Source organism: Phragmites australis, chromosome 9 (assembly GCF_958298935.1).
Source record: "Phragmites australis chromosome 9, lpPhrAust1.1, whole genome shotgun sequence".
Classification (NCBI taxonomy): Eukaryota; Viridiplantae; Streptophyta; class Magnoliopsida; order Poales; family Poaceae; genus Phragmites; species Phragmites australis.
Window position 1 is genome coordinate 4,790,638 of NC_084929.1, and position 71,234 is coordinate 4,861,871.

Consider the following 71,234-nt stretch of genomic DNA (forward strand, 5'->3'; position numbering starts at 1 on the left):
AATGATTGTTCCTTGATATCATATTAGTTAGGTGGGGGTATTTATAACCATACCTTAACCATCACAACCATCATTATATTTGTACCCCTTATCCCTAGGAATATTCCCTTTGACCCTAGGAATAACCTTGAAATATTCTTGTGTATTACAGTCCATGTACATTTGCAAAACCCTAACATAGCCATGCCCAACACGTGTCTCAAAGGACATGTGCTGAGCCTCCCTTCAGGCCTAGCGCCGACTTCTTTCTGCTCATCCTCCCACCAAAACCTCTTTGACTCGTATGCTCCTCCTAGGGCTATCATTCGTTCTCTTCCTGAAGGTCCCTTCGTCACATCCCTTCACCGTCTAGGCTTTGTTCTCCACTTTGCGCCCAGGCTTCGGCCTTCGCTTTGCACCCTGTCTTTGGCCTTCGCTTTGCACCCGGGCACCTTCTAGGCTTCGCTAGTGCTTCTGCCCTTTGGTGCTCCTCGCTTCATGTGTTCCCTTCGAGACCGTCGCTTGCACCTCCGAGCTTCATGTCCTTCGTCCTATGCCATTCGGCCTTATGCCTGCATAGCACAATGAAAATATCTCTATCACAACATTAGTATTGCTTCCTTGCATTAGTGGTTGGCTGATGTGGCCGAAGTCAACAAAGGGGGTTGGCATGGTACCATTCCCCCAACAGTGGCTCCTTCGTAGTTTTGGTCTGACTTCGTGGGGAGGGGGCGGTGAAGCCGAGAATATTTAGACAGTGGGGTGGTACCCCCTCTCTCAGTCCCCCCCCCCCTTTAGCTAGCCGAAATCAACCCCAAACTTAACAGAACTAACCTGCATGACGGAGGACTAGAGATATATTAAACAAAATGTTAATTTTAATTTACTACAATGGCTATTATCGCCCCTAGCTGGAGTGTGCTACTTGAAGCCTGGTACAAACCAAGTTCCAGGCGCGCATTACGAAACCGTAAGGATATGCTTGATGATGCTCGAGATTCGCGTTGTGATGTCGGACCACCACATGTAGTACTCTGCCCCACCGTGGTGGTCTTTCTAGCCGAGGAAGCGGATGCAGTTCTTAGGAAAGTCAGCAAAGTCCTTGTCTTCCGATAGCACATACCATGTGTTGTCCCATCTCTGCAAGATAATCTTGCCATGTAGCTCCAAAGCTTGGTTCCAGTCCATGCACGCCGAGATGTTATCAAGGACATAATGATCTACGAAGCTCGACGATGCTCGTGGGGGCAAGACCCATCAACTATTCTTGAGGGCTTGATTGTCCAAAAAGCTTGTCATCGCTTGTGCGAGCAAGACCCATCGGATATTGTGGCGGAGAAGGAGCACCTGGCCCCCAAGTTGGATGACACGCATGTCTTCTCCACCTTGGAGGCATATCATCACCTAGAGGTATTCGGGCGGTACTAAGACCTAGCCACCTTCGGTCCCGCTACACCACCACTATGCATCGACGATGTGCTCTCCATACTTGATGTAGTGATCGTGATACACATAAGTGACAACGAAGGTGTCTACTCCTGCCTCCATCTACGGATGTATGATGAAACCACGTGGGAGGCTATCACAAACCCACTCCAGAAGCCACGGTAGTGCGATGGTCTCCCCTGTTAGTGGGTTCACAACCACGGCTGAGAAACCATCGCACCAGTCGAACCCTATGAGGTGGCTTGACCCGAAGGTCTCCAACCCCCCCCTCTCCTCCCTTCGAATGTTGGGGCATGTATGCTGAAGAGAATCTCAGCAGCCAATGAGTAAAAGAGAACGTAGCCTAACTCATGGATTTCATTGCTCTTGAGAATCCACGGAGCGAATTGCGAGTGGGCTTTGCGGCAAATGTCTTCATGCCATTGCAGACAGACTGCTCTAAAAGATGTGAAGTCCCTAGGCTCGGTGAAGCGAGTGGCGATATTTCAGAGAATGCGCCACAGAAGCACAGCCCAAGTCCATGGTGTCCTTCGGTGGAACTTTGATGTTACTTAGGTAGGCATTGTTAACCGACGGTGAGAAAGACGAGTGAAACTGTGCTCCTGTGAGGTTATGAGTAATTTACGTGATGGCTTTGGTATTTATAGGTGGCAAGCTAAGTCACTTGTTGGAGGTGAAAGGTCACATGCTACCACAGTTGCAATTGTTACGTGTACGCGTACTCAGAATTAATGGCAGCATTTGCGATTCCCAAAGGGATGTCAGGAGCCATAGTAAATTTCGCACACGTGTTTATGGCTACATACAGCTATGTAGACAATTTGGAAGCGTTACGCGCCTTCCTATTTTTTATATCTGTCAGGCATGTATCCCGTGGTGTTCCCACCCATACGCCTCCTGGACATTCTAAGAATTGTACCCTGGGGCGCGTGTCACTATACTAATCACCGTATGTGCGCTAGTGCGTCCTATCTTTCTCACTCGTGCTACCGGGAGGGGGGAGCCAGACCTGGACAACTTGGCCTGATGGGTCGACCCAACATAGACCCGGTAAGTCACAGTCCGTGAGGCTTGACTAACTAACTGAGTCATGTCATGTCAGCCCGTGTGTCAGAAGCTCAGCCCATGGCACGGCCCATGAAGCACAGTGTCGTGCCGAGTGCGGGGGTGTGAAGGTGGCGTGGCAAAGGTGAGGCGAGGTGGGCGACGGCATGGTGGTAGCAAGTCGGGGGCGAGGCGATGGGGACTCGTCGGCAGCGTGGCAAGGTGGGGGCGGTGGCGCAGCGGCATCGCATCGAGGGTGGGGCGGTTTGGTCACATCGGCGGGTCTACACGGTGGTGCAGCTTAGTCAGGTCGTGCTGCGCTAGCACAGCCTACCGCGGTGTCGACCCAAGCACGGCCCGATGAGGCATGTCGTGATGGTCCAGCTCGGCTATCTCTCAGGCTGTGTCATGCCTACAGTAGCAGGACTCAGGCCAGCCCAATAATCACGACCATGTTGGCCAGCTTTAGGGGCCCCAACGGTAGCTCAACTCTTACTCTTTTCTCGTTTTCTTCTATGTCCGCACCCATGCATTCACGAAGATCTCAGTGACCCTTCAGCATTCGCACAGCCAGCACTCCTTCCTCTTCGCTTTTTTTTCTCCACTCCCTTCGACACAATGACGAAGTCCACGATTCATCGTGCGAGCGATAAGTATCTTCGACATTGCACTTTGGGACTAGCTGCTTCACCAAAGATCATCTTGTACTCATGGTGGAGAACAGCTGGCATCTAGGTGCTCTCTCCGGAGGAGACGAGGCCGAATCCTCAAGAAGGCGAAGTTGTAGTCTTCGTCGAATTCTTTGCAGTTAGCCTCTGCTACTTGCGGTCACAGTTTTTGTCTGGCATATTGGAGCGGTATGATCTAGATATGCAACAACTGACGCCAAACACCATCGTCCGCTTGTCTACCTTCACGTGGGTCTGGCGGTCCCATGGTCATGCCCCCAGCTCCAGAGCCTTCGCCCATCTCCACTACGCCAATTGCCAGCTGAAGTGGCTGTACGTGAATGAAAAAGAGTGTGTTGCCTCATATGGTAGCATGTCCTTCATTCCTAATGGGCGGGGGAGGTGCTTGCGAAGGCATATCGAAATCAGTGGAGTAGCAACTAGACTGAGTTCTAGTCCTACTACAACGTTCCCAAAGAATGCAAGATATCTTCAAATGCCACGAATGTCACCTTCCGAAGGAGGCTAGTGGTGCAGATGATACCCACTATCCAGGCAAAGGTCGAGGCCATCATGACGATTTCAAAGTGTGTCGGTGTCCGCGACCTCATCGAGGAATACTACATGGCCGGGGTTTCGCCGCTCACCGTGGGGTGGAAGTTCGATGACCCACCCACCGACTCCTCAGATGAGCTTCAAGTTTTTAAGATTCACTACGAAGGGGCACTGGGTAAGTATAGAAATCCCCTTTGATACATCCTTCGACATCTTGTTTGGACTTCATTAATTTTCTTTGTTTTCAGAGAGCGTCGAAGAGGTTGAGGCTACCACAGAGGACCTGCTCAGGCCATACATAGAGCCTAAGCATGATGAGTTAATTGAGAAGGTGAAGGACCCACAACTTAACCGTGTCTTGGATGCGCGCGACCTTTGCTACGAGCCACACCTAGTGCCTATGAAAACCACGTGGCGGAGGAAGGTAATAGAGGTCGCCACCAACGATGCCTCTACCTCTGTTTCATAGCAGAGCCCCCAATCACCGTGGTGCCACTCAACACCATCCCTCCGGGCGAGGAGGACCCCGAGATGCAGGATGCCCTCCATCTGTTTGACCCTGACTCGGACGATGGGTTCACTGCAGCCGAAGACTCACCCCATGTCGCGGCCCCCAGAGGCTCTCCCGAGAACATTCCTGTGGAGCACTCGGCTGGTTCAAGCGTAGGGAAAATTTTTGGTGTGCATATACCCCCTCTTCGCTTTTTCTTTGCATGATCTTATACTTTGTTTTGTAGCAGAGATTATGTATCTATGAGAAATCCCTTCACGCCAACCTAGGAAGGGAAAGGGGTTCATGGGCACCTTTCAGGTCCCCCATCTGAGCGGGAGCACCTTAGAATCCGCCAACGGAGGCTGAAGAGGTGGTTTCGGAGTTCCTCCCCTCTGTTTTGATGGATCACATCATCTCCACGCACACGAGGGTAAGGCTTCGAGTATGTTTCTTTAGCTTATTACTTATCAGCACCTAAAAATGTATTCAACTTTTATAGGACCTGCTTCTGGTGCAGGGAGCCCCTATTCCATTGTCGAAGTCAGGTTTCGGTTGGAAAAGGCTCTGTCCAAGTGCTAGCGCACCAAGGTGGAGGTCAAGGGCCTTCGGGCCACCCTTGAGGAAGAGCGTAGATAGTGGCTCACCTAGGAGGCTGCCCTCAAGGAGGAGAAGAAATAGTGGATCGCCCTAGACACCGCCCTTGAGGAAGAGAAGGCAGCCGAGGGAAGGAGTTAGCCGCTCTCACTGGGGAGACCGACACAGTCTCTGCAAAGGTGTTCGAGCTCCTTAACGAGCTGGGAGTGAGTGACACTCCACCCTCTTTGGCCGCCACCAACCTCTGGGGGGCTCTTGGCTGGATCTAATGTGTTCTACATGGCCTCAAGTTCGACACGCGTTCCTTCAACAACTTCTATCTTGGAGCCTCTATCAAGGCCACGCTCGCCGCGCTTAAGGTTGCTAGGTCCACGCATTTCAAGGCCCTTGGCGCACCAAACTATGAGTTCCCAACGGAAGCTAATGCGAAGGCTTTAGACCGTGGGGTGAAGACTACCAGCAAGGCTTTCTTTCAGAAGTATTGGTTTGCCTATGGACGAGCGGAGGCCCGTGTTACCCGCCGAATCGTTCATGCCAACACTTCGGCTTCTGGAATGGGTGTCCCCGAGGGATCACGTGGGGGGAGCGTGGCGGAGGGAGGGTAGAGCGGAGAAGGCAACATTGGTGGAGCCCAGGTGTAGGCCAAGGCCTGGCTTCGATTTTGTAAATATCTTAACTCTTATCAAGTTTTTGTAAACATGTTTTATTAATGAAAAATGCTTTGTTGGCTATACATCTTACTTCATATATTACACCTTCACCCTTTCAGTGTTTCAAACGCATGGCTAGACGAGGCTCCCAGCCCATTCATAAGTGGGAGAAAACCCAATCTTCGGGCTTCGACCCAAAGAGGTCACCGTTGGATGTACTTCCATTGGCTATGAAGTATAAAGGTATTTACATACTTCACACAACCTGGCGGAGTTTTTTGCTTTGACATCCTGATAGATGCATATAACATTGAGGCTCAAGAGTTCTAGGAAAATTTTGATGATTCTATGCTAGAAGCTCAGAGGAAGCGTAGGGGTGCGCATCCTTTTTCAGAGGCAGAGCTCCTAATCCCTAAGGATGAGCCTATTGAAGAGCCCGGGGCGACACACTTGTAGCATTTGTTGAGATATTGTCGTCTGAGTCCCTATGCTCCGAAGACTAGCCGGACGATGAAGCAGACCCCGAGGCCTCTTTTGATGCTAGGCATGGCTTCGCATTTCAATTGGCGCGAAGCTGTAGGTACAAGGAGATGTTTACGAGTGATCCTTCGAGATCTTTGAACAAACCTCCGCCGTCCCTATAATTTCTACTGTGTAACATTATTTGGTTCAATAAAGTATTGGCAGCTTTCTGCATTGATTTGTCTCGCTTGATTATTCTGTTCAAAACAAGACATCTAGGTGCAAAAACCCTTCGTCGTGGTTAGTTATATGCTAAGCGTTGGCGTGGCACTAGCCTTCAAGGCCTTTAGTTTTGCTTAGTTCAATTTTTTATTCGTAGTGGTTCTTCAGACCCCAGCCACCTGGGAATCCTTAGACATTCGCCCTTTGGGGCCTTAGGCTCGCTCGATATTCTAAGTGGTGAGTCCTTAGACATCAACCATAGTAGAGTCCTTAGACTGTGACTCTTCATTGTTACAGGAGAGTCCTTAGACGGCAGCCCTCCTAGGCCCTTAGTCTCGCCTGGTCTTCGAAGTAGCGAGTCCTTAGACATCAGTCACAGGGGAATCCTTAGACTATGACTAGGGCTGGAAACGAGACGAACCGAGCCGGGCTCGGCTCGGCTCGTAGAAGCTTGGTGAACTGTAGGCTCAGCTCGTTTTGTGAACTGAGCTAAAATACCAACTCGGCTCGGCTCGATTACTGGCTCGAGTTGGTTCGAGCTGGCTCACGAGCCTATCAAAATTGGGTGCTAGAAGTATGCAAGTCGGGCTGGTTTTGCATGCATTCATGCGGTTTTGCATGGCTGGTGGTGATTGTCACATGCATGTGGCTGCCGAATAAACAAACGAAAAATGTGCATGCATGCATGGATCATGCGGTGAGTGCTCTCAGTGGTATTAAAAAAAGGCAAGGCTCAAGCCTCAAGGTGATTGCTGGTTCGTGTACTCATGCATGGATCATGCGGATGACGGACCCTGTGGGCTATGGCCGGGCTGATCATGCATTAGTGCAGGTCGTCCATGGCTTGGTTTGGCTCGCGAGAGGCTTGCGAGCTGGCTCGACTTGGCTCGATTGCTGGAACAAGCCAACAGAGTTGCTCGGGCTTGGCTCATTTGAGCAACGAGTCGAGTCGAGCCGAGCCGAGCCTTCACGAGCCCGAGCTAGCTCATGAGCCGCGAGATTTTTGTCTAGCCCTAACTATGACCCTTTGTTGTTACAGGCGAATCCTTAGATATTAGCCCTTCGGGGCCCTTAGGCTCGCTTGGTCTTCAAAGTGATGAGGTCCTTAGATATCAGCCACAGAGTAGTCCTTAGACTATGACCCTTCGTTGTTATGGGCGAGTTCTTAGACATCATCCCTTTGGGGCCCTTAGGCTCACTCGATCTTTGAAGTGGCAAGTCCTTAGATGTCAGCCACAGAGGAGTCCTTAGACTATGACCCTTCATTGTTACGGGTGAGTCCTTAGACATCAGCCCTTCGGGGCCCTTAGGCTTGCCCAGTCTTCGAAGTGGCGAGTCCTTAGACGTTAGCCATAGGGGAGTCCTTAGACTACAACCCTTCATTCACGAAGCAAAGTCAAATATTCTTTTCAGGAATATACTTTCATTCACTTAGGGATTACATAAGGAGGTTGTCTTATTAAAAAACTTGCACCCCGGAATAGGGCTTCCCCTACAAGGAAAAGAGTACAGCTCTGAAGACATCTACTTTTACATTTTGCAGAAAAGTAAAGACAACTTAACTAACCCTATCTATTAAAACAAATAAATAAAGGGTAGTCCTTAAACCCAAAACCTGCGGAGCAAATCCTTGTTCCATGTGTGATAGAGTGCTTTGCCTTCTAGTGTGGCCAAACAATACGACCCTAGTCTCCGGGACTCCGTCAAAATGAAAGGGTCATCCCTCTTGGATTGAAGCTTCCCAACAACTTCATGATTTAGCTTTCATCGGAGTACGAGATCTCCGGACTGGTATGTAATGCCCCAATCTTCTTATCTACCTATCACCTTGTCTCTTCTTGGTACTTCATGAGGTTTGCCACCACTGCCAGGCGAGTCTCTTGTGTGAGATCCTTCGATAGTGCTTCATCTTCGGGGACTGCAGAGGGTCACGATATCATCTCCAAATAACAAGCGGAAGGGTGTGAAGCTCGTAGGCCGAGTGACTGCTGTGCGGAGGGACCACAAAACCTTCAGAAATTCCTCCACCCATTTACCCTTCAGCAATCCTACCAACCGCTTGGCTACTGCGGTGGAGATGCCTCTGTTGGCTCTTTCCACTGTCCCATTGGATTGCAGATTGCCAACTGATGCAAAGCATAACTTCACTCCTAACCTTTCGCAAAAATTTCGAAACAAGGTGGAATCGAATCCCCATGATTGGCGTCAAATTATGGGATCTTGATCGCAACATAGTGAACAGTACTCACATAATAGAGTAGCAATATAGAGTGTAATGATCTTCCTTGATATCATATCAGTTGAGTGAGGGTATTTATAACTATACATCAATCACCTCAATCATCATTACATTTGTACCCCTTATCCTCATAAATATTCCTTTTGACCCTAGGAATAACCTCAGAATATTCCTATGTATTACAGTCCATGTACATTTGCAAAACCCTAACCTAGCCGTGCCCGACATGTGTCTCAAAGGACATGTGCCAAGGCTCCATTCGGACCTAGCTTCGATTTCCTTCTGGTTGTCCTCCCGTCAGACCCTCTTTTACTCCTATGCTCCTCCCGAGGCCGCCATTCGTTATCTTCTTGAAGGTCCCTTCATCGTATCCCTTCGCCCTCTGGGCTTCGTTCTCCACTTTGAGCCTGGGCTTCGGCCTCCGCTTTGCGCCCAGGCTTCGGCCTTCGCTTTTGCGTCTTGGTGCCTTTCGGGTTTCGCTACTGCTTCCGCCCTTCGATGCTCCTCGTTTCATATATTCCCTTTGGAACCGTCGCTTGCACCTCCGCACCTTATCTCTTCCTGTATGCCATTCGGCTTTATACCTATAGAGCATAGTGACCGAAGTCAATAAAACTACGAGGCCTCGGGCAGTAGGTTGCGGTGGCTTTGACTGGAGAACTACGCCTGGGCCTGGACGCAACAACTACACCGAGACCTCCACTGCCCAGGTCCAAATAAAAATAGTAATAATAATTGCTGTTGTTGTTGTAGTAGAGCAAGTAATTGGAACGAGCCAAATGATAAAGCATTTGATTCGAGCTGTGTTTGTCGTTCGTATCCATCTGAGTATCTCGTCATTCTTTTCATTTCCATGAGGAAGTAGTCACTTGTGTGCGGTGACAGCAAGCAGATGATGATGGAAGCCGCACCTGTTCCGCAGGATGCAAGTCAGGTAACGAAATCATCTGCCGCGACCAAGTTTTGGTCTGGGAGCCACTACGTACGTGGTTAGATAAATCAAATACTCACACACGTACGTCATCACATGCATTAGTTTCTTTCTCATCAACGGATGGAGCTTCGATGATTCGATCCGATCCGAGAAAATATCAAATAAAGCACAGCACACTACACACGTGAGAAAAAGAAATCTGTGCTCTGTCACGTTCCCGCTCGACCCAACACACCGATCAACAAACAGGAACACCAAATCGATCCAACCGAAGCTATATTGATCACTCAGAGTTCAACAAGTTAGGGATACACATTGAGGAAGAAATAGAGCATAGGAGAAGGAGCACTAGACCGGGGAAAGAAGGGGGACTGGGAATAGAGGAAGCAGCAGGGGAAGGGATCAGTGGAGAGGAGCTCAGGCGAGGAGACGAGAGCCGGAGGAGGAAGAAGGCAAGTCTGATCTTCTGTTCATCCATAGATTCTGTCTCTGGGCCAGCCCAGAAAGCCCAGGTACAGGCCCAATCTATGACATGCTCATATGATCTAGACCAACGATTTCAATTTTGTTTTACAATTTTTTTATTCACCGACAAAAGACCGAAATTTGCAAAATTTGGTCAAAATTTCAATCATTTTTCATTATCTGTCCCATGAGTTCCATATGTTAGTAAAAGAAAATTTCAAAATTAGATACTTCGTACCCCTTTGAAATTCGCATAATTTGGCCAGAATTTTAATCACTGGTCTAGATTATCATGCAGATGCTCCTGGGATCTCACAAGGTGCAGTCTCTAATCCAAAACCTTACCTCGGACAAACGCACCATCAAACATTCAAACCACAGGTTGTAGTTCAAGGTCTCACCAAACGACTCCACGATGGATCAGGAGATGTATGCTGGAATTTCAACTCGAAGAGAAACAGGAGTTTTCGCTTCAGGATCGAGTTCAGTCGTTTTAACAAGAAAAAATAAAATAAAACAAAACCAATGAGATGATAACAGCATATCATTCCAGCAAACCATGTACGATCAAGTAACAAAGATCAAGTGACTCCGGATTCAGGTATCCATTTTACGAAAATGTTCAGCGCATCCCTGCATCTTGTGCTTTCCTTCTCAGAGAATAGGGTAACCGAAGCTTCAAACAAAGAAGTGGGAATATTGTGAAATCTGGACCTTCCCGGTCGAAGCTATAATGCTAAGATCGGTGAATCTCTATTTGCCAGATGAAGCTGTCAATCGTTTACTCAACGGTCATCAAGAACCCTACTAAGAAGCCAAAAAAAGAGCAACCCTCCTACTTACGAGCGATACCTTGGTTCCAGCTGATGACAGAAATGCTTTTGGATCTACATCGCAATCGGGATCAGCATCGAGCCAATGGCAACAACACCAGCCAGGGATTTTGAGCAGGCTTCACTTATCTCGAAGTTGTATGCAAGAGAACAGGGTTTCCCAATGATCTTTTGTTCTTCACAGGTCATCTCTGAAACTCCTGGTGCACTCTGCACCAAAGCATTTTTATCTTCAATCGGATACTCAAGCACTTTTGACGAGACGCAAGAAGCAGTTTCTGTGTGTATTTTTCCACTTGGAGAGATCTCAACATTCTTCCAGTATTGTTGTCCTCCGTCCAAAGCTGCCTTCACGTTTGCAGTTACGGGCTTGTATGCTTGGTATGTTATATCCTTCACAATACTCTCATGAGCCTGCTTTCCATAGCAATGGCTTTCTCTCTGTGCGTTTGCAGTGGAAGCTTTGCTAGTCAGGTTCCCAAATTCTTGACATGAACCCTGATGTCTCTCCAAATTGAGATCTTGTAGCTCGTCTGTCAGAAGGTTTGTCTCCCTGATCATTCTGTCCATCAGTTCACTGTCAGATTTGAGCAGCAGAGTGTTGTAGGTACGACGGGCATGCACAGATGCAGGCATAAACTGTGGGGCGCCCCGCCTCAGCTTAGAACTCTTGTGTTGTTTACTCATTGCTTCCTCCTCCTCATGCATCATGAATTCATCAAGCAAACATTCCTCTGCTCTGGTATATTTGAAGATTTTGAGCATAGTTGTTCCAGGAGTGTAATGTATCTGCAAATGCACAGCAGTAGATTGCACGATGAGACCAAGATAAATGGAAGATCAAGGTACAGATTTATCCAAGTTGCACAGCAAAACACTAACTGGACAAAATCATTGTGCTAATTTCATCCGAAGAAACAAAACCTGCTAGTACAATGGATTTAGTGTGACACTTTCTGTGTGAAAAATATTGTGCAGGGTTTGTACTAAAATAGCAACAAGCAGTGAAGCTTATCCTACATTATCCATAAACATCGACAGTGAAACAATAATATTTGCAAATGTGTTCCAACTAAAGAAAAGCTAGCGAAATACCGCAGAGAACTTGCCTCTTGTGTATCTCTGCTGCTGGTGACAGGCTTGTATCCATTGTTCCGCAGCACGAACTATGAACTGCATGTGTTATGATTTTGTCATGTGCTGAAAACCTGAACTGATCTAGTGAACTGTATGAACTGATCTTATAGTGAATAAGATGAAGTAATTGGTTGGGAATTGACTGTGAATTGCACTGTTGTATCACTGCATTGCTGGCACTACGTAGTTGTTCTTTGACAACAGGAAATTGAGGACTTGTGTGGCGTGCAGTATCACTTTGCTTAAATGATGTTGCAGATGTTTTTTTTATGCTATTGGTTTTAATTTCCAAAACTACTGATGTATGTTCGAAATGATTTGAAGGGGCGCTATGGATCTATTTTACGAGAGTATGCTTCAGGATGGTTCTGATCAGATGACTTGGCCGGGGCAGGAGATGGGGGGGCAGGGTCCCTCAGTTGTGGCATCGCCCTCAGACATGTCCCAGTTTGATGTTTTGGACAGTCCTGTTCCATATGAGGAGATGGGGCAATTCAACTTAGGCAGCGAGGAGAAGGGTAGGAAGAAGGTAACCATATCCAAGAAGAAGAGAAGGCGGAGCCAAAGACAGACCGAACAAAATGGACAGATGAGGAGGATGAGCTGCTCGTGTCGACATGGTTAAACGTCAGCCAGGATCCTGTGGTTGGTACAAATCAGTCGAAGGAGACGTATTGAGGAATGATTGCCAAGTACTTCAATACTTATAGGAAGCCAACCATGATGACTAGATTCGATAAGGCTTTGATCAATCACATGAAGCTCATCACGAATGCAGTTAGCAAGTTCGCGGTGCATGTGAGGAAGGTTGAGCAGCTCAATCCTAGCGGGACCAATGAGCGTGATAAGGTATGCTCATATAACCTGGTGACCTTTGTATTGTATATAGTTGGAACACCTGGTAACCTGCGGCTCAATCCTTTTTGGCAGATGGCTCGAGCTTGCACGGCATATAAGGGCATTGAGGGGAAGCCTTTTGCATACACGCATTATTGGGTCATGCTTGCCAACCACCCGAAGTGGCACGCGCGTGAGTCCGCGAAGGCACAAAAGATGCAAGATGTAGTGGACGCACAATCTAGCCAAGCTGCATGCAATGAAGTGGCGAATGACGCGGCTTCGAATGCATCGACTGAGCTTCCTAGGCCTATTGGAAGGGACGCAGCTAAAGCGGCCCGTGCGCGCAAATCACCTTCCACTACATCTTTGGCTACCGTGTTTGGTGGGATGTATGAAAGGCACCAAGCTGATCTTAGCGAAACAAAGAAGGTTATGGTGGAGTTGAAGAAGGAGCAGATTTCGGTAATGCGTCTGCAGGCATCCGTCCGAGTAAATGATCAAGACGAGCGTATAATGAAGGTCGACTTGGACACTGTTAGTGGTCCCCTTCAAGAGTATTACAGGAAGAGGCAGGAAGATATCCTGGCAAAGTGGAAGCTCGTAGAGCAGACCCCGTAGGCGTCCGTGTTTTAGTTCTTTGCTATTGGGTGTTGTTGAGTTGGCGATGACTTGATGTCCTGGCACTTTGATGTCCTGGCAGACTCTGTTTGTTTAAATTCGAAACATTTTGTATCCATAATGTTTGTGCAATGTGAACAATATTAAGGCTCTATATCCTATCCTACTTTAAGAAGCTCGGCATTATGTTCTGCAGCGTGCTTTGATCCCAAACTCTTGCTGGTCCGCGAATTATGGCGAACCTCGACTGCAGAACACCAAATGCGTGTTCCACATCTTTCCGGACTGCTGCTTGCATGGCGGAGAAATGCACGCTCTTGTTTCCTCTTGGTGCTGAAATTTGCTTCACTATGGTCGCCCATTCGGGATAAATTCCATCCCCTAGGTAGTACCCCATGTCATACCTGTTACCGTTAACGGTATATGACACATGTGGCGCAATCCCGTCAATGAGCCTACTGAAAATGTTAGAGCGGTGCAAAACATTTATATCATTCAGACTACCAGGCATTCCAAAGAAAGCATGCCATATCCATAGATCATACGACGCAACCGCCTCCAAAACTATGGGCAACTTGCGAGTATGATCGGTATATGCGCCATGCCATGCTTTCAGACAGTTCTTCCATACCCAATGCATGCAGTCAATGCTCCCAAGCATCCCAGGGAACCCTCTCCACTCGCCATCGGCCAAAAGTCGACGGTATGTTCTACGATGGGAGCACGAATGTATTCATTAGAGAAAAGTAAGACAACAGCTTGGACAAACTTCCTCAAGGCCAGCATCGCTGTGCTACCCCCTATCCGAACATACTCATCCACAGCGTCTGCACTGACTCCGTATGCTAGTTGTCGGATGGCCACGATCATTTTTTGTAGGGGGTTTAGACCGAGTTTCCCAGTTGTATCCCTCTTCTGCCGAAACCATGAGTCATGGTGCTCCACAGCAGCGGCAATTCTCAAGAACAATGGACGACTCATCCGAAACCTGATAGGGTGAACAATCGTTAGTACGGATCGCAACCTACATACGTGCTGCATAGCGAAGATGGTCTTACCTACGATGGAACAATGTATCACCATACACTAGGTTATCAGCTAAGTAGTCCCTGAAATGCCTAGCAGCACCTTCCTAGTGCCCACGGTCTATGACCGCATGGCCAGGGACGGAGCCACGCTGCCGGCTCCGACCTGGGATGCAGCCTATTCCTCCTCGATGGCGACCAGCAATAGCAATTCATCCTCTTCGTCGCTCGAGTCTGACGAGAACATTAGCATACCTTCAGACTCTGATGAGCTCATTGTGTAGATGCCAAATATGGAGGCAATTATGCCTCTCAAGTATGGAGTCTGCCCCTTTTTATAGGGACTCCAATCTTCGTATGAAGCAACCAGTGGCTAGCTTCCCCTGCAAGGAGTCAGGCATGTGTACAATTCCTTACATGGGAAGACTCGTGACCATGAAGCCAGCTCCCATGTGCTTCCTACCTTCCACGACAAGATTCTTGTCCACGACACTCGCGATGAAACGGTACTGGCATTGACCGTTTGTTTACAGTTTCATCGCGGAAATAGATTCAGTTCCATGCGTAGCAATCATTCTAGTCCCCATAAAAATAACATGTACGACGTACAAGTACCATGGATACGCACCGTATCGTGCAAGGTGGTAGTAGTTACGAAGAATGATAGAATATTGGAAGTCTGTTGGGGAAGGAAATGTTGTTGGAGTGCAGGAACCTGAAGGGAATGAATCTGGGAAGGGAATCCCTCCGTGAAGGGATTTTGGAGTGGGAAGGGAAGGAAACCATTGGAAAATGGTCTAACTTGAATCGGAGGTGAATTCACTCCGTCGGATCCCAAAGAGATGACTATCTTATGAATAGTATTTGACTGTAGTTTATAGAAGAACTGCTACAGTATTTGGCGGTAGTTTACTGTAATATTCTGGTGTTTTAGAGTGCGACCCTAACTTCACATGAGATTCGGATCCATGTGGGGTGGGGTTCAACATTAAGGTTTTGTTTGGTAGGTGCATGGCATTTTCACTATGTTGGATTCAGGAGAAATAATCTAAGAGCATCTTTAAGATATTTTTAAAACTCATCTCTATATTTTCATATAGGGAGTTTTTTTGAAAATATTTCAGATGGATTCTATACATCATACACACGCGTAGGGCGATGGCCAGCACATACACATGCGTGTATGGCCCTGCCCGCCTGCTGCTCCTGCTACTGCGGCTGCCCCAGCCACCACAAGCATTTTGTTCTCTCTCTTGTCCTCCCTCCTCTGTCGTCCCATGTCCTAGCTCCTAGCTCCCATGAATCATCTCAGTACTAGTACAAGGCTACAAGTGGTAGGGTTTGGTACTGCACGAATCTTAGCTCCTGCATCCTAGAGGCTAAGGTGGCATGGAGGGAGGCGGCAGCTGCATTGGCGGCAGGGGTGATTCTCGGGTTTTGATGTTTGCTCCCACTGGTCGAAGGTTTCATGACTCCTCCATCAAAAAATCCAATATTGGTCTTGTTAGTGGTGACCGGCCGACTGATTGACCCTTGTTTGCGGCTAATTTGGTTTGTGGTTCGAGGATCCCGGGTGAAAGCCCCACCTTTGGGGACGATTCGGTCCCGGATTTGAGGTTTCTTACTGCAAAGGTTGCGTCCTGGGGCGATCGGAGCGGAGGGTGGCCACCCGTGGTCGCGATAGCCATCATCGGCGAGCCGAGTCCCAGAAAGTCCAGCTCCATCGATTTCAAGGATCAGCTTGAGGGCGGCACAGGAGGGCAGGCAGCCAAGCCCGGGCGTAGGACGACAGGGCGGGTGGGAGGGCGAGCTTCAGAGGATAGGGAACGGGAGTCGCTCTCCAAATGTAGGGGGTGGAAGGGGATGGATAGCGGGTTGGTAAAGATAGGCAATGAGATATAGAGTCTATTGAAGAACGATTTTGGCCTATAAATCTCTAAATTTGACTATAAGGAGTGAAATAAAGAGCCTTTTAGAGATGCTTAGGGGATTAGGTTGATCCCCTCCTTCCACTCAATCCCCTCCCAGGTTATGAGGTTTAATCCCTTACTTGTTTGAAGCATTTAGGATAGTTTGGATTATCATGAATTGTTTCCATGAGGTAGTTATATATATATATAGTAAATATTTTAGGAAGAAGAAAAAATATAAATAAATCAAGTGAGTAATTCAAAAGTAAAGACTCTGCAAATTCAGAAACAATCAGAAAAATTCAAATAAAATCAAGAAAACAATTCTAAAAAAATCAAAGAAAATTAGGAAAACCAATAAATGGCAAGAGTAATGTGAATGACTCAAAACATGAAATATTTACCAAAAGCATTTTATGTGCATGTCGTATAAAGTTGCAAACTAGTTTGCGCATAACAAAAATAACACATCTCTTGAGGTCTTGAAATCACTAATTTATTCTCTAAATTACATAATCATCTTTCACAACTTTTTAGTTCCAACTTGTACCTATTGCAAAAGCAAGTACCAAAGGAGACGTTAGTTTCGGTCAAGAGCGTGAGCAAGAGAGAGAAATATGACTGACAAGTGACAACAAAACATGCGAAACACGATGGCATGAAACCAAGATGCTTACAAATGACAAATGAAAGAAAAATGAGAGTTTGTTGGTGCTGAGTAGAAATGTTTTATGCACAAGCTACATAATACCAAAATGAGATTATTATGGTCTGTAACTTGATAAACAAAGACACCTTCCTGTTTTCGTATAACGCGGCCTCTGCTCATCCTTTCAGTTTTCGTATAACTCGGCCTCTGCTCATCCTTCAGCAGTTGGTTTTGATCAAACACTTCAATTTTAGGGCCTTGTGAATATTTATTTTCTTAATGTTCAGAAATTTACATTTGAAGGATTTGATATTGTTACTGTAAGCTATCTAAGTGTGCACTTTGCAAATTTCTCATTAAATTAGCATTTTACCTGGTTGTTTATGTTAGGATATGTGAGACTTAGAACCTTTGCTGCACATCATTCCTATTTATGTGTGGTTCATCATAAAAATTTGCATCATTTGTTGACTGTTTGGATATTGCACAAAGCAACGTCTATACGATTTCTCCTCTGGCCTGTCCAAGTAACACTACAATGTTTTGCTTTGGCTGCAAATTGGTTTGACTTAAGATGGGTATCTCAGCAATGGTCGTTGGAACAACAGGTATGCAAGAACACAAGATAGCACGTGTTGAATCACTTTATAAAACTTAAACTACCTAGTTTACTCTTTTTTATTGTAATTATTCCTTTACAAAGAGTGCTTGTCTTTAGCAGATGTATTCGGATGGTAAGCTCTTTGTTGCACCTTACATATGTGATTAGTTGGCTATGTCAAATAGCAATATGCTTTGACTTGACTTTTTTAGCGCATCCTGCGCTAATTGCTCATAACCACACAATATAGCAAAACTGACAAAAAAAAACTACACTAGTTATGCCTTACTAAGGCATGTTTATTGATTGATCACTGAAAAAGAATGTAGCAAAAACTTTAGCAATAGTCCCTCAACCAATGCAAGTGAAAAGATACTTCTTTAGTTCCCCAATTTTACTCCAACACAACAAACCTCTGAACTCCCAATTTCAATATACCAGAACCCCAACTTCCATAACCACAAAGCAAGAACCATAGCAAGACTTGGATTGATATTCTAGAAGCTAATCTCATGAACTAACTACATAGCTAAGAGAAACAAATTGAATGTTTCCAGAGAGCCAGAGACTACTGCAGCAAGTAAAGTTCGAGGAGAAGCTACCAATCAGAGCCTAATCAACAAGTCAACATAGTATTGTGTAGCATATGGGGTTCATGGCGATTGTTGGTCATCTCCCTAGTCCCTAGGAAGTTAGATTGGTGATGAAACCAAAATTTTCAGCCTAAATCCATGTCTGAGATAAACGTCTATGCTCCATAATACCTATTAAATAGAATAAAATTGAAAGAAAAAATTTCAACGATTTGAACCCCCACAAAGAATCGAACAGAAATAATTTTAGACTAATTCATGGGGAGAGGCATAATGTTGAGGGTGCTACTTGCCTCTACTGGCTGGACATGTCCTAGATCTTGCTCTACCTCACACTACAAGTCACCGACAGTGTGCTGAGATGCGTACCTGTGCACGACGATGGCCAAATTGATTCGTACAACAGATGTGGATCAATGATCCCAAGCAAATCTACCATGTCCGAATGGTGGATTAGTGAGAAAAATGTCAGATCCGTGGGAATGACAAGCCCTAGGAGGAGGAGTTAGGACGGGGAGGAGGAATGAGAACCAGCGTGGAGAATCAGCCGTTGTAGCCACTGCTGGAGTTAGGGAGTTGCCACAGCTGCTAGAGTTGGGAAGTCGCCACCGCTGGAGTCGGGTTGGAGACGAGAGGCACACGGGAGCAAGATGGTGCCACGAGAAGATGAGGGTGATGCGAGTAAGATTGTGAGCGCTCTCATTCCTGGCCTGGACCGATAATTCTTTTCTCCCCTGTGGTTTGGCAGGGTTTGTAGCTGGTTTGTTCCAACCGCTGGCATTGCCAAATGCAGTTTTTGCCCCCCCCCCCCCCCCCCCCCCCCGTGGATCCCCTCCCCCCTGGGTGTGGATGTGATTCATGGGTGGCCAGGATCAGGCCATGATCCCGGTCAATCCCAGCCTTCCCAAATGAAGCCTAAGGGTGAGTTTGGATATCTATGGATAGGAGGTGGTCATCAAGTTTTTTAAAGTGTTTGGTTAGAGGGCAAGGTAGATGGGATGGTCACCTAAGGGAAATATTCTCTTCAGATGTTGGATGAACCCATCTCATAAAATTGGCTGGATGAAGTCATCTATGTTCTGGATGAGCTTTATCCCTATTAATTTGGTATATTCTAGCTGGTTAGAGTAAATGTATTTTTCGTTAGGACGTTTTAAATGATATTATCTCCTAAACCATTTATCAAATTTGCGATCTAATTGTAACATTGTATTCATTGCAATTAAAAATCAACAAAATAAGGTCACATATGATATTTTAATGAAAAACTACATATATGACAAGTGAGTCCCACAAAATTTTGGTTAACCCCATCCAAGTTCTATATGTTCAACCAAACAAGAAATTGGATAACCCTATCTATGCTACCAAACAAAAAATTGGATCACCCCATCCAACAAAAAATGTATGGTTATATCCCATCCAACATTGTCCTCCAACTAAATGCACCCTAGAGATGGCAGTTTGTCCCATTGAGTCGAGTCTCCATGGGTTTCAGACCCGATGGGGGCGCATTCGGGTGGAAAAATGGCCCCGTGGGGCCATCGGGTCGGGGCCCCGACTCGAACCGAATCCAAGTATGAGTCTATTTTTATTTACCCGTGGTACCACCCTAAATCCGAACCTAGCCAGCCACTCGTGACCCACCCGCCCAACAACCCATGTGGAGAGAGAAGGGGGCGGAGAGAAAAATATTGGTAGCTTTGCTATAGAAGTAGGGGTTGGGCGTCGATGGCTCCCGTGCCTCCATGCAAATTTTACTTTGTGAGCCTCCCGGTTTTGTCATCTCCTCCATCCGTCCGCGGCCTTCCCCCATCGATCTCCAGGGCCCATGCCATAACCCACCCACCTAGCCAGACTCCCTGGTGCTCATGTGAAAGGACAACGATGTCGCCTAGAGGGGGGTGCATAGGCGTTCTTGCAAAATTAAAACTATGCAGTGGATTGTACAGAATCCGGAACTTCCGAGTTCAAGAGATTTTGCAGTGAAATATACAGAATCCAGAACTTTCGGGTTCAGCAGAGCATGAACTCAAAACTGATATCAAAGTACACCTAAAGAGTTTTAGCTCAAACCAAATGAAGTTATGTGTTCCAAGAGATAATTCCAAGTAGATCCACAGAGAACCTACAATCAATTTCACACGAGCAAGTAGAACGAGCAATATGCAAAAATAGTAAGCAAGAACTTAAAAATAAGAAAACAAGAGAGGAGACATGCGATTTATTTCTCAAAGTTCGGATACCTCCACTAGAGGTTCTATGTCTTCATTAAGAGGCTCGGTCACACTTGAGTCAGATCTCTCTCAACCATTTTTCTCTCCAAGCTCGATCACTCTTGAGCTTAGCTTTCAATCTTGATTTCTTCCATTATGGAGGCAAAATCAAAGCATTCACAAACTTTCTGCGGCACACCATAACCTTGGGTGCTCGCCGGCGATGCCTAGCCGCCTAGGTGCTCTAAGCTCCAAAAGTAACTAATGCGATGACAAACTTTTTACCGATGAACTCGAGTACTCAAGATGGGAGTTATGCTCACTTGCACTCAAACTTTCAATGTCTCAACCCAACTCACTTTTCTTTTCAAATCTCACACTAGATTGGAGTGGGGAGAGCTCTATTGGCTTTGGCTTTGAGTGTTTTCATGGAAGCACCATCAGCTAATGAAGAGAGAGGGTGAGGGGGTATTTATACTTAACCCCTAAAAACTAGTCGTTATGCAACTTTCTGGCTTATCTCGGAACTTCTAGGTGGAATCCGGAACTTTCGGGTTGACACTTGAACGCAAAACAGAGAGCCCTAGACCGGACTCAATCTGGAGATTCCGGCTAGTTACCAGAATTCGAAAGTTCCGACCTAGTCCGGAACATCCGACTACCCGGAAGTTTTGGGTTATAACCAGAACTTCTGAGTTAGTTAGAAAAGCAAAACCGAGCACCCCTGCCCAGATCCTAATCCAGAGGTTCTGGCTTACTCGGAACTTTTGGGTTACATCCAAAATAACTGGGTACACACAGTAAGTTAGAACTTCACGGTGTTCTGGGGTGATTTGTGTCTCTCAACTTGATTTAAAAAAAGGTACTTTGAGCACTGAGACACGACAAATATCTTTGTGTTGTATCCCTCTTAATAGTGCGGCATACCTATACTCAATTTCAAAGATAAAACTCGTTTGAACCACTTTAAGCCTTTGAATACCTTTAAGTACCACTTCTTTCCTTCAAACTTAGAGGGTTGCCATTTTTTATATCGTCTTTACTCCATATCTTCTTGATTCTTCATGTGATATATGTGAATCTTCTGTAACTTCACATGGCCTCGCACGATATTAGCGCAAAGCCTTCACTCGCTCTTCACCACCGTATTGGTCCTTCGACGCCAAACCATTTGCTTGTCCTTCACCACCAGATGGTCTATCATAGCCGAGTCTTACTTGCCTTCCACTGTCTTGCCACAGAGAACAACTTTGTATCTGAAATCTTCAATGAATTTACTTTATCAAATATGGAGTCCAATCTTTGTTCCTCACTCTTTGCATACTGGATTTCAATTCAACTTATGCCTTCTTATGGATCCTAACCCTAACTCACTCTCAAGCACAAAGCACATGAGTTAGTCCATAAAACATAATTGACAATATTTTACCTTAAGTTACTTGATCTCTATAAGTAATTTAGCCTTCATGCTTCAAGCTTATTCTTCTTCTTATGAGCATCACTAATACCTCAATGATTTTGATGCAATTCTTTAAACTCATGTCATTTCTCAATGAATCCATGCTTTATTTCTTATGCATATCATATAGAATACCCTAATAACAATTATCAATGTAATTGTTAGTCCATAGGTATTATCATTAGCTTACCTATCACCTAGAGCTCATCCATCTAGATGCATATCTCTTTTCCATGCATCACTTATGGAATAACCTACTAACAATTCTTAACATAATTTTTAGTCCATATATATTGTCATTAATTACCAAAATCATATTTAGGGGCTAGATGCACTTTCACCGTGCCGCCCTCCTCCGTGAGCTCTCGTCGCCCTCTCTGGCGAGTTCGCACCGCTCGCCTACGCCACCCTCCCTGACGAGCCCTGTCACGTGCCCACGTTGCCCTCCCACATGGACGGGTTTCGGGTTCCCATCGGGGCCGAGGGCAGGGGTTTTTGCGTCCAGTATTGATTTCGGGGTCGGATCAGGTTTGAAGAATCGGGTTTCAGGTTGGATGCGTTCTTGCTCCACCCGGCCCCAACTCGACTCATTGCCATCCTTAGGGACGATATGGTGGAGTGCGTGCTGGTGGTTGTACAGTTGTCTTCTGCTTGTTAGGCTGACATGTGTGGACTATTGAGTGGGACCGCGATGGCAGTTAGAAAGGGAAGGCTTGATTGTGCTTGTTGAACTTGACATTTGTGTGAGGATTAGCGGAGTGAAATCCTAAGGAAGTACAAATGCATGAGTCTCTCTACTCTCTTACGATTGTGTGGGGACCATTGTGCCTAGCTTCGCTTCACTTTATTAAGTCTTGGCCGTCCGCTCATTAAAACCTTCATTCTTTCTTAACTGATTGGCAAAGCTCCTGGTGCTCCTCCCTGAAAGCTAAGTAAGTTAGGTAGGCATCTAGAAAGTTGCTTTGTTCCCAAAGTTTGTCAGTTGAGCTCTCTCCTTTTAAGAGTAAGCCCAACCAAGATTCAACATCATATTTTCAACTCAGAAAATGGTGTTTGCCTTCCATATTAAACCTCTAATGCCACGTAGAATATGAACAACATACTCTGTGCATTCCTTGCTTGCAAAATGTGGGGGCGAAGGTGACATTGTAGAGATATGTGTCGGCGACAAAAGAGGTGAGTCGATATAAAGGACAACAGCAGGAAAAATGCTCCACGCCCAAAAACGAAAAAGAAATTGGTGGATTCTGGTATGCCATGAAGCACAATGTAAAGCTTACTTGATAGGAAATGCTTATTCACCCCATCTATACCATTTATTGTGCTTCAAGATAGTGATACAATCATTTTCAAACTGAATTTGAATATAGTCAAGGAATAAGTCTACTTCACCCCCCACCCACCTATTGAGGTTCATCTACTTCACCCCCTCCCCCTGAAGTATCCAAAACCGTCTAAATAACCTCTGGGGCAGTTTTAGAGATGTTTTGCCCACATGAATAGTGATCGACACCCCTAAAATATATCCCTCCTTTCTCCGATCCAATAGGAGACCTTCCCAAGCTCCAAAAATTCTAGGATGATTTCTTTGGGATACTATAATTCATATGCAACCCATTTTTATTGGTTTGGTCCAAAATGCCTAAGCCAAATTCAAATTCAAATTCTTCAAAGTTGCAACCTTTTCTAACTTTCTCTAAGTTTTAAGGCTTCAAAATAATTCCCTAAAATCTGATAAAATTCATTAATATTCTTCATAATCCATGGACTAATTTACAAAATAATTTCAATCCTTAGGTTACATAGAAGTTTTGTGAGTTCCTTCACAAGGCATTACTCCTTAATAAACTTAACAATTTTAAATTTTGTGATGCCTTGTGAAGGAACTCACAAAATTTCTATGTAATATAGGGCTTGAAATAATTTTATAAATTATTCCATAGCTTATGAAGAATATTAATGAATTTTTTAGATTTTAGAAAATTATTTTGAAGCCTTAAAAATTAGAGAAATTTAGAAAAGGTGGCAAATTTTAAGAATTTCAATTTGAATTTGGCTCAAACTTTTTGGGCAAAACCAATTAAAATGGGCTGCATATGAATTATAGTATCCCACAAAAATCATACTAGAATTTTTGGAGATTGGGAAGGTCTCCCATTGGATCAGAGAAAGGAGGAGACATTTTAGGGGTGTGAGACACTGTTCATGTGGGCAAAATCGCTATAAAACCACTAGTATGAAAACTATTTTTTGAGACGCCCGGGTGCCTTTCCAGAGGTAGCTCGAATGACAAACTGCCTGAGCAGGCCCCTATGGTTTCAGGCTGCCTATGAAAATAAATTTGAGGTTATCAAAACTAGCTTGACTAGCATCAAGTACCATTAAGGTTTTGATATTAGTAGAACTAAACATATATATATATATATATATATATATATATATATATATATATATATAGCAAACTCCCCTACAATCTATGTATGTGTGAATGAATCTTGAATATCATTGTATATATTATCTATCTCAAAATTTGGATGGAGTTTCCTTTATACATATGAAGCAAGCATGACAAAATATATATTAAAATGAATATGCTCATGCAAAGCAAAATTCCCAAAATGAGTTGCATAGTTTTGCAATTAAAACTCACCTAATTTACATCATTTTTACAAAGATAACATCTATTACAAATTCCCCTCCATAAGCAAATTCTCCTACAAAATATAACATCTAGTCTAAATCCTCCCCCAATTAACATCAATGCCAAAATAAAATCATCAAAAATAATTCTCCCTCAATTGACGTCAACTTGACAAGAAATTTGGAGGATTTTGCCAAAAAGAGAAATTTTCCTCCAATGCATATTAGCTCTATCCCACAAAATGAATCATCGAAAGCTAGTGCATGACCATATATAGTGTAAACTCCTCATGATATGTGTGTTTCTCATAATTTGAGTGAAACCAAATACACTTATGCAATTATGAACTATGTGAGGGGATCATGTTATATAATGGAACAAAGAGGTTTGACGAGATGCCAAAAGAGATTTCAAAATGATACAAAGATACCAATTGAAGATATATACCAATTAAAAATCTTCAAAAGATTTCAATTGAATACCTACAAGAGATACTAATTGAGACTTCAAGGTATACCAATAAAGAGATATTGATTGAAAATATATGTCAATTGAAACAAATTCAAGTTGAAGGCAAGTCAAGCATTAGTCCAAAATCAATATCCACAACACTAGTGCAATGGATTAGGCTCAAAATGTGAACAGAGCAATATTGTTGACATTATAATGAATTTTTTATTTATCACAAAGAGTCAACATCTCATAAGCTTACATGTTCAATAGAGCCAATTTAAAGCGGACTAAAAACTTCAAACAAAATATTTTTTTTATTTTCATCAACATTGCATATAAGAGCAACTCAAGTATTTGATATGAATTCTTTTGCATATTTGGGATTGGATGAATTATAAATATGATTATAGAGTTCTCACAAAAACATGCTACTTCAAATTGCTCATATTTGCAATAGAGAGATTTTTAAGTACTTGCATGCAAAACAAATTTTTTTAAGTCTTTTTCATGCTATGATGCAATCTACACAAGATTAAATCTTTCGCATTAACTACATGAATTAAGAATAAGTTAGCGAGAATGACATTGGATTGATGTTATAGATCATATTTATCCGTACTTGCCTTTACTTTGATATGGTTCTTCTTTTGATTTCAATTGAGATTGAAGGAGAGAATCTTCTTTATGAATATCAATCAAAAGATAAAGACACTCTTTATGAATCCCAATTGAAATAATCTTCTTTTTTAAAAGACCTTCATCATGATTAATTAAAGCATCCAATGCATCTCTATTGTACCTAAAACTCTTTTAAGTACAATTTAGTCCCCAAACTTATTAGGTCCTAATAGGTTAGCAAAACCCACCACATAGAGCAAACTCTCCAGTAAACGGTGCTTATTGATATGGAATTGATAGCAATTGAAGTTTATACCAATAGATAGATATCAATTGAAAATATACACCAATTGAAGATAAAAGAAAACTCTATGCACCTTATAGCCATTAAAGACTCTTGAGAGAGACTTACTCAATTTGTTGGATCAAACAAAGTGAATATGCTATTGATATAAACAATTAAATTAAAACGAGCATGCTCACCACTTTCAAGGTCCACTAAAGATATAATTCAGAAAAAATGGCATATAACCAATAAATATACCAAATGAAAAATAAATATCAAAAAGTTATCCAAATTATATCTAAGATAAAAGATCAACAAATGATCACACAAAGTTCAACAAATGAACTAAGTGAATAGATTGAGCATGTAAAGAAATGAATTTCATTCATGCTCAAAAGCTTATCTCAATCAAGTATATTGAGAAAGATATAAGCATTGAGATAGCAAACTTCTATACACTTCAAAAAGGAAAGTTTCCTTCAAAAAACTAATTTTCCTAACATAGGAGTTAAATGAAATCTTTCATAAAGAAAGAAATCACTTAGAAGCAAAAATTAAACAAAAAATGATCAACAAGGATTACCACTTGTATTACTACCGATTGTAAGAAAGCAATGGTATATGTAGATATCACAAGTATGTAATTACAATAAGACACAGTGTATCCTATACATTCTAGTTATATAACACATACTAGTTAGTAAGGAAAGCTAGATGCTCTATGAATAAATTCATAGCACACTTAGCAAGCAATCAAGACATGCTAGGATATGAAATAAGGTCTACACATGCTAGGATAAGTATAAACTCTAAACAAGTATAGATACAACATCTACACATGCAAAGAGTTAGGAACTTCCAGTATCTGAAACTTCCAAGCTAAACTTGGATATTTCAAATTCTGTAAATTCTAGAAAACTGTGTAGAATAATAAATCTATTACAAAGATAAAGACTATGAATTTAAAGATATTGTGATAGAATGTTACCTTCATATAATATCATTAGATAGATAATAAATATAATTCCACATAATTTGCCTCTTTAATCAATTAGATAAATCTTCAAATAATTTAGCCAAGTCTCTGACGCCCTCCATTTCACTAAGAGACTAAACACAAATTTCACTTGAAGAAAGAATAGTCTCCTAGCACAAAACATAGGATGATCTCCTCCTAAATATATACATCTAAGTACTTGAACTACCTGTAATATGCACTTAGTTTATTCAAGAATCTAGAGGAGTTTACCCTATATTTTGAGTTAAGACATAAAAGAAATTTATAAAGGAAATACTTGTGCCAAGAATGAACTTGTGAAGGAACTCACAAAATTTTTATGTAATATAGGGTTGAAATAATTTTAGAAATTATTCCATGGCTTATTAAGAATATTAGTGAATTGTTTCAGATTTTATGGAACTATTTTGAAGCCTTATAAATTAGAGCAAGTTAGAAAAGGTTGTAAATTTTAAGAATTTCAATTTGAATTTGGCTCAGACTTTTTAGGCCAAACCAATTAAAATTAGTGGCATATGAATTATAGTATCTCACAAAAATCATCCTAAGATTTTTGGAGGTTGGCAAGGTCTCCCATTGGATCAGAGAAAGGAAGGAGACATTTTAGGGGTGTCAGACACTGTTCACATGGGCAAAACAGCTCTGAAACCACTAGTATGAAAACTATTTTTTGGACAACCGGGTGCCTTTCCATAGGAGACTTGAATGACAAACCTTCTAAGCAGGTCCCTGTGGTTTTGAGCCATCCGTGGAAATAAATTTCCATAAACGGCTGCTTACGACAACCGTCTGCGCAAATGAGTTGATTATTATAAATGGTTATTTATGTGAACAGTCTGTGTAAAATATCATTTTTAGAGGCGGCTCCTTATGTGATCTGACTCTGAAAATTGGATGATTACTAGGCGGCCTAAATAAGAAGGTGCTTGTGTAAAAGGGTATTTTCAGAGGCGGATCCTTATATGAACTGACTCAGGTAATGTGGATGATTTCTAAATTTAGTTCCTTATGTGAACCGTCTCTGGTGATAGGTTGCAAAAATTCATAATATTTTCATACGAAGTAGGATGAGAATAAACTTTATATGAAAATTATAGCCATCGACGAGATCTACAACTTTGTAGTTGAAAACTTTTTTATTTAAAGTCATTATCAGATGGTGAAATATCAAATCTCATCAATAGTTTGAGCCATATTCAAATGGGTGTACAGAACCTTAAACCTTGGGAGGGACAGACTGAGAATGATCATACATAAGCCTTAAAGAGAAAGCACTCTTGAGATAGGTTTTGCTCCCACTAGTAAAGATAAAAGTGGAAATAACTCCTTTTCCATCATCAGTTTTGATTTTCTTAGAGTCCTCTCACTAAGATTAGACTCATATACATATTTTGTTTTATCATTATTTGGACATCTGATGATGACTTCAAATGAAAAAAAATTTCAACTACAAAATTATGGATCTCCTCAAGGGCTACAATTTTCACCAGTTTATCCTCATCTAACTTCGTATGAAAAAATTATAAATTTTTGCAACTCATTTCCAGAGGCGGTTCTTTATATGAGCTGTCTCTGGTAATGGGTTGCAAAAACCGCCTCTTGAAATGGGTTGTAAAAATTCATAACTTTTTCATACTAAGTTGCATGAGGACAGACTTTATATGAAAATTGTAGCCCCGATGAGATCTACAACTCTGTAAGTATTTTTTTTTCATTTGAAGTCATTTATATGTCCAAATAATTGTTTAAAGTTTCAAACAGAAGAGATAAAAAAGATTGCTTATACTACTAGTATCACTAGTACTTATGTGGTGGAATGGTAAGTACGTATCGCCTGTGCTGAGAGGTCCCAGGTTCGAGTGCCACGAATTGCACGCACGCGAAAAATCGTGTGACTTGTGATTTGCGATGGCACAGACGCAGGGTTTCTCGGGTGCATTTTTTTTGGTTTTTTAAGAAAAAATATCAATTCTGAAAATTTATTACTAGAGGTGGTCCGGCTTAAGGAATCGCCTGTGAAAATATATTATCATATACTATTCCTTAATTAAATTGTATGTGGTAATAAGTTTCCAGAGACAATTTCTTAAGTGGACCATCTCTGTTAATAGGTTTTTTACAGGCTGTCTCTTTTGCACCTATAGAAATTTAGACGATTTTAGATAGTTCAAGAGTTATTTAGATGATTTAATAGGTAAGAAAGTGAAGTAGACGAACCTCAATATCAATAGATAGGGATGAAGTAGACTTATTTCTATAATCAAAGAGGCAAAAGTATTGCATCCTAATCAAAGACATGTTAAAGGACCATGATGGTTTCAAGGTTAGATTTTTCCCCCTTATCACTAATAGGTGATGTTGCTGTTGACAACGAAATATATGTGGTAATTTTATTGATCTTTAAGTTCTGTATCTTCATATTTATTAAAAATTGTGTAAGTATGTATGTGTAATGGTGTGAGTATGTACAGTATATATGCACTACTCCTTGTATTTACAACTCTGTCCTTTGTCTTCTTTCTTGCGCAAAAGGTCAGAACCCAACAAACGAGACGGAAAAAAGGAAATAATAAAAAAAAACAAAGGAAGGAGCCCGCGACCGCGAGATGGCGATGGCGAGCTTGGCGAGGAGGCGCGCGGCGGATGCGTTGCTCCTGCGGCGGCCGCAGGCGGCGGCGTGGGCGTCGGCGCTGAGGGGGTACGCAGCGTCGGGGGAGGAGAGCGACGTGGTGGTGATCGGCGGTGGGCCCGGCGGGTACGTGGCGGCGATCAAGGCGGCGCAGATGGGGCTCAAGACCACCTGCATCGAGAAGCGGGGCACACTGGGCGGCACCTGCCTCAACGTCGGCTGCATCCCGTCCAAGGTACTGCCGTCTCCTCCCCTCCCCTTCTCCGTACCGCGATCTGGGTGTATGGACGCGTTCGTGTTGCTAGGCTCGGAGCTCGTAGATCCGCGCGTTCTTGTGCGGCGATTTGGGCGCTGGGGTTTGCGTTTGTAGGCTGTTGCGTTGATTTCGTCGGTCCTAGTAGGGAGGCGTTTTAACGGCTCATTTGAATCCCATGCTTGGTTCTTAATGATTAGTTTGATTGAGAGATATTTAGGTGTCGGATTGTTCTTTTGTCGTAGCTGCTGGCTTGCTGCGATTTGCTTTCGGGACCCTGCCGATGAGGTTACCAGCTCCAGGTGCGGGTGATTATAGAATTGATTGTGGCTGTGTTGGTGAGACTGTGAGAGTGTAATTTTGGTGACTTTCTCCTTCAATCTGGTTGTGGGGTGATGCGTCATTTGGATCTTAATTGTAACATTAGCCATGTCATGTGAATATGTGATTGAGGATGATGCCCATGAGTGGTAAATGTGTTAGAAGTAGGTTTGAGTTCTTGTCTGTGGATCAGAATTCTAGTAACTTAAGAGCAAAGGGGAAAGTTGTGGAGCCTTTTGACCTCTCAAATTCAATTATTGTGTGACAACTCCAGGTGTCTGCTAGTATATGTTGCTGACAATAACATGAGGTGTAAATATCAAATAGAACTCGATGAGCATAGCATGTCAATTGTTTTTTATGTACTAGCCTATTATGACTTGTAAGTAATCTGAGTTGGGTTATTTCATAATTTTTTCTACAATTATACTGCTAATCTACTTCTTAAGTTCACATCCTTCCTCATTGTAAAATGCTCAATTTCCTTTCTGGGTGGTTATCATTAAGCATGTAGTTGGAAGGTTTGTCAATAGCTCTTTGTTTGTTTAGGTGTTAGGCTTCACGTTGCTGATTGGAGTCCAGGAGCGAGGCAATTAGGCTGGTTTCAACTGACATGATCCGATAGAGAACTTGGAGTTTATTCTTTTCTTTTTTGTGCATTCTAATGAATCTAGAGGGATATTTAGCCTCAATATTTGGTTTGAAGTGCTATTATATTTATCCAATACAATGTCACACATTTGGAACTCCCTTCTAGTTATGGGGTGGAAAAAATGTCAACTGCAATTCGCAATTTCCTAGAGTAGAAGCTAGATGCCAAATTCAAGCACTTTGAGAGCTTCAGCTTTGTGGTTTTCGTTTCTCATCTGTTGTGGTACTTCGTTGCTCTTCTAGCTTCTCAATGATGGGAGTAAGAGTATTTTCGTTCACATAGGGCTGCCAGATCTTGTTTTCACTCCTGATACTGATAGTATTCAACTAAAATCATATATTGTGTACTTCCATGAACTGTACCATGCTCACCCTTGTGAAGTTAGTATTAGTGACTCAGCTTTCTAATCTTTTTGCTGATTCTATACATCTCTTGGTGTGTTTTCTGTTTTTTTTTTTCTTCCATATTTGAACTCACATGTGAAAATTTTCATGTAAAACCTTATGAAGCCAGATAAATATTCTGAGATTTGGTTGCTCAAACACATGCTGCTGGAACCTTTGCTCAGTTACCAGTTTAATGACTTGGTTATTATGTTTGAACTAGCATATCTAAAAACCTGCAAATGTAAAATTATAAGTGCATATTTTGGCTGGTTCTAGCATTTTAATCTGATTTATCTGGGTTTCTTCTTGGCTGTTATGTGAGCAATGCCTGCTTGTTTTCTTTTCATAATCATGGTTTCAGTAACATACTTCGTTGCAACCTATATAGTATTTTCCCTGAGTACCTCATTGTGTCCAGAAGAATAAAATCACAAGTGCTTAAGTAGCAATGCTGACACTCAAGTTTTTCAAAATTACAGGCTCTTCTTCATTCGTCACACATGTACCATGAGGCAAAGAATTCTTTTGCACACCATGGTGTGAAGTTTTCCAATCTTGAAATGGATCTGCCTGCCATGATGGCGCAGAAAGACAAGGCTGTCGCTGGTCTTACAAAAGGTATTGAAGGCCTGTTCAAGAAGAACAAAGTTGACTACGTGAAAGGATTTGGGAAGTTGGTCTCCCCTTCAGAGGTATCTGTGGACCTGATTGATGGCGGGAGTGCTACTGTGAAAGGAAAGAACATTATTATCGCTACTGGCTCAGATGTAAAATCTCTCCCTGGAGTTACAATAGATGAGAAAAAGATTGTATCATCTACTGGTGCTCTTGCCCTTACAGAAACACCAAAGAAACTGGTTGTTATTGGAGCTGGATATATAGGTTTAGAGATGGGTTCTGTCTGGAACAGGCTAGGGTCTGATGTCACTGTTGTGGAATTTGCTCCTGATATTGTCCCATCAATGGATGGAGAAATTAGGAAGCAGTTCCAACGAATGTTGGAGAAGCAAAAAATGAAGTTCATGCTCAAGACAAAGGTAGTTGGGGTTGACACTTCTGGGAGTGGTGTCAAGTTAACTGTGGAGCCTGCAGCTGGTGGAGAGCAAAGTGTGCTGGATGCTGATATTGTCCTCGTATCTGCTGGCAGAACCCCATACACTGCTGGTCTTGGGTTGGACACCATTGGTGTTGAGACAGACAAGGGTGGAAGGATCCTTGTCGATAAGCGCTTTATGACAAATGTTAAGGGGGTCTATGCGATTGGTGATGCGATACCTGGACCCATGCTTGCACACAAAGCTGAAGAAGATGGGGTTGCATGCGTTGAGTTCATCGCGGGGAAGGAAGGCCATGTAGACTATGACACTGTACCTGGTGTGGTGTACACGCACCCTGAGGTGGCCTCTGTTGGCAAGACAGAGGAACAGGTGAAGGCATCAGGAGTGGCCTACCAGGTTGGGAAGTTCCCCTTGATCGCAAACAGTCGCGCAAAAGCGATTGATGACGCTGAAGGGTTGGTGAAGGTAGTGGCTGAGAAGGAGACTGACAGAATCCTCGGCGTACACATCATGGCCCCCAATGCTGGTGAAATCATCCATGAGGCCGTGCTTGCACTTCAGTATGGAGCGTCAAGTGAAGACATTGCCCGCACATGTCACGCACATCCGACGGTGAGCGAGGCCCTGAAGGAGGCTTGCATGCAGACTTACCAGAAGGCTATCCACATCTGATTCCAGATATTATTCTATTGCCTGCTCAAAACACTTCCCAAGATTTTGAAATAATTTTAGATCGGCACGGTCTTGAAAACATCTAGTTTTTATCGCTTTTTTCCTTGGCGAAACTGTGAATGGGCTCCTTTGCCGCAGAATATAGTGTACGCTGTTAAATTCTCTACCCATTCTTCCTGCTGCATTTGCCCCCACTCCCTAATAATGTGTCAAAACTGCAGTTTTCTTCTTTGCTGCTTCTGCACCAGATCGATTCGTAGAAACCTGGTGTGGGTCTGTACACCTTAGACTAGAGTTTCATTTCTGTTGATACCTGGGAGGAGAACACCATGATGGTATCCCCTTTTGCACTGGATTTGTGCCTTCCATCCACTGCACTATTTGATTTTAGTGTCTTGTGTGAATGGATTATGGATGTTCTTTTTAATAATGGCATTAATTTCCTACCCTTGTGATTGTGGTCATAGAGCAGCACCCGAGAAAATTCCTTATTTGCCATCGGAAAATAAGCTGCTTCTCTATTTGCCATCATTCAAAATGAACTTCTTTATTTTTCACTGATTTTAATTTTTCATTCTTCTCATTACTGTCATTCATTTTATCCTAAAAAAAACACATTTGTTATTTGATCTATAACAAAGATACATTTGCCATTTGCCCTTAGGAAGGAAGTATTCACTACAGTTCTGTTAACTTATTATTTTCATATCCATTTTTCTACAATAGGAAACACAACAAATAAGCACATTAAAATTATCTGTACAATTTTTTTCACAACTATAAAAATTAATTATGGTTTTTGCCATGTCTAATTATAGTCACAAATGTAATCATGAGGTTCTCCTGCTAATGATCAGCAAATAACATGACTTTAGAAGTTCATATCTCCTAATCTATTCATTAAAATTCAACGTTTAAAAATCCTATGAAAGTATAAAGAAATTGTCTATAACTTTATAGTACATCACATTCTAATATTCGACCTCTAAAGAATCATAAACTTCAATTAGCTATCGGTGATTGCATCCGAGACTATTGTTCTCCTCTCTAAAGGTAAATATGTTTTTTCTATAGATCAAATGGAGTGAGGAAAAAATAAAATTAGAAACAGTGGTAAATATGAAAGTTTATTTTATAAGATAATAAATAAGAAACTACCTTACCTTTTAATGGCAAATAAGAATTTTTCTCTAATAGTTCGTACGGTTCAGAATCAGCTAATGCTGATCTCTGATTGTTCATCAGGGAAGTCCTTCCATTCCTTCGTGATATGTTTGCTGGTGTCTGAAACTCTGAATGAAACGTTGCCCCTGGTAAAAAAGGAAACGCTTTATTATGTTTTTGATACTTGCTGCAAACTACACGAAGATAAGAGGAGACACCAGCTTGAAAGCGTGAAAGCAAGCTTGACGCAACATTGCCCAACGTGGATTTAGAGTAACTCTAACAGCACATTTATAATACAACATCCATCTCCATATCCTCGTATGGATTGCTATCTATAAGATTTTATCTCTATATTACTTCATCACTCTAATAACATATCCATATTTTACCATCTATATTCTCTCTCATATTTTTTTAATAGTGTTATATAACTAGCAATATATTCGTGGACTCACATGTCATTCTCTCTTTTTCTCTCGCCCGCTCCTTCTCATCCTCACCAGAGCAACAGTTTCGGGCGGATTCGACGGTGACGGCAGCTTGGATGAAATTGACAACGCACCGAGGATGACACAGCTGCTGAGGGTGGATCCGAAGTCGCTTTCCATTTGAGCAGCACACCGTCGATGCTGAGCTCGCCGGTGGGTAGCTCGATGCGGAGGCGTTGCAACTCCTTGAAGGAGCGGAGGACCTCGGAGGGGGAGTTGTGGGAGACGTCCGCGGCGGGCGCATGTAGGGAGGCGAGTTGTGGTGCGGAGCGTCCGGAGACGATCACCGCGGCAGGAGAGAGGATCTAGCCGAGCGCCTGGATGCGCTGGCGATGCCGCCGAGCAGGAGCCATGCGATGTGCGCCCCTGCGCGAGGGGCACCGCTGCAGTAGCCCCTGGTGCCTTTTGCTGCTGCAGGGAGCCGACGTGTGGTGGCAGGTCGTCAGGGATGACGCAGTTGACGTGAAAGAAGACGGAGTCGACAAGCGAGACGAGCGCGTGAAAGCGGCGCGAGAGAAGGATGGCGTGCGGGGAGAGGGACGCTAGATGTGGCATGCGAGGAGGAGGGGATGGCGTGTGAGCTAAAATGGCGTGGAGGATAGAGGTTTTGTTGGAGATTGATTTTTTCTCGTTTTAGCTATCGAGTGGGATGAATGCTGGGAGTTGCTCTTATACGGCATCAGCAAAACAAAAGTTGTGCTCGCTGCTGCACATGTACTCGACCTTTCTACCTCCTAGAACAAGGCAACACCTAGGAAATTGGGTGATTCTACAGATGACTTTGCTTTGTAGCTATTTGATACAAAATTGAATTGATTTTTTTTACTGGGTTATTTGTAAATTCTAATATGCCACATCATATGTGGAGAAAACCTTTTGAGAAATCAAAGTGAAATGTGCTTTGGTTTAACTATGATGAGTGATTGATATTGATATTTATTTGATTCGATGATCTTCAGCTTTGCAGGAGCTTTGATGTGATTTGAATTGATTTGAGATTTTATTTGAGCATATTGATTATGAACTAACTTGAATTAGAGTTAGGGATATGTGTTTACTTGTCTTATGGTGTGCAGGTGATAGATGCAATTTGGTGATCGACGGTGGGATTATCAGGGTCAAGCGGAGTGCTCGGTGCTGGACGATCAGGGAGGCTAGGGGGAGTCAAGGGTGATCATAGCTAAACACGTGAAGGTCAAGCAAAGTATGAAAGATGGATAGAGACGATATGTTGATAACGTCAAACAAAGGGGATACTAGTGCAAGTAACAAGGTGGTCCGAGGGATCGAGAGCTGGAGAGACTTGCTGGCGGTCATGATCGTAGGACGGAGTACACGCGTCGATATCAAAACGCTTGCTTAAGGTGTAAGCAAGTGAAGAGTTACGCTTTGAGAAGTGTGCTAGGATTTCGTGATTTGATCTCAAAATTATGGAAGGACTAGAGGAGTACGTGACACCATCGTGAAGCTTGTATTGAGGTGAAGCTAAGTCGTGAAGACGCGCGCGGTTGTTTGATGAATTGAGAAGAAAATAGACTAAAATATCCTCAGTGATATGTATGAGTGTACTATAAGATATGTGTATTTTAGGAAAAAAGCTAGAAAACTTAGAGATCAAGTTTACTAAGCTTATAAATAGATGTGTAGGGCTATGGGAGGAGATGAACCAGCTATTTTGAGTCCCTTGTGCCATCCGTATGAGAGCCTTGTGCTAAGATTTTAGGGGAGAGGAAGAGTAGTGTTTAGCCTATATATTAGATGAGAGCATTGTGAGAAAAAATCTTTATAATCTGTCTAAAATAAGGCTGTTCTCTACTGTAATAAAGTTTATTTTTATTTATGTTATTATGCTCATCTACTTCTAGTTTCCCTCTATTGGTTCCCTTGCAAGTTTGCAAGTTTTTTGGTTTTCGGATTTAATTTTTGTTTTGATTTTTGGGTTAAAATTTCAACACTTGTGAGGTCATTCTTCTAGTTGCTAGAGACATAAAATTCACATACACACGCTTATGTGATGGAGTCTTGAATTATCTTGCCTGTAGATAATTAATTTGGAGAGTTTTGTTGATTGGTGTTTATTTTTTTTCTTTACAAGTTATGATCTTTTAAGAGCTAAGACACGTAGACTGATCTTAAATAGAACCTATATTTCATATATCATCCGTGAAGTTTTGTTGTCTAGATTTTCTCTTGTTAAAACTTCTTTGTATTTTTACTTCTGCTTGAGTTTTAAAATATATTGAGTGATTCAAATATGAAAAGACTATCGATTTTATAATAAATTTATTAAGCTATCTATTCACCTCTCTAATTATCAATCTTGTTCCTACAGCTTTAAGCAAAAAGCAACAACCAAAAATGAATCCACGGAGCTGCTTTAAGCAAAAAGCAACAACAACAAATGAATCCACGGAGCTTTCCCAATCACGTTCCAAACAAGAGCAAAGTGTACAAAACAACCTCCAAATGCAGGAACAACTATTATATACTTGTTTATAGTTCAAACCATGACATAATTTATTGAGGTCAATGAAAACAGCTACCTTCAAGTGCAGGAATAGCATAGCTTAGCGATATGGAAGAAATGCATGGACGTGATAAATGCTTATGCAAACACAGAGAATCGTAAAAACACATAAAAATGTTAAAATGGTGCTTGGATGGATGACGGCAAAACAAGAATATTTTAATTATGATAATCTAAATGAATAGAACCTATATTTGCTTTTGTAACCAGTGTGTTGAATTTTTATTTTTAGTCAGTCTCTACTGCACCTTTGAAATTAGACATAGTAAGCAGGGGCGGAGCTATGTGAGGATCACGAGGGGCCATAGCCTATCCTCAAAATTACAAATCCTTGGAGAAACTATTGAGCATTTTACTTAATTAGCTAGTTAGTTAAACATGGAAACGGTCACCCCTTCATAATGCAATTCATCATCTTTTAAATACTGGCTCCTTCTTAATCTATAGTCACGCTCCGCCACTAATACTAAACTAAAGAACCCTCCGATGAATGTTTAACAAAATTTCTCAATTTTATCCCCTCCCAAATGGATCTAGACTTTTGCTATATAGTGAACATTAACTAGGTTGGCAAATAGCTAAATAATAGTCACTTGCCAATTATAGTTGAAAAGATAGATTTGGGTTTAGAATTATAGTTAGGGTTATGATTTAAGAACAGGAGGTTATCGATCCGAAACCTTAGAGAAAGAGAGGGGTAGTGGCGACATTAGTGATTATGAAAACGAATGAGGGTAGTGGGCATGATGTCGGAGAATAGGGTGTTGAAGCAGTGTAGATGTTACAGAGGGTATGGATGGATGAAGCGACTGATAGTGGCACGATGGATAACCATACTATTAGTGGCTATCCTAGGATGTGGCTTGCTAAATAAGGGAACCTGCCTTTTCTGCTCTAAAATTGAAAGTATTCATTATTTGTTTTTTATTGCTTGGTAGCTTATTAAATTTGGTTTTGGGTTACTGTGTGATTTAACATTCCAATGATTAATAATTTTGAATTTATAGGACGCTGGTGGATTAGTAATAACAGGCATACTGAACTAAATATAGTAACTTCAGCTGTTTGTTGGACTTATGAAAATATCATAATAATATGTGTTTTCAGGGGCAAGCCTGGTGTGGAATGAATACAGTATGGAGCAAGATTCTAGGGACATTGAAGAACTGGCGAGGTTTGTGCCTGGAGTCAAGGCTGACGAAGGTGGATCGCTGTTTGACGTTGGTTATGAAGATGGCGCAGGAAGTCCCGAAGCTCGGATGGTAGTTGACTACAACTGAAAATATTGGTTCCGCTGACAAATCAAAGTCAGATGAGGGTGATTAGAACCTTTTTGTCACGGCATTAGTAGGGAACTTTGGGTAGCAATTTTCATATTTCTAACTCTTATATTATTTTGGGTAGTATAGGCAGCTGAGTTCGCTGATGCTTCCTTTTGAAGCTTTTGGAAATGATGATAATGGTTCGGTTTCATGTCAATGGAACAAGAGAAAAAACTCCTTTTATACTAAAAAAGTTGAGACAATAGTGGAGACACGTAAAATTTATCATGGTGAACAAGAAAATGGTGAGGAGTGAAATCTAGTAGGTTGTAAAAAACTTCTGATAGCAATTTCATGTGATTAATATGAATAGTTTTCAACACATCGATGATTAAAAGATGGTTCGCTGACACTATTTCTAATATGTTTTATGTTTGCGTGCGATAGTTACTAACTTGGCCCTTTCATAACAGAAGATCCCGATTCATATAGGAATTGGACTATTTTATGTAAAATTTCTACGTTCTAAACAGCTTATTGGCCTTAATTACAAGCCCCAAATCACATCTCAATCCAGAATCCAGAGAACTAAAATACAATCAGCTTATAAGCATCGGTCACAAACCTCTTCTCCTTCATCCTTTTTCTTCTCTTGTTCTCCAGCTATCCACAGCACTCTCTCTCCTCTCTCCCTCTTTCTGACCCCGAAAAGAGGGGAAGAAGCAGCGATGGAGATGGCCATCGACACGCCATCGCTCGCGTCGCCGGCGCCATCGGTGGCGGCAGGGCGGCAGACGCGCGCGGCGGAGTCGGTGCGGCTGGAGCACCAGCTGGTGCGCGTGCCCCTGGAGGCCCTCCGGTCCACCGTCCGCTCCAATCACCGCCTCGCCGAGAAGGAGATCGCCGCCGTCCTCTCATCCGCCTCCTCCACACCCGTTGGGAGCAGCGCCGCCGCCGTCGACCACCTCACTTCCCTCGTCTCGCGCCTCCACGGCCTCAAGCGCAAGGCACTGCCCCTATCCCTCCCGGATCCACTCCCCCTACCTATCTCGCCGAATCATACATGGCTTGGGGAAGAACTTAACCTTTTGATTCATCAGTTCTTGTTTCTGGATTCTACTCAAGGAAAAATCGTGTCTTGTTGATGTTTACTTAGTGATGTATTGGTTCTTGATGCCTTCCAGATGGAGGAGGGCGCGCGGGCGGAGGAGCTGCAGGTGCAGAGGTGCCGGGCGCGGCTGAACCGGCTGTCGACCGTGAGCGCCTGCGACGACGTCGAGTGGGAGGACATGCGGCTGAAGCGGATCCTAGTCGATTACATGCTGCGGATGTCGTACTACGATACTGCCGCCAAACTTGCCGAGACTTCCGGTATTCAGGTATAACAATGGCTGGCACTTGGCAGGAAGAGCATCCCAAGAAGTGATTTGATTAACTCATGTAGTCTTGTAGTTTGTTCCCCCTGACTCGTTTGCCCAATAGGTTTATGGGTGATTTAGAAATGATGCCTATGCGTACTATGGCTAGTGGTTGTAAAGTACAGTGCAGGTACAGACATTAGTGATTCAGTGAGCATAACCTGACAGTAAGAAAGAACTTTTGGTTTGTGTCAATGTGCGATTTTGGCTTGAGAATGTCAACCTAGAAATTTGGGAGCAGGAGGATGTTAGCTTTCGAAGAACCGAAATCTAGTTTTGCACCAGCAAATAGGCAGAGACTATCAATGTTGCTGACATATTGTTTTGAACTGACCTTCAACAAGGTATACACTTAGAGCGTGCCACATTGATACCGAATTGATCTATCTTGATTGTTGAAGTAAGTATCTTGCAAAGAAGATATATCTTTTAAAAAGCCTGTATAAAATTTCTGAAATTTTGAATCCAATGATATGAATTTCCGATTCACCTCATGTTTGGGTCACAACTCTTACAAGAAGGTTCTTGCCTCCACAATATCTTGATTATTGATTGTCTGTGTGGTTCAGTTCCAGTTGACCTTTCATCTGCTATCATATCATGTATGGATCCCTCCTGCCAAACAAAGTAGATTGCATTAGTAGCTGTCTAGCTGATCTCACCATAGGCTTGTATGGCCTCCCTTATTGAATTTCAATGGGATTCTATTGTGTTTATTTATGCTGTTCTGTAACATTTTGGTGTCTAGTTTTCTCCTGTTTTTATTTGGTTAAGAGTTTATTTCCTTCAATGTCTGTGAAATGTAAAGGCATAAGTTATTTCTATTTCTTTGGCACTTATATTGTGATATCCAGCTATATGTAATTGTTATGGGCTTGGCGACCCAGTTCGGGCAGCGGCCAAGGTTGCCATCGCCACCCTAGGGTGGCAACCCTAGTGCCACTGCCGCCAGCCGCACGGCCAGGAGGGCCCACCAACTTGGTTGGCAAGTTACCTCTTAATTAGGAAGACTCCGGACTCTAGTAGATTAGGAAGTTATCTTTTAAAGAATAGAATTATATCTCTTGTTTAAGGTAGGAAGGGTTCACCCACAATAGATGGGATCTGTACCGAGTCCCCGGTTAGAAATATAAGGCCAGGGGTTCCTCAATTATCAAGTAATAATTAAAGAGGTTTATCCTCTCAGCTTTCAGCTCTCTGGTCTCCCTCTCTCCCTCACCCGTGTGCACAGCTGCCACCGGCCACCTTCCTGGTGCCGTCGGCCTCCCTCCTCTCTTGACCAGCCTGCCCTAGGGCGCCAACGCCTAGTTTCCCTGAACCAAAGCCATACCATAATTATGTAGCAGCAGTCTAATATGCTGACATGTGTTTTTGATATTATTGATTCAGTATCTAAATGAGAGCGGTTATCCTTCAAATCATGCATGGAACCAAAACTGATTAGTACCCACTGCTTTATTATGGAGCCAGATCTTATTTTCCTGGATACTCTTTTGAACCTAACCTAACTTGTCAACTGTTAATAATTTGATATGCAGGACCTCGTTGATATTGATGTCTTCCTAGATGCAAAAAGAGTAATTGATTCTCTTCAGAATAAGGAAATTGCTCCTGCTTTAGCTTGGTGTGCAGAAAACAAGTCTCGGTTAAAGAAATCAAAGGTTGTTTGACTTTTTGCAGCTTTATCATTTGTTTCTTCCATCAGCATAACAGTGAGCTGCGGCAATGAATCTGAGCATATGATAGAACACTAGTGATGTGGTGAATGCTGCGATTTCATTAATTTTTTACCAGTAATAGTTCTGATAATTCATTAAAGGGAAATTTGTCTACATGACACTAAAAGAATGTGGCTTTGTCTATAGGACACCCATATGTTCGATATTGGCTGCAGCCTGCAGGACAATGTGAAAATGTGGTTTTTGTCTCTAGGACACTGCAGCCATTAAAATAATATTATCCGGTTGAGGGGGGGGGGGGGGAGAGAAGGTTAGAGAAAAGATGGTTTTGCCCTTCCTCGATTCTTCTTTTCTCGAACGCTGGTTGGCCATGGTGGCTACCATCGGCAACAGCGTGCTTGAGATCCTGGCCGTGGAGAGCTACACCAACCACTCCAACCGGCATTTGAGAGAAGAACTGAGGAAGGGCAAAATTATTTTTTCTCTAACCTTCTCTCTCCTCCCTCAGCCAGATAATATTATTTTAATGGCTGCGGTGTCCTGGAGACAACCATGTTTTCGTAGTGTCTAGCAGCCAATATCGAACATAAGGGTGTCCTGCAGGCAAAGCCACATTCTTTTAGTGTCCTGTAGACAAATTTGCCTTCATTAAACATGTTAATTTACTTGTTGAAATTCTTCATCTTTATAAATCTTTCATTGCTTCACGATGGATAAATTGATTTCAACATTTGCAATGATATATGGCTTCACGATGAGTGATGTTTCCTGTTACCATTTTCCAAAGAACATGTTTTTTCTAGTTTATTAGTAGCATATATCTTCTCTATGACTTTATTTCAATGCTTTCTTTTGTTCTATTGCTTTAGTGACTTCTGTTATGTGACCTGCAGAGTAAGCTCGAGTTTTTATTGAGGCTTCAAGAGTTTGTGGAACTTGTCAAGGCTAAAAATTTCATACAGGCTATAGCGTATGCTCGAAAATACCTTGCTCCCTGGGGAGCTACGCACATGAAAGAATTGCAGCGTGTTACAGCAACATTGGTTTTTAGAAGCAGTACGAACTGTGCTACTTACAAGGTAGCAGCATTTTCTGTGTTCTCTCAGTTATGGTATGTCACTGCATCATGAATCTGATAACAGCTGGATTTAGAGGAATCCTGGTTTAATATAGCATCCTTGGTTCTAGTCAATAGTTGTCTTGTGCTGGGATCAACGAAACAGTCTAATCCTAGCTAGATCTTGTTTCCTGCCTTAAGCATGGACTGTGAAAAATTTATACATGCCAGGAGTCTTCTGGTCACTCCTAGTGGATCACTAGTGGTTCATTATGAATCTAGGATTGGCTTTTTGCTGCAGTACAAATATTTCCTACTTGATGCCTTGCGTTTTACTCGCAGATCTTGTTTGATCAAAATCGGTGGGACCATCTTGTGGATCAGTTTAAGCAAGAGTTCTGCAAATTGTACGGCATGACATCAGAGCCGTTGCTGAACATATACCTTCAAGCAGGCTTGACAGCGCTCAAGACTCCGTATCCTTCACATGATCAGTGCTTATTTTGTTTTTCAGTTTTTACCATTTCAGTAGAAATTGCTATTATCGTGAACTTGTGATTACAGTATCTTGTATTTTGTCCTTGACCATCCAAAGGTTCTGCTCTGAGGGTAACTGCCCCAAAGAAGACCCCTTGTCGCTGGACGGCTTCAGAAAACTAGCTGAGCCTCTTCCGTTCTCCAAGCAGCACCACTCAAAGCTCGTATGCTACATCACCAAGGAGCTCATGGACACCGAAAACCCGCCACGGGTTCTGCCAAATGGCTATGTGTATAGCGAGAAGGTAAGAAACTCAGCTGAGCTGTTGTTGCTAATGCGTCAGTTCAAACCATCTTAGTGCTTGTGTTATACCTGTCACAGGCTCTTGAAGAGATGTCCAAGAAAAATGATGGCAATATCACATGCCCCAGGACAGGAGACGTTTGCAAATTCGAAGATTGCGTCAGGGCTTTCATCTCGTAATTGTGAGACTCTGATTTGTGTGTCTTGGAGTCTGAATGTACATAGAATGATCAGCTGCGTCATGTTAAGTTAGATTGAGTTAATCCTGCAAAGCAAAACTGGTTGGAATGCTTCTTCTCCCTCTTGATTGCCGCGTCTTTGAAGCTACCGTTTCTCATGGTCAAGTGCCTGCCAAAGTGGAGTAATACTCATTGCCATGCACATTATAAGTTTAAACAAATTTAGTTGCAAATTTACCCAGCTTTACATAGAAAGGGGAACCAGTGGAGAGTCTCAACCCCATTTCTCAGTTCAAATATGCAAAGTGTTTGTGCTTCAATAGTGTGGTGCTTGGTTGGCTTCAGCATTTCACAGCATGTTTTAAACCGGGAAGCTTCAGACCCAATCAAAATGTCCATCAAAGCGATTGCCTTTATGCTAGCAGATCATATTGCAAGATCACAGGTTTTTGCCAAGGATATGATTCATGTCAGACTGCGAGGTCCTTGTCCAAGAATTAAACACAGGAAGGTCTTCACAAACCACTTCAAACTCCATTGAAGTATCAAACTGATTTTTGCCGCAAATTTTGAACAGGACTTCATAGTGAACCATGGAAGTTTGTTTCCATGTCAAAGAGAAGTAGATACAGCTGCAAATAGCTTGGTTAAGGTATAATAGCAAAACCGCCAGATGCAGGCTCATGAGTTGCGGACAGATCAGAATCTGGTGAAAATTTGAACATATGAGGACTGACAAGTGTGCCAATTGTCCAAAAAAATGACACCAGAGCTGCGATAGTGGCACGTGTAACTACCATGTTTGGTCAAACTTGTCTAACTTCAGACCAACCTTGTCTTTAAAGTACAGATGCAAGTAGGTATCTAATAGGTAGTTCTGTGTTGCTACTTAGTTTATTTTTTTTTAACTTAATTAGGTAGGAATGAATCTTTAGTTTATTATTATTTTTTAATCGATATCCAAAATATACAGAACTTGCATCTATTTTAGGAGTAGTGAAGAAGGAAAATGTACAGCCGCCTCCAAAGCAAAGAAGCGGAAAATGTATTCCCCTCGCCACTCGTGGGCTGCGCGAGATGAAACAAACCAGCCCGGCCTGGCCCAGCCCATCCCAACACACCCCAATCGGATCAAAATCCAGCCGTCAGATCCCCAAACCCCTAGATCCAACAGCCCACTCCCCTCCGCCTCTTCTATATAGTCTAACACTACCGCGACCTCCGGAGCCCTAGCCTCCACCCCAACCCTACCCAAACCCTACCCAGCCGCCGCCGTCGCCGCCGCCGCCACGCGGAGGCGACCCCCCACCGCCGCCAAGATGCAGATCTTCGTGAAGACCCTGACGGGGAAGACCATTACGTTGGAGGTGGAGTCCTCGGACACCATCGACAACGTGAAGGCCAAGATCCAGGACAAGGAGGGCATCCCCCCGGACCAGCAGCGTCTCATCTTCGCCGGCAAGCAGCTCGAGGATGGCCGCACCCTCGCCGACTACAACATCCAGAAGGAGTCGACGCTGCACCTGGTGCTCCGCCTCCGCGGGGGCGCCAAGAAGCGCAAGAAGAAGACGTACACCAAGCCCAAGAAATTGAAGCACAAGCACAAGAAGGTGAAGCTCGCCGTACTACAGTTCTACAAGGTCGACGATGCCACCGGCAAGGTCACTCGCCTCCGCAAGGAATGCCCCAACTCCGACTGCGGCGCCGGTACCTTCATGGCCAACCACTTCGACCGTCACTACTGTGGCAAGTGCGGCCTCACCTACGTCTACAACCAGAAGGCGTAAGGCTGGTCTGCTTCGCTTTACCTGCCTTCCTAGCAAGTGCCGAGCCGTTTGTTACTCGAGTTGAATCTTATTTAGATCTGTATGAGGTTGAAACTTAATGGAGTAGTCGTATCTATCTTCTTGGAACGCCTGTTGCTGAGTTAAGCTATGCGAGTTTAATTTTAGTTTCATATGCTATCATGTTTGATGATTATATCTTCAAGCATTTGGCCATCTTTCTTTGGTCGGTTAAAGTAGTGATACATGAAGGTTTAAATGTTTTTGGTATTGTGCTGGTGCGATCGCTGTGAGGTTGATAAGGGCCCTCGGGTGGCTGCTGGTGAGGGTTGGAATGGCCTTTTTGCTACATGTTGATAGAAGCATATGATTTGATTCTGGGACTCTTGCTATTTGTTTCTTGATTATTAATGTCTGATGAGATCTTGGTCATTGATTAGTGTTTTGCAAATGCCTTCTGTTTGTCATAGAATGAGGTAGTATTTCAGTTCTGTGGTTGTGGATGCTAGTAGTGTTGAGGTCGGCATTAGTCTTATATATGTGCACCTCTGGTAGTATTTACCATTGTGATGTGATTTTTTTTACTGATGCATTGGCTAGCAGTATTAGAAATGCATTGCCTTCCATTACAGAAAATGGGTTATAATTGCCACATAAGTCGTTGTCATGTCATGTGATTTTTTTAGCTTGGTATTAGTACCATAATGTCATTGCTGTGTGCTGTGAGCCTGTGCTAGTCGACTAAGTTAGCATTGGGTTTGCATTCTGATCGGTGAGACGATATTCCGATTTGTGAGCTTGTTGTCAGCTGCTGGATGATTCAATTTTGGCCAGTATTTGGTTCACTTTCTGATTGGTTTGACGACATTGCGACTTGAGCGTGTTCCCAGCTGCTTGTAGGTTTAGTAAATCAACAAGCCTGTTGAGTCGTTTGGTTTTGCTGCTGAAAATCACAGCATAATTGATTGTTGTATGTATTTTGTTCTTTGTGTGATGCTCATGATTCAATGAGCAGAAGTAAAAAAGGTTTAGAAGCGCTGTACCTGCACACGACTGTATTTTCGAAATATGATATCGAGTGTCGTTTTTCATACCCTACATGGAGGGTTTGATGCAAGATAAGTAGCTTCCCTGCAGATGACGTTTTTGACCGATTGTGCCAAATGGCCAAATCCTCCAAATCGTTGTTTTACCCTTTTTTTCTTCGGAACACTGGAATTTCCCCCCTATTCTTACAGGAACTGAACTGATTCTCATTTTCGGTCTTCAATCTCAGCAGCTCAGCTGGTGCGTGTATGACTTGCATTTTTTTGTTGTGCTCGTGTTGCGACTAAACTATCATAATGCAACATTATACCTTTTGCTTCTGCTCTTTTGGCTCTTGTCGGCTTTCAAAAGAATCAGCGAGCCACGTAGGAGGAACATGTATGGAGAAATACGATCTCTTCGTAAGCCAGCAATACATTATCCGTGATCAAGCGGCCCGGAACATGCACTCTGATTGAGTTGAGAGCAATTACATCCGTCAAGGAGGAGTCAATTTGCAGCAACTTTCGATATAACTTTCTACAGAACATTGCACCGACTGATCATAGGCATGAAAACTTTGATTTGTTCAGGATTCTTTACCTTCCGAATTAACACCATAATTTCCTCAATAATAAAAGTTTTATTAACTTTTATTGTTACATTAACATAATACAATTATATACGAGCTCATCTTTGGTCTCTGTATAGTCAAGATGCATATAATCATCTCGATTAATTAAAGGAACCGAGTACAAAACTACAATCACAGTCGACGGCTAACTAGCTAAACTAGGTCCACCTAGGCTCTGTGGAAGGAAGTTCCAGGTAGGACAAAAGATTATATCACTCGGCCAAAAGAAAATGGTTACCAGAGCTTGCATGTGGCCATTGATTTAAGTGAACATGGGAAGAAGAGGCCACTAATGGAGATACAGATACGCACCAAGGAGATGGGTAGATTTGCTGTTGGTGGAGAGGCATCTCATTCTCTCTACAAGGGCGGTCTTACAGATCCTGGAGAGGTTAAACGCATGCTTAATTCTCATTCTGTTCCTTGTTTTACAGCACACAAAATCTTTGACTTTGGCAAGATTTTGGAAGTAGCTTTTCTTCACATTACTTAGGTTTTTTTCCTCTAATAAGGGAACTTAAAAATCTATGAACACATGATGAATTACCTATAATTTTGTTTACTTCATGTTAAGTGTGAAAATTATCGAGCGCAGAGCCGCAGAGGTAGTATCTGCCTTGGATTATGCTAACTAACCTGATAGACAGTGCTAACGATTTGGACGCTAAACTGAAATGATGTTATCTGGACATTGCTTAGAATCAGCATTCTTTGAATTATTTTGTCTCCAGGCAAAAAGATTCGAGGAGTGTAATTTAATCGGATATAGATGAATATAACTTATTATGTATTTTATTCTATATATATTTTTTTAAGTTAGATACAGATAGTATCGGATATATTTTTTTAGTCGGAGTCCAAGCGTATAGTGCCGTAAATTTTAGGTTAGATAGATGATTTTTTTTAAATTTTATTTGCATCCCCACGCATCACATTAAATAATATATGAGTGCAATTAATGTGATTACACCGAGAGTGATCGCTGAGATATAAAAATAAGAGTATTCAGCATTATCTTGCTATAGATGTGTAATAATATATCTATATATTATCATGTTTTTAAATGAAATCATAGTATACTTTTTCGTAATACATAACATTCGGATATTTCGAACGAATATTAGTTATCCTACATCTAATCTTTTTTTCTCGGATCCGGAGTCAGACATAGATAGTGTCAAATATCTATTACTATATCTCATATTTACTTCGCAAACCTTCGATCTATCAGACAAGGGAAAAAATATCAATCCTATTTTCACGCTACTCAAGACTACTATGTTGGCTGCAGCAGAGTTAGCAGCTCTGCGCCTCCGTGACCTACCAGCTAGTGATCAAGTAAGAGGCGACTACAAGAACCGGGCTTTCTGCCTGCTCGACAAAAACGGGGATGGCAGGATCAGCATCGAGGAACTCACCGAGGTGATGGAAGATCTAGGTGCCGGGGGCGAAGACGCAACGGAGCTCATGCATCTTCTTGACGCAAACAGCGATGGCTCCTTGAGCTCCGATGAATTCGAGTCGTTCCAGCGACAGGTGGTTGTCATTTACATGTTTTGGCTTATCCTTCGCAATGGTCATTTTTTTTAAGTTCTTTTTCACCTAGTCTTCTTTAGAGGCTTTTACAGAACCGGGGTCAAGTTACCTAACTGCACTACGTTTGTAATGGTCATTTCAATACCTTGTTGTAAAACTTATCTTCATAGAGCAAAAATTTAATAACTTTTCTATGTCTTGGACTATCAGCTTGAACTAACGAGAGGACTGGAGGACAAGGATGATCACTACAGGAAGATATTTGTTAGCAGCAGAGGTGGCGTGGAGGAGTAGGAGGAGAACTGGGATAGAGAGGAAGAAGAGTTCTGGGATTTAGACGAGAAGCAGGTTAACAGCATTGCCATTCTTGTCTGTTACAAATTGGCTCTCTCCTCTGTAGAATCGAGAACGATGATTAAAGAAGGTGAATAAATATTTTATAATATTTTTAAAATAAATGATTTATTTATTGTCTATTCAACACTCTTAAAAAGTTTAAATGAAAGCATAAACGTTAGAGAGACAAAGTGAAAAAGAAAGTCGCTTCTGCTTCCGATCCCACGAGCCGCCTTGTCATTTGCACCGGTATCACTTTCGTTAGATTTTATCAACATGCCATCTTCATCCTCCGTTTCATGTTTCGCTTGACCTTCACATGTACCACTAGGATCACCTTTGACTCCGCCTGACCTCTTTTATCGTCCAGCACCAAGCACCCGTTTAATCCCGATCACCCACCGTCGACCATAAAGTTGCATCCGTTACCTACATACTATAAAACAAACAACCATATTTCTCTAACTCTAACTTCAGTTAGTCCATAATCAAAATACTTAAAACAAGCTCAAACAATCCAAAACTCGAGAAAACAAATCAACAACCTTATCAATTTCTCATCATATATAAAACAAAACACATTTCAACTTATTTTCTCTCCCTTCTCTGTCTCACTCCGTTAAATAGCACCGTCGGAGGATTAACTCCGGTCGCAGGGATCCTGAGAGACCCCTTTTTAGAGATTCGACCGGGGGGATGATCCTGAATAAGTTCGTCGGAGAAATAAATGGAAGTGAATGCAAATGCAACGGCCGGTGGAGGGGGATGATGACCTAGTGCAAGAAGAAGTAAATGCACCAGAATTTAGACAGGTTCGGGCCACGCGGAGGCGTAATACCCTACTCCTGTATGGATGTAAATAACTGTCCTGAGGAAGTCCCTCAAGGATGTTTCTGGTTACAAGAAAATTTGTCTAACTAAGAGCTTGAGACTCCTTGTTCTTGGGCAGGGACTGTGCTTTGGGTTGGTCTATGGTTCGGTTCTTGATGTTGCTGTGTTCTCTTTTTGGGTTGCTCTTGGGTCAGGGTCCTTTTTCGTTGGATGCCGGATCTCTCCTTCTCTTCTGTGCTGCCGACTCTTTTAAGCACTCGCCGGCTGTGACATGCCCCAAACGGGAAGGAGGGGGCATAAGTTCCAAGATGCCACGACTGGGAAAGGCACCATCATTTCTTCTGGGTGAAGTGACCGGGGGGGTGAAAAACACGGCGCACGCCCGGTCACCTGTCACCATAAACGCCCTGGCAACGGGGCGCCGTAGAGAGGGCCCACCGGGTAGCCACAGAGCAACCCGGCGTGCCCGCCCTGTCTTGTTCCTCTGCCACAGCAGGGCGGCAGACGGAACGCCTTGATCCCGGCTATGTTATCCCGAGATACGCCGGATGATACGGGACGGGACCCGTGCAATTAATGGCCCCACGCCTCTCTGCCAAGACATGGCAGGAACTGACACTACGGCGGGAGCAGTTGGGGATGTCAGGCCACGCACGTTCATTAAATGCGGCCTCGGACCTCTGACCGGTTGACACCTCGTCGGTGGGCCCCTCGGGGGCCTTTCTGGGTCGTCAGGGCACCGAGTGCTCGGGGGTACTGTTCACGTCCCCGAGCACTCTCTCCCGAGAATGCCTATTCTTGTCCTCGGGGTACCGGGTGCTCGGGGGTACTGTTCACCTCCCCGAGCACCCTCTCCCGAGCACTCTTGCACGAACCTTCGGGGAACCGAGTGCTCGGGGGCTGCCACATGCAGCCCCGAGCACTTTTGCACAGATCTTTCGGGGAACCAAGAGCTCGGGGGCCGCCACGTGCAGCCCCGAGCACTCTCTCCCGAGCACTTTCGCACTGACCCTCGGGGAACCGAGCGCTCGAGGGTTGCCGCACGCAATTCCCGAGCACTCTCTCCCGGAACTTAGCTCTTCTGATCGTCGGGGGACTAGGGTGCTCGGGGGTGACCGGGCACCTCCCCGAGCACTTTCTTCCCGGTACTTGGACTCTGCGGATCATCGGGGAACTGGGGTGCTCGGGGACCACGAGGTGTGGCCCCGAGCATCTTCTCCCGGGACTTTGAACTTTCCTCACTCCGCAGGAGGGACCTCGCGGGATGGCGACACATGGCGGATGGCTGGCCTGGCCTCGGGACTCAGGGACCTCCGGTTCCCGTTACACCGACAAGCACACACGCTCATGTCTGGGCCCAAGCGTCAGGCCTTCACCGACTCTTCTCCTGACACACGCTTGTTCACCCTTGGTTATCGTTTGGACCTTCTCGGTGCGTCCTCGCCGCGCATGTCTGCTTGAGTCGTCTGCGTCGCGTTGTGCCCATGGGCGGGCACACATTGGTTCATGGGCGTACATATGTACACCCAATTTTTTTTGCAATTTTTTTTACATATAGTATTATGTATTATGTATTACGTATTCAGCTAACTGGCTAAGCCCACGTGACCAAATGCAGCCTAGTTGCCCATGTCCACACCCACCCCACTGGCATATAGCCCATGCGGCCATGATGACTCACACGGCACACGCACGAGTCCAGCAGTCAACATCTCAGTTCTCCACGGTTCGTCGAAACCTAGAAGCAACGATATGGAGGGTGGCGGTGGGCCTGGCAGCGCACGGCGGCGGCACGGGCTCCAGAAGGGCGGAGGCGGGCTTAGCGTTGGCGCGGCACGGCGGCGGTGCGGGCGCCAGCAGGGTGGAGGCGGGCATAGCTGGGCACGACGTGGGTGAGGGCACTACCGGTGCCGAGGCAATTGCGAGTGATCTAAAATTTTCTGTTCTTACTGCAATTGCGAGTTAAGGCATGGATCTATGCTTTAATATTGTAGTTCAACAACCATTTTATAGATTAGCTAAGAGTGTTGATATGCTACCTTCTCCTATTAATAGAGTTTATTGAATATGGATGTATGTGTTTTTGTTGCAACGAACGGATACTAGTGTCATGTTCTATATGTGTGTCGAGTGGTCGCGGTTCACAACGGCTCTAGCCCATATCGCCATGATATGATCGGCGTTGATGCGGACACAACTCATGACCCACTACTCACGCGGCCACGCATAGCGGCCTAGGCGCCCTCGAGGCACGAGTGATGACCACGTGTGTGAGTGCATCGATTCCTAATAGGCTGAGATCATGTGTGTGACTGCGTGATGACTGCGTTCCTGAGATGAAGGGCGGTGGTGATGCAGGCGTGAATGAGGTACGCAGTGGTGGGGCGTGGCGTGGGCGTGAGCTTGAGTCTGGAAGGCAGTGGCGGTGGCAGCGCGAGCTCAAGCTAGGCAGGGCGCGGTGACGGCATGGGCACGAGAAGGCGAGGTGCATGTGGCTACGCGTGCGGGCACGAGCGCGATGAGTACGTACACCCAAATTAAAAACCCTAGGTCCGCCACGGGTTGTGCCAAGGCTTGACAATCTTGAAAGAGAAACTGCCGACGATCGACGACGCGGGTCTCATCCACGTCTACCGCAAGGAGCTGGGTAACAAACTGCTTGTGAGCTGATCTGGAACCTAACACAATCTACCGAACCAAATCACCTATCTTGTTGCAGTTTTGCATATATACCGAACCGAGATGTAGATCTAAATACTCGCCGAATGTACATAATGCTGTATGTGATTCAGAAAAGGTGGCGCTGCTTGTTGAGTTCTCCGACGCACGGTACCACAACCTGGCAGCCGGACCAGCTTGGGAGGTCCGGCGAGGTTAGAATGGTCCTGGGTCAGCCATCGTTTGTGTCCTGGGGCAGCCTCCGTGTGACGCTTCTCAAAAGCTTCGCAAGCTCCTGGAGAAAATCATGCGAACATGGTTATGGGAGGCACCGAAGAGGTCAGCAGCGCAAAATGCAAAAACGCGTGGATCGCGTCTGCCGGTCTAAAGTGCTTGGGGCTTTGGCGTTCTCAACCTTGAAAAATTCGATCGAGCCCTCTGATTGCATTGGCTTTGGTACTCATGGAAGATGCCCGACAAACCCTGGGTGAGTTGGAACAGGGATTAAAATTCCACCAAAATTTCGATAAAAATTCATGAATTTTAAAAATTTCAAAGGAAACGAAATATCTAATTTCAGAATTTTTTATCTAATATGTGAGACAAAATAACCTAAATTCGATGAAATTTTATGAATTTTGGTTTTTATACCAGTGGAGTGGCGCTGTCGTCTGAGCCTGACAACATTACGTGGAAATGGGCAGCCTCACGAGAGAGTACACGCCTCGTTCTGCATACCTCGCGCAGTTCACGGGTAGCTCCTCGGTCGACTTTGTGCTGGTTGTGTCGCTAGGTCTGGCTGCTCTGATCCCGCGCACCGGTTCGGATTTTTTATACGATGCCATTTGCGGGTAATTTTCCCACAGAACTAGCTCACCTCGGCTTGCTTCATGAGTCGAGTTCAAAACTAAGGCTAGTTTCTGAGAAGTGGCTTTGAAAAACAGCTTAGGCTTCCAGCTTCTTAGAGCGAGTCTACTCCATTCACTTTGGATCCGTTTGGTTTGTTGCTTCCGAACCTGTATATAAGAGAAACTAGTATCTACTCATGTATTCTGGTACAGAAGTCTATTTTGTTGCCTGCATGACAAATGCAATATGTATGAGTCAGACTGACTGTACAATATGTCCAAATTGAGTTTCACTCACATTCAATCTGGACAGATACATGATGTATGAGTTACAATGTCAATAGAACCTACTCGTCAATCTCAGGTCACATGATCATTGTATCCGTTCATACAAACAATCAAACACCTTCATAGATTCACTGCAGCTAACCAAATACCCTTCTCAAGAGCTATACGGCTCCCCCAATCTGCTTTCACTCAGTCAGACTATATGACGCAAACCCTCTTTTGCAAACGAACACACCCTTTAACGTCGGTGATGCGCCAGAACGGGGCGGTGGACGAACGCACGTGAGGTGCTCAACGAAATGCCCAATATCAAGGGGCATTTGGCGGACACGATTGAGCCAGGAATGCATCCGCCTGTGTTCGCCAACCGTGCAGGATGGGTGAGGCCAGTCCAGGTCGATATGCGCTTCTGCCATTCTCCGAGCGCTCCGTGGAGTCGCGAAGCCGGTTGGTGTTCCGGGTTGTCAATGTGATTAGGCCTGGGCGTTCGGGTATACCCGAAATTTCGGTCCGGGTATTTCGTTTTTTTTTTAATTTCGGTCTTCAGAAACTAGTACCCGAAATATGGTTCAAAAATTCGGTCACCAAAAATTTGGGTACCCGAAATACCCAAAATACCTGATCAGCATAGCATTTCAGCAGCATTTCATATCAAGACCTGTCCTGAGGGCTCCAATTTTCAGTGGAACGTACTGGATAAGCCTTCAAAAACTATTACAATGTTACCTAAACTGAGGGCCCATATTTCACATCGTAACCCAAAAACCAATATCTAAACTAACACGAAACCACTTGTAAGCAAACCATGAACCTATCTATCACTCTGAGCAGCATCCAGAACTCACAATTCATAAGCACATGCCAGGGAATCCATTTCTGACATGAACAAAGTCAAAAAACCATGAGCATTTAACCATTGAGCCCTAGATGCAGAAGCCAGTCATACACTAGCACCAAGCTACCAATACAGCACAAACCGAAGCAACAAATAGCCACACTTCAAGCTTCATAACAAATTATGCTCTAAAATGTACACATCTTGAACCCAAATCGACATCCAACTACATATATAAGAGATCAAAGAAACCGCTCAAGTTTAGCTTCACATCCCAAACACAGATCAACCAAGTTCAAGAAGTCGAGGGTGTAACACAAATGGACTTGCTTGCTTGTGAATCTGATTGTGACGTGGAAGTGGAACCATCAACCTTGCGCTTACCTTTCCCCTTGTCACTATATTCTTCAATCAACTCTGAAATGGAACCATTGCAAGGAAAAAAAATTAATAAACTTAAACAATTTCTTCAAGTGGGAAATAAAGTCATAAAGGACATGGAACCCCAAATTGTTTACCTTTTTCTAGTTCAGCTAATTGATCCATGTTCTCCTGGATATTGATGGGAGTGGTCCGTCGCAGCCAGTCTTGTGTACAAACAAGTGCTTGTAGCATGAATGGAGTAAGTGAAGTCATGAAGTCATCAAGGATTCGGTCACTTGTGCTAAATACTGACTCCGAAACGATCGTCGATATATGAATTGCTGGCACATCACGGGCCAAGCGTGCCAAAATTGGCAACCTTGATGAATTTGCCTTCCACCATGTTAGAATGTCAATTTTTTTTTGTCATGGTCTTCAGTATCTTCAGCAAGGTACTTGTCAATTTCAGATTTGGTCGACGGGAGTACGTCGCCAGGCACTCGGGCGGACAGGAGCGCGTCGTTGGGCACTCGGGCGGACGGGATCGCGTTGCCAGGCACTCGGGCAGACCTGCGAACGGGAGCGCATCGCCAGGAGGACGGCCTGGACGGGAGCGCGCCTGGTGGAGGTGGGCAGGCGGCACGCCGGCCCCTAGGGTTCCAATGCAGGTGTGGAGAGCAGGTGTGAGCAACAAGGTGCGAGGTGGAGGGAGTCTGGTGGTGGACTGGTGGTGGGTGTGGGCCTATGGGGTGCAGTAGGCCAGTCAGGGGATGTGCAACAGTGCAAGTGCAACTGGGCCTGGGCCAAAAGTGCTTCGGGTATTTTGGGTACCTGAGGTACCAGACCGAAACAACCTAAGATATTTCGGTTATCTGGGCCCCATACCTGAAATACTACCCGAAATTTCGGTCTTCGGGTCTTTCGATCTCCGTCTCGGGTATTTTGGGTTCGGCTTTTGGTCTTGTTTTTCTTTTAGCCCAGGCCTAAATGTGATGGTGCAGAGGATACTATTGTAAGGGATTACTACTGCTGATTGCGAGAATGGGATGATGTAGCTTTCAGCAACTTGATATAGTCGTAACTCAATATCTTCTTTGGTTGTAACTTGGTACCTTCTCTGGTCATAATTATGCACTTCTTTTATCATGTGATAGAACTTGTTTACCTCTGCGTACACCCCCAATTATGATCCTAAAAGCACTTTCTCATTTGCTTGCTTGGCCTCTAGCTCCATCGATTCAATCATGGTGGTAACATCCTTTGATTCACTGCTGCTTTTCTTTTTTGTCCATATGTTGCTTTTGATTCTCCTCCTTTGTTGCCATGGCTCCAAGCCCAGCTTAGCACCTGGGGTGGCTCCCAGTGAGAAGCACCGAGGGAGTGCAGGTTCTTGGGCAGGCTAGAGGCGTTGGAGCTGCTGATGAAGGTGCAATCAAGGCTGGGTTTGTGGAGTACTTTGAGCACTATGAGGAGGCGAACGAGTAGCTCCGCTATGCTGGCGTGTTCACCATTGTCGTGCCTCAGAGGCTTGTGCTACCTCGCTACTCCAACACACATGCCCTCATTGGCAATCTGAAGCTACTTGTTGACCTCCTCGTAGTGCTCAAAGTACTCCATGAACCCAGCCTTCGATTGCACCTTCATTAGCGGCTCCAATGCCTCTATCCTGTCCAAGAACCTGCACTCCCTCAATGCTCCTCGCCGGGAGCCACCCCAGGCGCTAAGCTGGGCCTGGAGCCATTGCAGCCTAGGAGGAGAAGCAAAAGCAACACAGGGACAAAAAAAGAAAAGCAGCAGCGCATCAGAGGATGTTACCGCCATGACTGGATCGATGGAGCTAGAGGCCAAGCAAGCAAATGAGAAAGTGCTTTTAGGATCGTAACTGGGGGTATACGCAGAGGTGAACAAGTTCGATCACATGACAAAAAATGTGCATAATTACGACCAGAGAAGGTACCAAGTTATGATTAGAGAAGGTATAGAATTACGACTATATATATAGTAACTGAAATATCTTGTGGATCGCAACTATATTGCTTTTAGGATCGTAACTAGGGGTGTGTGCAAAGGTGAACAAGTTACGATCACATGACAAAAGGTACATAACTACAACTAGAGAAGGTACCAAGTTACGACTATATATATTTGTAGTAACTGACCTATCTTGTGGATCATAACTATATTATTTTAGAGATCGTAACAGGGGGTGTGAGCAGAGTGAACAAGTTACGATCACATGATAAAAAGTACATAATTATAACTAGAGAAGATACCGAGTTACGACATATATATTTGTAGTAACAAAACTATCTTTATATATATATATATATATATATATATATATATATATATAGCTAATTGTTCTTGAACAGATGTCATTCTAGAACACTTTCATGGTCAAATCTCAAAAACTCTAAACACTAATATTGTTAGAGCAAGAGTTCATCTTGCCCCAGTAAGTATGGCGAGAGTTTCTTCTAAGGAGGAGACTCAAGCTTGGAGACGAAGTTTAAGAGGAAGGAATACCACAAATGTATTGATGGTAGAAAAAATAGATCGATCTGGACGGAGTATCACAGCGTGACTTGGTGTTTTTTCACCTCTGTTTTTCCTTCCCTTCCCTTCTTGCCCAGGCGACCAGGGCTCCTATTTATAGGGCCGTGCGTAGCTTGGGGTATAAGTTATCACAATGTACAAATATCTTGGATCTGATCGAATTACTGGGCCTTATCCTGGATAACTACTTTATACCCTATCTGGGAGATAAATATCCATCGTAGTAACTATCGTGGTGCTTGCCCCCTGAAGGGGGCGAGCCGGTCGCTAATTGCGGCTCGGCGCTGTACTGTCAGGGGTATCAGGGCAGCCTTAAATACACTGGGGTGTTAGGATAGCACCACTTGCGCCGACATTGATCACCCATCACTTCACATCGGGTCGGTGGCAGGGGGAGACATTTTCCCCCTGATATTGTCTTCGGAGGCCTGCTGTATCTTAGGCTTCAGAAAGCCGCCCGGGGGCCGTTGGGGTGGCCCGAAGGGGTCCACAACCTCCGGGGGTCAGGCCTGCTATTGAGAGTTCGGAGGCTAAAGGCTTTGGAGGGGCCAGGCGCGGTTTCGAGTCGTGGGAAGGCTTCGAAGGTACGGAGAGGTGGTACGAAGGAGTCCAATGCCTTCGGAGGTCGGGCCTTTAGCTGAGGGTCCGGAGGGACCTGGATAGTAATCTTCAACCATTATCCTCGGGATGGTTTATTTTCCCCCAACAGTACCCCTCATTCTTAGGCCCCGATGTTTTGGAGGGGGAGAGGATGTAAAGGAAAACCAACTCCAGCCTGGCAGAGGCGCCGGTGGCCATGCTGCTTCCATCTCTGCAGGAGAGGTGGCTGCCTGCCGCTCTGGCCCGACCCTTGGCTCGAGAGGCCACGCCCGTTGGGATTATCGATATCTCCAACGACGATGAGGAGACTGACTGGGATCTCCTGCGGGGGGAGAGCGATGAGGAGAAGCAGGTGTCTGCGAAGATGATAACGACTTTGACGGCGAAGGAGGAGGCTGGGAAGGCGAGAGAGAAGGCCCCGCTGGTGACCTCCTCAGACTCTTCTACATACTCCGACAGTTCGGGAGCCGGCTACTGTATCAGCCTCCGCAGCGGCAGGATGCAGATGAGGCTCATACGCCGCCCATGCGTGGCCCCTACCGGGACCCGTAGGAGGTGAAGGCGGTCTTCTGGGGGGAGCTCTTGGTGAAGTTGCGAAACATTCGTGTCTCACGGTCGACTATGGCCTTGTTGTGGGCCCATGGCTTGACCTAGTCACCTTGTACTCTTACCCCCCTGGTTTGCTCTGTCGGGGTCTATCTCCTTCGTAGCAATCTCTGTACTGTTGCCCTTTGTATATGTCCTCTGTATGTAATAGTTGTTAAATAATATAATACGGGTGACCGTATGTATGTGTGCCTTCGTGCCTTTGCACCGTACTTCCTCGTCCTCTTCGTGGCTGGTTTTTCGGATGACCGGGGCATCGAGACCTTGCATAGATTGCAACCGGCTTCGTTTTCTTCTTGGAGAGGGGTGGCCTTAGGGCTCTGGTGACGGTAGATACGCAAGTTAGCTAACAATGGCCGGGCGAGGTGTTGGTGACTTCGCCGTTCCCGGCCATCGTGTTCTCCCCAGGTTTAGCATTTGGCTGGGTCTTTTTCCAATCTTGTTTCAGACTTTCAACCCGGCGAGGCCCCGTTGGGATTCTTGGGGACAAGCTCTCGGAGATGGAATGCGTCCTTCGAGCTCCTAGCCGCTGCTTAGCTTCGGAGGTGACCCATCTAAAGCCCGGTGACAACATTTTGGAGGCGAAGCCGAAGGCTAGATGGGAGAGGTGGTCCGCGACCCCCTCGGCCCTTAGCCGCTGCCTGGATCTGGAGGTACTCCATCCGGAGCCTGTGATGGCATGTCGGAGGCGAAGCCGAGGGCTAGGTGGGAGAGGTGGTCCGCAACCCCCTCGGCCCTTAGCCGCTGCTCGGCTCCGGAGGTACTATCTCCGGAGCCTCGCGACTTACGGAATTAATTAGCACTAGACTGCCCCCATACGATAGTTGTTTGCCTTTCCATGAACTTAATTTGTTTTTGAATCTATCTTCTACCAATTTTCAGTCTTTATTGCTTATCTTTTTATGGTGCATTGGGATTCCAAGATATCAGAAAGGACAATATCGCATTTCACAACCAAATAATTGTGAGTATTGGTGTTCAAAGTCCTTTGTCGCTCCATAACAGAATAACTCACTCTTATGAAAATTGATTTTAAGGCTCAATAATTGCTCAAAAATATTAAGGAGGAGCTTCATATTCTTAGATTTTTCAAAACCGTGGTCCATAAAGAGTATAGTATCATCTGCATATTAAAGTATCAAAAGAGCATCATGAATAAGATAAGGGACTAGCCCTGAGACTTGACCATTTTCCTTCTCCTTGACTATTAATATGGCAAGCATATCAGCTACCAAATTAAATAGCATTAGTGAAAGTGGGTCACCTTGTCTCAAACCTTATTTAGTTTGAAAGTTCTTCCTAAGTCATCATTTTCCTTTATACCTACACTACCCCCAGAGACAAACTGTTATATCCATCTACACCATTTTGGTGAAAAAAACTTTTATTCTAAGAGTTTATTGTAGGAACGACAATTTAACCTTGTCATATGCCTTTTCAAATTCAAGTTTAAGAATGACTCCATTGAGCTTTTTCTGATGCATTTCATATATAGTTTCGTAAAGGATTATAGCCCCTTCCATAATATATTGACCTGGTATGAACGTGGTTTTAGTTGGTCTAATAACGTTTTGTGCAACACTAGCAAGTCTATTAACCCCTACCTTGGTGAAGATTTTGAAGCTAACGTTAAGGAAACAGATAGGTCTATATTGCTGGATTTGTGTTGCATCTGATTTACTTGGCAACTTATAATTCCAAAGTTTAGACTGTACAGTGGCATAATTTCTTTATGGAATTCATGAAAGAGAACTAAAAGATCTCCTTTTATGACTTCCTAGAAAACTTGGTAGAATTTTGCAAGAAAACCATTAAGGCCTAGGGTCTTATTATGTTCTATTTGGAATATTGCCACTTTCACCTCATTTTTGGTGATCATTTCTGTAAGCAACTCATTCTCAGTATTGGTCACTTGTGGTATATCCCCCTTTTGAGTTTCAATCACAGAAAGATTGTTATCCTTGGTGGGGCCAAACAGACCTTTATAATACTGAGTGATATGCTCTTTAAGGGCGTCATCCCCTTTAATAATTTTGCCTCCATGTTCAAGCTAAAATATTCTTGTTTTTTTTTTATGTTTGCCATTCACTATTAACTGAAGATATTTTGTATTAGAATCACCTTGTAAAAGGTTTGTTGTCTTGGACCGTTGTTTCCATTTAATATCTTCTTCCTTAAGTAGCTGTATCAGCCTCTCATGAAGAAAATGTTTAAAATCAACCTCATGTGGCTGTAAAAACTTGATCTCGGTCATTTTGTCTAACTCATCTATTTTCTTTAACAATTCTTGTTTTTCTTTCTTATAGACTACGCCTACATTCTTTGCCCATCCCCTCAAGAACTTGTGTAAGTGTCTTATTTTATACTGCAATTTCTCCATCGGAGTGTTTCCTCTTTTTTTTTTTGTTAAGCCAGACCTCGGCTAACTCAAAGAATCCTTCCCGTGTTAACCAGCCTAATTCAAATTTGAACAGATGCTGATTACCATGACTTATTGCATTCCCAGAGCTTAGTAGTAGAGATGTGTGATCTGAAATGTCTCTTGAGAGAGCTTGAACTGTACTATAAGGAAACTTCAACTCTCATTCAGTACTAACTAATACTCTATCTAGCTTCTCAAATGAAGGGACTTCTAAAGAATTAGCCCATTGAACTTGTGACCAGACATTTCTAGTTCTGTCAAATCCAAACTATTGATGAAAGCATTGAAAATGAAAGGTCGTCTGTCATCACACCTATCATTGTTCTTTTCAACGGGACTTTGAATTATGTTAAAGTCACCCCCGATTTGTTATTTTGGATTGTATCCTGTAAACTTAACTAAACTTTCAAGAGTCTTAAGGGACAATTGACAGTATAATTTATCTAACCCTGGATTACTGAAAAGTGACTGGCTATTCTTGATTGATTGTTCCTGATGACCTATAATGTTGTTATAATTTGAGGAAAATTGAGAGATGACCGACGATGTCCGATAATTTTTTTGAACTCTTTTTTCTAATCTGTATATACATGTTATCTTGCACAATTAGCTTGTGCATAATTGATTTCTGAGATTTTTCCGAGCATGTGTATGATCTTCATCTCATCTTTTAGTTTTAGTGAGACCTCTCACACCAACAAACCAGAATGAAAAAAAAAATGAAAATGATGCCGTGGAGTTGAGGAGGAAAGATCAACAAGCAGAGCAAAATAGAGCATTCCAATACAATAGAGAATCATCGCGCAGGGGCGGATCTAAAGGGAGGGCTCGGGGTTCCAGCTCCCCTACTGCTTCGCAGCCAATGAAAGCCCCCAAGAATTTTTTTGTCATGGATGAGGCAGAGAAAGAAGAAAAGAGAGAAGAGAGAAGGAGAAAAATAGTTAGAGGAGGAAGAGTAAGAAGAAGAGGGAGAGAGAGGTGGATGAGCCTATCATAACTAGCTCCTCTGCATCCGTCACTGTCATCACGCATTAACAGGAGCTACCCACTTACACATGATTGATGCGTACACACTCAATCAAACCACTGGGAATATGACATGAAAACCTTATCCTCCATTGTTGAACTCCTCAAGACATTCCAATTACCTAACCAAGATAATTCTTCCCCAAAATTCGTAGTAGTTAGTTTAATTAAAGTGGCATGTTTATCGTCTCTGTCGGAGGGTGAACTCCTGTCGCAGGGATCCCGAGAGACCCCTTTTTAGAGATTCGGCCGGGGGGATGATCCTGGATAATCTTGTCTGGGAAATAAGTGAGAACGGAAATAAATGCAGTAGCTGGTGGAAGATGATCGCCCTAATGCGAGAAAGATGGGTGCCCCGGGGTTTAAACAGGTTCGGGCCGCGCGGAGGCGTAACACCCTACTCCTGTGTGAGTGCTATATCTATCCTTGAAGGGAATTCTTCAAGGATGTATCTGGTTACAAGAGAGAGCCACTTATAGAGAGCTTGAGGCTCTCGTGTTTTAGCTTGGCTTGAGCTGGTTCGAGCGTCTGCGTCCTCTTTCTTTTTTCCCACTTTTACGTGTTCTCCATCCTTTCCTTTTATAGGCGCGCCGACCTCGACATATCCTGAATGGGAAAGAGGGGATGCGAGTGCCAAGGTGCCACGGAGAAAGGCGTCATCATTCTGTTTTGGCGAAGTGACAGGGGCGGTGGAAAAATGCAACGCGCATCCGACCACCCGCCACTGTGGATGCCCTGCGGCGCCATTAAGGGGGCCCACCGGGCAGCCTCAGAGGTGCCCGGTGCGCCCACCCTATCTTGTTCTTCTGCCAGGGCAGGGTGGCAGGCGGAGCACTTCGATCCTGGCAACGTTATCCCGAGGCATCAAGATGAAACGGGACGGGACCCGTGCATTTAATGGACCCACGCCCCCCTGCCAGTGCATGGCAGGGTCTGACACTGGGGCGTGGGCAGCTGAGAATGTCAGGATGTCAGGATGTCAGGCCGCGCGTGCCTATTAAATGCGGCATTGGGCCCTTGACTGGCTGACACCCCGACGATGGGACCCTTCGAGTCGTCGGACGATCTTGCGCGAACCTTCGGGGAACCGAGTCCTCGGGGGCTGCCACGTGCAGCCCCGAGCACTCTCTCCCGAGCACTTGGATGAGACATTCGGGGAACCGAGTCCTCGGGGGCTGCCACGTGCAGCCCCGAGCACTCTCTCCCGAGCACTTGGGTGAGACCTTCGGGGAACCGAGTCCTCGGGGGCTGCCACGTGCAGCCCCGAGCACTCTCTCCCGAGCACTTGGATGAGACCTTCGGGGAACCGAGTCCTCGGGGGCTGCCACGTGCAGCCCCGAGCACTCTCTCCCGAGCACTTGGATGAGCACTTCCTTCCCGGTATTTGGACTCTGCGGATCATCGGGGAACCGGGGTGCTCGGGAACCTAGAGGCTACGGCCCCGAGCACCTTCCCCCGGGACTTAGTTTCTTCTTCTCCTGCAGGGTGGACCCCACGGGATGGTGACATGTGGCGGACGGCCGGTCCGGTCTTGGGACTCAGGGACCCCTGGTTCCTAATACACCGACAGTAGCCCCCGGGTCCATTGGTAGGCGACGGGACGGAGACTGCGAATGGGCCCTTCGTCGCGGCCGAGGCCGAGGCTGGTGCAGACGCCACGTGGCAAGCTTTTGAGAGGTGGCCCTTGCGGACCCAGACCTCAAGTACGCCCCAACGGGAAAAAAGAGTGGACGCGTGTCCACACAACTTCCGAAGGGTATGATGACCATACGGGCGGCACGCGCGGTCGCCGCGTAGATCGAGGAAAATGCGCCTGGCAGCCGCTGACATTGCGCGATCGGTAGGAGATTCGCCTGGTGGTTGCGCCGAACGAGGCGATGCTTCACCGAGCGAACCATTTCGGCGGCAGTTTTTGAACTTTCGAGATATAAAAGGGGGATATGATCAGTCCGTCCCCCTCTTTACGCTTTCTTGCTCTTGCGCTCTTGCCTTCTGTGTGCTCCGAAGCCCTTAGGAAATTCTCAGGCGACCGGAGCACTCTTCCTTCTCTCTCTTTCCACCGCCAAAACACCTTTCATTCTTGTCGAGATGACGAGGGTTGGAGGAGGACGCCGGGACAAGGCTTCGGACAGCATCTTGCCGGAGTCTCGTCTGAGGAACGAGGAGGCGGCGGACAAGATCAGGAAACTGCTGGTGCCGGAGGGGCAAGATGGTGCCGTGGTGGTGACGCCGGCGAGCCTGACGCCGGCGATGACCGTCCCGGGGCGGATCGTCCTCTTCACCTCCTTTGTGGCGGCGGGGTTGGTGCCGCCGTTCTCCACCTTCTTCCTGCAAGTGCTGGAGACGTACGGTATTCAACTGGTGCACCTAAGCCCCAACTCTTTGGTGGTGTTGGCGGTCTTCGCGCATCTCTGCGAAATGTTCGTGGGGGTGATGCCGTCGGCGACGCTGCTTCGCCATTTCTTCGTCCTTCGGCCGGTGGGGAAGAAGAGGGGGCACTCCACGGCGGACGTCACGGGGTGCTGCAACCTTCGGCTCCGGGACGGCCTGGGGGATCATTACATTCCTCAGGTGCTGCGCAGCAAGTGGGAGGAGTGGCGACGGGACTGGTTCTTCGTCGACGTCGACCCCCACGAGCGCCTCGAGCTGCCGGAGGCGGCGGCGGAACCTCGGCGATCGACGTGGGAGGCGCCGCCACCAGAAGATGCGAGGCTGAAGCCGGTGCTGGAGCACATCCTGGAGCTGCGCGAGTCCGGGCTGACCTCCGTCATGGTGGTCGTGGACTTTCTGCGCCATCGGCTGGCGCCCTTGCGAGAGCGGGCCCGGCCGAGCTGGTTCTATACCGGGCCGGAGGACATCACCAGGACCCAGATCGGCGCGAGCTGGGATCTGGGGCAGGTGGAACTGCGGGGGATGACACGGGTGATCACCGGAACGGAGGACATGGGCCAGACGGAGCTCCCGTGGCCGGAGATGGCGCTTTGCGCCAACCCCAACCGGGTGGCCATTATGGCGGGGCTGCCGGAGTTCGATGCCCAGGGGCTTATGGACCGGCCACGAAGCCGGAGTCCCGAGGCCTCCGAACTCCCCGGGCTGGAAGAGCTACTTGGCGAGGAGGTCGCTGGCAGCTCGGCACGGGCTGGTGAAGGGGTCGCCGCAGGCAGCAGCTGCCGTGCCAGGGAGGAGGGCGCGACTGAAGTCGTAGAGGAGGTGGCGCCGGGAGACCGGGGAAAGCGTCCCAGGGCCCTGATTCTAGTGCCGGACTCTCCGCCGTCGCCGACGGCGGCGGCGGCATTCCCGGTGCTGGCGCCGCGGCTGGTGCGGATGGGGCCTGTGCCGGTGCCAGAGACCCGCGCGGCGGATCCTGAGCCCCGCGCGGCGGTACCCGAGGCCCGCGCAGCGGCCCCGCCGAACCCCCAGCGGAAGAGGCGGTGGGAGGAGTCTGGACTGAGGGCGCCGGACCCGGACATTAGGCTCCCAACGGCCAAGTGGCAGTATCGGTGAGTCTCCTTTCTTGCTTTTTTCTGGGCATTTCTGGCCCGAACTAAGCTTTGACAATTTTCATCTGTCTCTCGTAGGCCGGCCGCGGGCGCCATTGCGACGGGGGAAGCGCGGGCGCCAAGGCCAGAAACGAGCCCGCCTGCAGCTCCGACGGAGGCGGGCACCGGAACGGCGGAGGCGCCAATCGTCGTGGCGGCCAGCGGAAGAGAGGCGGAGGCGACGGCCAGCGGGAGAGAGACGGAGCAGCCATCCGAATCTTTGGTGCCGGCGGAACCTACCCCAGGCGCGGAGAGCCCGGGGCGGATGATGGGGGAGGTGGATGCCCTACCGGGGCCAGCGGACAGGGCGGCCGATGCGGGAATGCGGCCGCTATCCGAGTCTTCGGCGCCGGCGGAGCCTACCCCGGGCAGGCAGAGCCCGGGGCGGATGGCAGCGCGGGGCCCTGCGGAGAGCTCGGCCCCCCTGGAGGCACTCTGCGGAGAAGCCTGGGCCCCACCAATGGTGGGCCAGCCCGCCGACCCTTTCCTGGCCGCCATTGAAGGCGTCCAAGTAGCGGTCGGGCGGCTGGGCGCAGCGGTGAACGTCAAGGAGGGGGAGCTCGAGGCCGAGCGCGCCCACCTGGCGTTGGAGAAGGCGCAGCTGGCGGGCGCCCAGGAGGAGACCCGCGTGGTGGCCGCGCGGGAGCAGAAGCTTTTAGATGACATCCGCGCGGAAGCCGCGTGGGAACAAGAAATTTTGAAGACCGTGCGGGCAGAGGCCGTGCGGGAACGAGAAGACGCCGCCCGCCTGGCTGAGGCATCGAAGCAGCAAGCTGCCGAGGCCCTTGCCAGGATGGGGCAGGCGCAGGAGAGGGAGATGGCAGTTGCAGCCCGGGAGCAGGCGGCGGAGGAGCGGCAAGCCGAGTTGACCCGCCGGGAGGGCGCGGCCGAGAAGACGCGCGCCGACCTCCAGCGCTGGGAAGACGACCTCCGGAAGATCAGAGAAGAGATCCACCGCTGGGAGGAGAACATCTCCATCCGGGAGGTGGACAATGAGTTGTCGGCGTCGGACCTCGACGCCCGAAGAATTCGGTGGCCCAGAAGGAGGACGCGCTGGCCCGGCGGGAGGGCGAGCTGAGTCGCCGAGAAGGCGAACTGAGTCGTCGAGAAGGCGAGGCTGACGCGGCGGCGGCGGCCATGGCGACCAGGGTGGAGCAGAACGCGAAGCATGAGGCGGAACTGGCCGCCCGCGAATGCACTTTATCCGAGGTGGTGGCCAAGATGAAGCAGGCTGCCGCCCCCGCAGCAGTTGGCGGTTCTTCCGGTCCGGTCGGGAACCAGGGACTTGAGGCGCAGCTGCGGGCCGCCAAGGAGAAGCTTGAGACCGCCTTTGTCTCGCGGGTCAACCTCGAGCATATGCTGGAAGACATACTCCGGCAGATGCGGCGGGCCGTAGAGAAGGGTGGTCTCGGACGGCTCGTTGAAGGCGAGAAAGGCGATGGCCCCTCACGACAAGTGTTGGGGCTGCAGCAGGTCTGCGAGCGCCTCGAGGCCCTGCCTTGGGCAGTCCAGGAACTCGCCGCCCGGGAGGGACGTGGCTTGGCACATGAAGTGGCCGAGCACGTTCTGGCCTGCTACCGAAGCAGGGACCCAAACTTCCCGCTGGAGCCGGCGCGGGAGGGAGTGGTCGAGGCTGAGGGAGAGGCCGCCCGGGTAGCGGTCCGGAGTACCGCCGCCGTGGTGGCGGCCCGCTTCAGGCGAGAGGTGCCGCCGCCACCAGCCCCCGGGGACGACTCAGAGGATTCAGCCGACGCCTCTGCGGCCGACTAGATCTTTTGTAGTCTTTTTTTTTCTTTTGTTGTCTTGATGAATGTAGATGTAGGAGTGAACCCTTAGAAAAAGCCTTGTATATATCCTGTGAATATTAATGGCAACTTTTCCTTGGGCTCGCAACTCCAGTTTCTTTGAGTGTTTGATGTTCCTTCTGGTGTTTTGTCCGGAAGTCCCGGGGAGTACTCAGTCGGGCCATTCCCGACCTTCCCGTCCCCGAGAATGAAGTTATCCAGATCGCTGCTGCTGGCGTAGTCGGCCTTCGAGCTCTCGCGAGTCCACATTTGCCTAAGTTAAGAAACAAAGACACAGACTTCCTTGCCCGGGAGATAGATCGATCCTGCTCGGAACACGCCATACCTAGTGAACACTTTTTCACTTTGCGACCACTCAGTTAGTAGAAGGGAGACGCGTGCGGGCGAGCATGTGACCAAGAGTCCTTGTGGTCCGGTGGTGCCCGGGCTTAAAACAGGCCGGACCGAGCACTGACAGCCCGCCCCCGAGGCCTGAGCTCCGGACTACTCGAGCAGCTCGAGTTATAGGATTACCCAGGGTACCCGAGGACTCGGTAGTGCTCGGGGTCCTTAAAAGCGGACCGAACACCACGACCACCACGAAGGGCTTCGGTCAGACATTACCGCACGCGCGCTACTCCTTTCTACAAACCGCTCTGTCGTTCTGGAAAAAAGTAGACACGTGGTAGGGTTTTTGCGTGCAAGGAGACCACCTCGCCGAACAGATTAAAGCGCGAGAGCCCCCGAGAGTGACTCGAGGACATAAATTTACTTAAAGCAGACTTGTCTGAATATAACCACTCACCAGACAGCTGTCGGCCTTCCGGCCAACCGATCCAGGAGGGGTGTGCTTCCGAGCTCGGGTGCCCAGGGACTTGATTCTTTCAACGGAGCGCCCGAGTGCCCAGAGGCATACGAGGCTCCTGGGGTCGGGTGATCTTGACCACCCATGCATAAGTGGTAGGATCACCCGAGGACCCTTGGGGCCGACCAGAGACCGGGGCATCGAAGCCCTCGCGGCCGAACTGCTCGCGATTGCCAGCCTGTGACTTAAGAGAGAATATAGAATTTCTTTGTCTGGTGCGCTCTGTTAGTGCGGTACTTGCTATAGACTGCTCTCGTTTTCGACCCGAGACCTCTCGAACACCCAAACCGACGGACAAGAGCGGGCAGAGGCATAACCCAGAGGTCCTATGGTTCGATGGCGCCCGGGTATGACAGACCAGACCGAGCACCAACAGCCCGCTCCGGGGGCCCGAGCTCCGGACTATTCGAGCGGCTCGAGCGATGGGATTACCCAGAGCACCCCGAAACTCGGTAGTGCCCGGGAGCCTGCCACGACACCGAACACCACAGCCTACCATGCCGGACGTAAGTCAGCGGCGACTGCTCGCATGCATACCGATTGGGATTCTTTTATCAGCGGGGAAAATGAGAGAGCGAACTTTTTCTCGCACAACCGAGCACCTCACCAGACAGATTAAACATACGGAATCCAGAAAAAATATTTTGACATAGTGATTGCTTATCGAAATACTGAATGTGCAATATTTACAAGGTTGGGCGACAGCGACTTACCCAAGGGGCGAAGCCCTCGGACTGCTTGGGCGGGGAGAAGCCCCCGGCCTTGCTGACCTGAGCCGCGAGCACGACCATCTACGGGTAGAAGCGTCGGAGATGCTCGATGTTCCACGGATTCGGGAGTGGCTGTCCTTCCTCCGTCGCCAACCTGAAAGAACCTGCCCGCGGGACCGCGATCACGGTGAAAGGACCTTCCCACACAGGGGACAGCTTATTCATTCCTTCGCGCGACTGGACGCGTCGGAGAACTAGGTCCCCCACCTCGAGAGACTGGGCCCGGACATGCCGCAGATGATACCGCCGTAGACTCTGCTGATACCGAGCCGCCCGGACAGCGGCACGCCGCCGGCGCTCTTCCAGGTAGTCCACGTCGTCGCGTCTTTGCCGCTCCTGCTCACCCTCAGAGTATGCATGCACTCGAGGGGATCCCAGAGTGAGCTCGGAGGGGAGGACTGCTTTGGCACCATAGACGAAGAAGAACGGAGTCTCCCCGGTGGCGCGGCTTGGCGCAGTCCGATTGGCCCACAGCACGGCTGGCAGCTCGTCCACCCATCCCTTCCTGTGCTTAGCGAGCACGTTATAGGTCTGGGTTTTGAGGCCCTTCAGTATCTCCGCGTTGGCACGCTCGACCTGCCCGTTACTCCGAGGATGAGCGACGGAAGCGAAGCAGAGCTTGATGCCGAGATCTTCGCAATAGTCCCCGAACAAGGCACTTGTGAACTGGGTGCCGTTGTCGGTGATGATCCGGTTCGGGACGCCAAAGCGGCTGGTGATGCCGCGGATAAATTGGAGCGCCGTGTTTTTGGTCACCTTGATGACTGGGACCGCCTCCGGCCACTTGGTGAATTTGTCGATAGCGACATATAGGTATGCATAGCCCCCGACTGCTCGGGGGAATGGACCCAGAATGTCCAAACCCCAGACCGCGAAAGGCCATGACAGGGGAATGGTATGAAGAGCCTGAGCTGGCTGGTGAATCTGCTTTGCATAGAACTGGCACGCCCTGCAGCGCCGAACCAGCTCGGAAGCATCCTGGAGAGCTGTAGGCCAGTAGAAACCTTGCCGGAAGGCCTTCCCGACCAGCGTGCGAAACGATGAATGGCCACCGCACTCGCCCTCGTGGACCTCAGCGAGAAGATCGCCGCCTTCTGCCCGGGAGATGCATTTCAGGAGGACACCTCCTGCGCTACGTCGGTACAGATCCCCATCTACTATGGCATAGCGTCTGGACTGCCGAGCAACTCTTTCGGCAGACGCCTCATCCTCGGGTAGGAACTTTTCTTTCAAGTACCCTCGGATGTCAGACATCCACGAGGCATCTTGAGAACATTCGGCGAGCACAGCGCACTCGCCGGACGGCGGCGCCCTGACGGGGCTTCCCACTGAGGGCACCGCCGGGGTCCCCTGAATTGAGTTCGAGGTTTCCCCTTCATCCTGTTCGGCAGGCAGGACGGAAGGCCGTGTGAGTCTTTCTTCAAAGACTCCGGCAGGGACGCGCGCACGTGAGGAGGCCAGGCGAGAGAGCTCATCGGCCGGAGCATTATCGCGGGGAGGGATATGCCGCAATTCGAGGCCGTCGAAGCGTCTCTCGAGCTTCCTGACTGCAGCCACGTACGCCGCCATTTGAGGATCCGTGCACTGGTACTCCTTGGATACCTGGTTGACGACCAGTTGGGAGTCCCCTTTGACTAGGAGGCAACGAATCCCGAGCCCCACCGCAGCCCGGAGGCCGGCGATGAGACCTTCATACTCCGCCATGTTGTTGGATGCGCGGAACTGCAACTGTACGACGTACCGGAGCTCTTCACCTGTTGGGGAGGTGAGAACCACTCCGGCCCCAGCGCCTTTCAGCGAGAGGGAGCCGTCGAAGTGCATGACCCAGTACCCGGGCGCGTCGTGCCCGGGATAGGCAGAGGCCTCTTCTGGGACGACGCAGGGGACGGGCGTCCACTCTGCCAAGAAGTCGGAGAGCGCTTGGCTTTTGATTGCCTGGCGACTGACGAAGTGTAGGTCGAACTCCGCCAGCTCTACTGCCCATTTGACAACGCGCCCGGTGCCTTCCCGGTTCCGGAGAATGGGTCCCAGTGGATAAGTGGTAACCACTGAGACCTTGTGCGCCTGGAAGTAGTGGCGCAGCTTCCGGGAGGCGACGAGCACAGCATAGAGTAGCTTTTGCGCCTGGGGATATCTTGTCTTGGCTTCCCGGAGGACTTTGCTGACGAAGTACACCGGTCGCTGCACCCGGCGAGCCCGGACGGCGGCTCCACCCGGGGGGCTACTGCATCCCCCAGGGTGGGCGGCACGGTCGGGGCTGGCCGGGCACTCGGGCTCGACTCCTTGGCTGGGAAGAGCAGTGTGCTCAGGCTCGACCCCTTGCCCAGGGGGAGCCGCGAGGACAAGTGAGTGGTCGGGGGCCTTTGGGAGCTGGGACCCAGCACTCGGCCCCAAACACTCGTCGTGCTCCACCACCAGCACTATGCTCACGACCTGAGGAGTGGCCGAAACGTAGAGTAGTAGGGGCTCACCTTGAGAGGGAGCCACCAACACGGGTGGCGAAGTAAGGTACTTCTTTAAGTCGCGGAAGGCCTGCTCGGCCTCCGGCGTCCAGTCAAAACGACCGGATTTCTTCAGAAGCTTGAAGAGGGGGAGCCCTCGCTCCCCGAGCTTGGAGATGAAGCGCCCGAGGGCTGCCATGCAGCCGGCGAGGCGCTGGACCTCCTTGAGTCGAACCGGGGGTCGCATCTGCTCGATGGCCCGGATCTTTTCTGGATTGACCTCGATCCCTCGGCCAGAGACCAAGAAAC

General features: G+C 46.2%; 4 protein-coding genes and 1 long non-coding RNA gene across 5 annotated transcripts; 4 read left to right on the top strand and 1 right to left on the bottom strand.

Annotated features, from left to right (window-relative positions):
• Nucleotides 1-10,169: 10,169 nt before the first annotated feature.
• On the bottom strand, nt 10,170-18,381 carry LOC133928499 (uncharacterized). The gene is made up of 3 exons (XM_062374847.1): nt 18,327-18,381; nt 11,680-11,757; nt 10,170-11,373 (listed from the first exon to the last, which is right to left on the bottom strand). The coding sequence occupies exon 3, from the start codon at nt 11,347-11,349 to the stop codon at nt 10,639-10,641; it is 711 nt and encodes a 236-aa protein (XP_062230831.1). The 5' UTR covers nt 11,350-11,373; nt 11,680-11,757; nt 18,327-18,381; the 3' UTR covers nt 10,170-10,638.
• A 10,774-nt stretch (nt 18,382-29,155) lies between these two features.
• LOC133928500 (leghemoglobin reductase-like) lies at nt 29,156-33,065 on the top strand. Its single transcript, XM_062374848.1, has 2 exons — nt 29,156-29,512; nt 31,369-33,065. Exons 1-2 carry the CDS (start codon nt 29,255-29,257, stop codon nt 32,617-32,619), a joined length of 1,509 nt encoding a protein of 502 aa, XP_062230832.1. The 5' UTR covers nt 29,156-29,254; the 3' UTR covers nt 32,620-33,065.
• Nucleotides 33,066-38,688: 5,623 nt separating this feature from the next.
• LOC133928501 (protein MAEA homolog) lies at nt 38,689-43,418 on the top strand. The gene is made up of 7 exons (XM_062374849.1): nt 38,689-39,070; nt 39,248-39,442; nt 41,020-41,142; nt 42,054-42,239; nt 42,560-42,693; nt 42,813-42,999; nt 43,077-43,418. Exons 1-7 carry the CDS (start codon nt 38,792-38,794, stop codon nt 43,176-43,178), a joined length of 1,206 nt encoding a protein of 401 aa, XP_062230833.1. The 5' UTR covers nt 38,689-38,791; the 3' UTR covers nt 43,179-43,418.
• Nucleotides 43,419-44,387: 969 nt separating this feature from the next.
• Nucleotides 44,388-45,136, top strand: LOC133928502 (ubiquitin-ribosomal protein eS31y fusion protein). The gene has a single exon (XM_062374850.1). It carries the CDS (start codon nt 44,497-44,499, stop codon nt 44,962-44,964), a length of 468 nt encoding a protein of 155 aa, XP_062230834.1. The 5' UTR covers nt 44,388-44,496; the 3' UTR covers nt 44,965-45,136.
• A 2,772-nt stretch (nt 45,137-47,908) lies between these two features.
• LOC133928456 (uncharacterized) lies at nt 47,909-48,633 on the top strand. The gene is made up of 2 exons (XR_009911448.1): nt 47,909-48,157; nt 48,368-48,633. It is a non-coding gene; the product is annotated as an uncharacterized LOC133928456 (long non-coding RNA).
• Nucleotides 48,634-71,234: the final 22,601 nt, after the last annotated feature.

What these genes read in the sequence shown, in the direction of transcription:
- LOC133928499 (XM_062374847.1), bottom strand. Translation starts at nt 11,349, where the DNA reads ATGCTCAAAATCTTCAAATATACCAGAGCAGAGGAATGTTTGCTTGAT.
- LOC133928500 (XM_062374848.1), top strand. Translation starts at nt 29,255, where the DNA reads ATGGCGATGGCGAGCTTGGCGAGGAGGCGCGCGGCGGATGCGTTGCTC. An exon ending in TCGGCTGCATCCCGTCCAAG is followed by an intron (nt 29,513 to 31,368) that starts GTACTGCCGTCT and finishes TCAAAATTACAG; the next exon opens with GCTCTTCTTCATTCGTCACA.
- LOC133928501 (XM_062374849.1), top strand. Translation starts at nt 38,792, where the DNA reads ATGGAGATGGCCATCGACACGCCATCGCTCGCGTCGCCGGCGCCATCG. An exon ending in CCGAGACTTCCGGTATTCAG is followed by an intron (nt 39,443 to 41,019) that starts GTATAACAATGG and finishes TTTGATATGCAG; the next exon opens with GACCTCGTTGATATTGATGT. An exon ending in GCTATGTGTATAGCGAGAAG is followed by an intron (nt 43,000 to 43,076) that starts GTAAGAAACTCA and finishes TACCTGTCACAG; the next exon opens with GCTCTTGAAGAGATGTCCAA.
- LOC133928502 (XM_062374850.1), top strand. Translation starts at nt 44,497, where the DNA reads ATGCAGATCTTCGTGAAGACCCTGACGGGGAAGACCATTACGTTGGAG.